The following is a 66,365-nucleotide window of genomic DNA, read 5'->3' as shown; positions in this document are numbered from 1 at the left end:
GGGCACCCAGGAGGCATTGTAGCTTGAGCCCCGTTTTCAAGCGTTTCTCTGCAACCATAAGGGTAAGAAGCTTACTTTTCTTTTTAATGTACGCTGAGGTTCTCAGCTAGTCACTTGTTTCCAGGACATGGGGCTTGAAATAAACCATCAGTTACCCCAGGACATGCCATAAAATCCTGAGAGCTGGGAGCACTGAAGCAGAGCTCCCAAAGCAGTGTAATGGGAGGATTCAACGGGAGGAGGCCTTAAGGTGGAGGGGTTCAATGGCTTCCCTTTCACCCTGAGCTTTGCACTTTTCACCCGGCCCCTCTGAAGCAGCTGGCAGCTCCCCAGGTGCAGTCTCTCTGCTCACTGGGTTCACACCCTGCCCCTCCCTCCTCTCACCCTAGAAAGCTCCAGTACCAGGGCTTCCTTAGCTATGGGAAGTGGTTGCTGGGCAGGGCTTCTTCCTTAGTTTCTTCAGCCATGGGGCTGGGCTGTAGGTATTTTGTGGACTTGGTGCTGCTCTGGACCCTGGGGTTAGTCCTTGGGCAGGGGGATTTCCGCAGGGTCAGCTTCTCTGTCCTACAGCACCAGTATGAGTATGACTGTGGAGACTATGGGATGCAGCTGCTGGTCTTTCCTGGCCGGGGCCACACCATCCGCTTCAAAGTTGTGGGTAAGTGGCTGCTTCTTAAGAAAGCTAAGAAGTCTCCTGTCTAGCTTTCCTTTTACATGTGCCGAAGGGCTTCCTGGGGCTCCTGTGGAACACTTACTTATGTGATCTGGAGTAAGACCTTTTTTCCCTTCATAAAGTTCTTACTCCAGTGCTTCTTGGTGGCCTGGCTGTTACCCTCAAAGCTTGAAAGTCCGGGGCCCCTGATGTAAGAGTCTCTGGTTTCTGTCCCTGGGTGAGAACACTGGAGTTACCTAGCTGGATTCAGCTGTTAGGGCTAAATACCTCCTCGCACCATCCTGACAGACCTTAAAAATGCAGAGGGGACCAAGAACAGCTGGGGGAATAACTGTGGTTGGGTATCACAAGCTCTGGTGCAGCCCAGCCCTTTGAGCTCCAGACACTGGACTCTTGTGTTCTCTGTAGGCTATCGCCTTGCTGTTGTCGTCATGCACTTGTGTGTGATGGCCTGGCCCTGCTGTTCCAGCTCTCCGGGCTGTAGAGCAGACTTGCTAAATGAGGGCAGTCCTGTGCCTTTTGAGCTGTTTGCCACCATGCTAAAGTGCAGCTAAACTGAACAATGACAAAACATTTTCCCTGTTCCAAATATGTCTCCTTGGTTAAGCTTTGTCAAATGCTTTTACCACCTCCTTCCCCATGATGTGTCTGTCTCTACTTAGATGAGTTTGGAACACCATTTCACGTTACCAACTGCTCCATTTGTCTCCATTGGATCACCTCTGGTGAGCGAGGGGAGGAGATCCTCTCAGCTGGCTACAATGGCTGCCACGTGCAGAAGAAGGTGAGGAGGATGGCCTGCCGAAGCCTGGTGTACCTGAGCAATGACAGCAGTGTAGGCTGGTCACAGCTGCCTCTGCAGATGGGGGAGGAAGGGTGGGCAGCTGTAGGCTGCACACCCACACACACTCTTATGCCATGGTGCTGACGAACAGCTGTCTTTCCATTGCAGGATGGCCGTAACCACCTGAGGGTCCGTGTGGAGGAGCTGCTGAGCGGCGGGGCTGTTGCTGCCACATATGATGTGAACATGACCTGCCCCAAGCCCACTGAACATGACTTAACCCCCGAGGAGACCATGCGCTACGTGCCCTTGGCGCGCCCGGTGCCCCAGCCGCAGCCGGGCCTGGCGCGCCCGGTGCCCCAGCCGCAGCCGGGCCTGGCGCGCCCGGTGCCCCAGCCGCAGCCGGGCCTGGCGCGCCCGGTGCCCCAGCCGCAGCCGGGCCTGGCGCGCCCGGTGCCCCACATCTATCCTACACCAAACAACATAGGTATGTGACCTCTGAGTGAGTGCATGTGGGCCTCTAATAGGAGGCTGCATTGACCATGTATGTGATTTTGTTTTTTTATGTGGTGGCCTTCACTAGAACTGTTCATTGTCCCCGTCTCTCAGGTGCTATGCTAGAATTGATAGTGGCCCTGTCTGAGGGGCTGTGGTGGGTTGAGCAATGTGGCTCTTCTCTCCTGTGACAGTAGAAAAGGAATGTAGAATCACATGGGAAATTCTGTCGCTGGCACCTGCTTAATGCCACGTAGAGGACAGGCCAAGTCTCGTCTCTTTTGCAGCCTGACATGGGGCTCAGAGCACATGGCTGTCTGAGGGCACTGGAATGATTGGGGGGGGTCCGGCGTGGAGGGCTCTTTGAAGCAGTGGGGGAGTAGCAGGTGACTTGGACTGCTGCAGTAATGGAGCACAAAGATGGCTATATTTGATGGCTCACTCAAAGGATTTGGGGATTCCTTCAGAGGATCTCCAGCTCTCCTTAGTCCACACCCTGCTGTTCTAGGTGCCCGTCTCTCACGGGAGCAGTGCCACGTGGTGGCTGGGAAGATCCCCTGTGCAGATGCCCCAGGCCGAGCTGCCTGTTATCAGGCTGGCTGCTGTTATGATGAGACTGACTCAACTGCCCCCTGCTACTATGGCAACACAGGTAGGTGCCCTGGCCTGGTAGCCCTTTGCTATCTCTATCTTGAGAAGCCTGATGATCCTCCCCCTCTCAGAGGTTTGGCCACCCCCACACTAGGAGGTGAACTCAGCTGGGATTCAGCTGCTGCTGTAGAACCACTGTCTCCAATGGAAACTACTTCCATGTCCCCTTTACTCAGGGCTGCAGTGAGCACCAGTCCCATTCAGTCTGGGTTACTTCCCAGACCATGGTCTCATTCCTCGGGCCTTCTTTACTCAAGGTGGATCTCCAGAACAAACGGCAAATGTTAGTGCTCCCTGACCACTCTCTTCCACCACAACCTGTCATCCACAATATCTGAGGGTGAGAAACAGACAATGTGTCTGTAGATCCTACACAACACAAATTCTGTTACTGCCTGGCTAGCAGAGTGAGCCCAATTTTCTAGCTCCATGGGTTAGTGTTCTGGGTTAGCACGGCCCAGAACCTGTTTCCTGAGCTCTGCTGAGCCTTGACAGATACAAGCTGCAGCCCTACAAAGAAAATGAAATACTGAAGCATCTCAACAATGATCACTACATAAATCAGGACTCCTGCCCCGGTATGTTCCAGATCTATTGCCCTATGTCCTCTGTACTTAAACTTGCTCCCTTGTGTTGCAGTCACGGTTCAGTGCCTCATGGATGGTCATTTCATTCTGGTGGTCTCCAGGGACACGTCTGACCACCCCATCATCCTGGACAGTGTCCGGCTAGCCTATGCCCAGGCAGGGTGTAACCCAGTCAGGATGACTGAGACTTTTGTGATCTTCCGCTTCCCCCTCACACAGTGTGGCACCACAGTCCAGGTGAGGACACGTTCCCTGCAAGCCTGAGTGGTTGCTCTGCTCAGGGTTTTAAGGAACTAACCAGTCCTGTCTCATCTCTGCCAGGTGACTGGGGACAAACTGATCTACGAGAACCAGCTGATCTCAGGTATTGACATCCGAGCTGGGCCAGATGGTTCCATCACCCGGGACAGCACCTTCATGTAAGTCCACGCTTGAAGGATTGGCAGTGGAGAACTCCTGCCTTCCCATATTGGAAGAAGGGAGCAGGCTGTCTCACTGACTAGTGAGATTATGGTTCCCCATTTCTGCAGCCTTTCCTGTCCAGAAAGCTTCCCAAACACCTTGCAGACAATAAGACAAGCTTGCTTCAGTTGCTGCTTCTTGGGTAGCTGGTGCTTTGCTCCTCACAGTATATAGAAACAAGAATCTGATCCAGGAAGTAAAAGAGGAACACTGAGCAGCTGCTGTAATGGGCTCATTTAGGGAGGCAGACCAGAAGTACCCTGTTTTCATTCCTGGCATACAAGTGAGCAGGTGCTTCTGTCCCACCTGAGAAGGCCCCATGTGTAGAGCCCTGCATGGATACAAATATGTGGATCCACAGCCACAAGAATAAACTTTCACCCTACCCACAATCTGTCCTCCCTCTTTTAGATTTACGTGCATCCCCACTACACATCAGCTATTTGGGAGCCAGCAGCCCTCATCAGCTTTTGGGCCCCTGCCAGCCCAATCAGCTGTTTGCTACACCCCTGGCTGTCAGCTGCCCCAGAAGTTAGAGGTCCCAACTTCTGTGACCATCCAACTGTGATCTGCAATAAAGGGTTAGTGGCTACCCACACCCACAGACGTGGCTATAAAGTAGATATTTGTAGATTGCCAAGGCTGTAGCCAGGTGACCATACTAAGGCACTCCTGCTTAGTACCTGAGCTGCTGGAAGGGATACTGGACTGGCACCCTTGGATGGCTCCTATCCAAGTACTCCTTGGTCCTGACCCTGCTTGTCTCATGCTAATAAGGTCACTGCTGCAAGTAAATTCATTGAGCCTCCATCTGTCTCCTCCCCCTGCTCTCTCCTGTGCAGCCTCCATGCTCGCTGCATCTACAATGCCAGTGACTTCCTGCCAGTCCAGGTCGAGGTCTTCTTGCCCCCCACACCTGCTCCAGTCATCCAGGCAGGACCCCTCCGGCTCGAACTGCGCATCGCCACAGGTAGGCGGCCCCTCACTCCAGGTCAGAGATCCCATCCACTGAAGAGCCACCGGTGTCTCAGCTCTGCTCTCCTCCTGCCCTCTCCCCTGCAGACCTAAGCTACAGAACCTACCTCACGGAGAGAGACTACCCTGTGGTGAAGGTGCTCAGGGACCCTGTCTACGTGGAGGTTCGCATCCTGCAGAGAACAGACCCGTCCCTGGTTCTGGTTCTGCACCAGTGCTGGGCCACCCCAAGTGCTAACCCCCTGGAGCAGCCCCAGTGGCCCCTCCTGGTGGACGGGTGAGTGGGATGCTGGTGTCCTAGTTGCTATTAGTGGAGGAAATGGTGCTTTGGTCAGCAATGATTGGACTGTCCCTCTTGCTCTCAGGTGCCCATTCCTGGGAGACAACTACAGGACCCAGCTTGTGCCCATGGGCCCAGCCTCATCTGAGCTGCCCTTCCCGACTCACCACCAGCGCTTCGTCCTCTCCACCTTTGCCTTTGTGGACTCTGTCTCCCAGATAGTGCTTGATGATGCGGTAAGGATGGCCTGATGCCCTTCAGGGGTGGGAAGGGTCCTTTTCCAGTCGGGCAGAGGTGTCTGCATGGTCATGTCTTTTCGTAAAGAACAACATCCCCACCTTTGTGAAGCTTGCCTTTAGATGAGGCCCTAGCTGTGGTGTGCAGGGATGAGTGACTTTAAGAACATCTACCCAGGGGAATCAAGTTGGAGGAATTGGTTCCCTTGATCTCACTGGCCTATGATGCTCCCAAATGGACAACTTGCTTGGGTCTGGCCTCTGGTACTTACAGCCCTTACCCGCCCCACACCCTCTGCAACATGGGCACAGCATCCTCGTGAACCCTTTCTTTAGGGACACCATCCCCTGTACGCCATGTGAGCCAGGTTGTTTACGAACAGTGACCAGCTGGGCGTCTCTGCATCTTGGCTGTTTAATGTCCTAGCTCTAGCTGCCAGTGGATAATGCTCCTTGGGATTTCTCGCGTTAGAGAGAGTATCCACTTAACAGCACCCAGCGTCAACAGCCTCCCTGGTATTGCTACACCTGAAGATGCAAGGCTGGTACCATTGCTGTGTACATAACCTGGCTTCTCATAGGGATAATGTCCAACAGAACTTCCTTGGCCTGTAATGCACCAGGGCCCTCTGCTGGATTGAAATATGTTCTGGGAAGCATCTTTCCAATGACCAGAATCTAGCAAAGAAGATCAAAACCCTTCTGCAGCTAAACAGTGATCCCATTCAGGCCAGGTGGAGTTGGTTGCCTTGGAGGTGAAGGGGCCCGAATTGCCTCCCTTGGGGCTGCCTATGTGCAAGGGGACTGGTCATGATTGTTACTACCTGCTGGCTCCCTGTAGGTTTGGCCAGTTACTCACTCAAACTCCATTTCTGCTTGTGTGGATTTCAGGTGTACCTCTTCTGTAGTGCCTCTGCCTGCCACCCCTCCCAGCTGGAGTCCTGCAGGACCATATGCCCATCAGGGGCTGCTACAAGTAAGTCTGAGTGGCTTAATCTGTGTAGCAGTGGCAAGGTTTGATGTCTATGTGGGTTGCCAAACACACCCAGCCTCCCACTCCCACCCCCAATTCAAACCAATACTTGAGGACCTCATGAGGCATGCCAGCTAGAGCACAAACAGTCCCATTATATAGTCATTGCAGTGTGAACTCAGATGGATCTCCTACATTGGCTAGGTCCACTGTGCCTTAGGAGGCAAGTCCCAGACTAGATGGTGCCATGGCCTACTCTGTAACTGCCTCCTTGCTATGTAGGAGCTGTATTGGGCCGTTGGGATCCCCAGAGCTAATGTGTGTTGCTACTGCTAAAATTGCCTCTTTCTACCTGATCTCAAACCTCCAATGACCAGATCAGGAGGACCCCCTTTGGACATACTGGGCAGAAGCCACTTATCTGGGCAGGTGGGTCTACAGTGGCCTCTGCCTCTCCTCAAATACTGCACCTTCCACTTAGCCTCTGAGAGGTCTCTAGAGACAGCTCCCTCATTCTCCCCTTTCCATCTTCCAGGAGGCCGCCGATTTCTGTATATCAGCAATGGGACTGAGCCCCAGGATCTAGTGAGTTCTCATGGACCTGTCCTCTTCCAGGAGAGACCTGCACCACGCAGAGCGCAAGTCCACGGGCATACAGGTGAGTTGTCTTGCCATAATGGCAAAACTGGTGTCCTGTACAGTGGCCTGAAACCTGCAAGCCAATACTGCCTCTAACATGGGTACTACCCCCTGTAGGCTAAACCTTCCAGTGCCCACACACAGCTGGGCAAGGAATGATCATCTTCATATCTAAGCTCCTGTTGATTGTCCCTCACCATAGTAGGGAGGAGAGAATCTGTTCTCCTCCAGAGTCATATTATGGCAATCAACCCATCATTCAAGGTGTCTGAACCCAATGGGGCATGAATAACCCCTTGATGGTGACTTGCAAGCCAGGGAGACTGCCTACAATGCATTGGGGCTGTTGTCAGCACTGCCCTCTATTGGATGGAATCTGTCCCCATGAACTTCCTTCATAGACTAGAACCTGCAAAATGAAGCCCACCTCACTGAGAAGAGAGGGTGGTGACTTAATGCAGATGCGTAGCTGGTAATCTGCATTGATGTGGTGTAACCTCCAAATGGATGTGGTGAAGGCCAACCCACTCTTAATGGGTAGTCACAGCATCACTAGGGAAGGGATGTCTAATCTTACCTGCATTTGTGCACACCTTCCCTTCTCCCACCCCTGCTATTGCCCTAACACCCTCTCTTCTTCCGCCTACAGACCTTGTCTCCAGACTGGACCTGACTCCTGTGTTTCTGGCTGTGCTCTCACTGGTGCTTGTGGCCTTCCTCATTGTTGTGACCCTACGTTGTAGGAGGAGGGGCTGGAGGACAAGATCCCAAAGCCTCCATGGCATCTTGCTGTCAAACAAAAGTGGAAAATAAAAGCCTGTGAATTGCATGAGTTGCTTGTGGTGCACTTTGTCTGAGGGAGACTGGAGCCAGCAGCAGCTGTCTCCATCTCACTGCCTAAGAGTTGGTCCCCTAGAGCCCTCCCCTTTCCTGCATAAAGTAGACTTCCAATATCTCCCCCTTCCCAAATGGGCTTTGCAATGGGCAAGCTCAGCTAGAGACCCTGCTGAGGTGGGACAATAAGATTCCACCCTACCTTTTTCCTCCTGTTTCCCAGGGAGCTAACTACCACTCCCTGGATGTCTTGGGCTCAAAACCTGCTTGAGGATCTCTGGTATCTAACTTAGCTGGGCATGGTGCCAAAATGGCAGCTGCGTGCCAAGCTCTCGAAGAGGAAGGGGCCAAAACTGGTTTGCAGGTGTCAGAGTCTGTTCCCGCCCCACCCACAAACAAGCCCCCCCCCCCCCCCATACTTAGCACAGCAGCTAGTTGAAGTTGGCATTCAGCCCTCCTGACTCTAGTCCCCTCTAAAATCTTCTTCAGGTAGCCACCTGTGCTTGACACCTACACAATCTCTTCATGCCCCCTTTGCAGTGGTCTCCACAGGGCCTCCTTATCTCTGTGCAAGTGCCTTTGTCTCTAACTCAATACTGGCTTAGCCTTGCTTCTCTAAACTACCCTCCCCCCCCCCCCTTTTTTTTTTTTTTTAATCCACCCTAAGTCTAAGGCTCTTGTTCTGTGCTCTAGCTTCTTCTGCAATCATTCACTTCTCTCCTTCAGCCCTTCTTCCGCCTTTGCTTTGCTGTAATTTTGTCCTCCCTTCCTGCTCCTTTCCAGCTGAGATGTCCCTAAGGGATCTGTCATGGGGCCTGCCTTCACTCACTCACTAGCTGCCTTGGGTCAGTCTCCTGGTCTCTCTAGGATACAAAACTGTCAAGTCAGCTCAGCCCAGGCTCCATACCTGCAGGGATGTCTCCTAAGGTCCCTGTGGCAAAATCTTAACCCCACTCCCTTTCTCAGCCACAGCTGTCAACTTAACCCTCCTCTTGTCACTCAGGCTTGTACCCTGCAGTGCTGCTCTTCCCACACAATGTCCCTTCTTCTAGAGATTTCTGAAATCTGCCCTTCCTCCCTCCCCCCCCCCCCCCCCCCCCCCCGCTTACCATCTGTCAGCAAGACACCTACACCATCCAGCTGACTTGTCTGAGCCACCTTATGTAGACCGCCCCCCTTCCCCCCCCCCCCCCCCAACTCACAACAAAGGAAACCTGTGTATAAGAAGATAGCAAAGTCGGAAGCCCTCATCCTCACTCCAAGGGACTTTCCTTACCGTTGCTTAACTATGGTGATGTCTGACCTGCTATGGTTAAGCAGGACCACCTCCTCCCCCAGGGCTGTTGCAGGGGTATGATGTATTTTCCTAAAATTACAAATGAGCTCTACCTCCACCCATGTAGCTTGTTGCACTGATTCAACCATCTCTAGATGAAATCACACCCCTAACTGAGAGCTGGATTAGTGCAAAACTGCAGCAGCTCAGGCCTTTGGCTCTGTCCCATCTCACTTCACTGTTACACTCCTGTCTTCTCCAACCCTACCCTTTGTGCCTCTCTTCCACAGCATCCTTCCACCTGGACCTATGCTATTCTTCCTCTGTGCTAAGCATCCACTCTCTTCTTTTGAAACCCTCCTTAGAGTTCTATTTTCCTACAGGGGCTAGGTGATGTTCCCATAGGCTCTCCTCCATTCTCAAGTAGTCAGAGAAATCAGAGCTTAACATTTGTTCACTATATAACAAAAACACAAGAAATCTTTCTTCTTCTTCCTTCCCCTTTTTATGTTGGGTTCTAGGCATTTCAGGCTAGAGGCCATGACATTTAGACAGAGATTGGATCTGCCTTGATCTCTGTAACCCATCATGCACACAAGAGCCTTGCTCTAAATAAAGTTATTACAATGACTGACTAGAGTTCTGCTGTTAAAAGGGCAATCTCCATGAAATACCAGCTGCTAGACTCTCATGTGATGCATATGGGCCAACTGGCTTTAAGAAAGAGGAACTGCACTCAAACTAGATAAAGTAAAGGTGGTAAAGAACCAGTGAAAGCCCGACACACCCAGCCCCAAACCCTTCTATGAACCCTACATGACTGCTTCACAGCTGACCTTGTAAACTATTCTTTTGGTTTAAACTCAACTGGGATGGAATTTGCTGGAGAGCCCGAAAGCTGGCTGGGTATCCAGGAGGATCGAAGCAAAGTGCTGGGAGCAAATGAGAGCTGAGGGGAGGCTGGATTCAGGTGAATGCACCCCAGGAAAGGAAATAGCAGAGATATTAAATGGGGACATGTAGCCTGTCTCCCTCAAGTAGAATGTATTGGCATCTTGTCTCCTTATTTATATCATGTACACAAGCACCAGGGTCACATCAGGGGAACTGGGATTTGGAGGTATCCATGAGGCAACCTTGATAATAAGAAATGAGCTGCTGTGTGGGGGAAAGCAAAACCACGCCATTATCCTCTCCGCTGATCTAAGCAGCTGCTCCAAAAGAGCTCTAGGATCATCAATGACTAAAGCCTCAGTCTCACAACTCATCAGAGGAGTGGCACCTCCAGCAGCAGCATATCCTAGCACAGCACCACCTCCGAGCATTGGCTCAATGGGGCTTCAGAGAGAGAAGTGAGCCCGAGTGAATTAACACTGCCACTTCCTGCTCCACCTGGCTTTTCCCTACTCATCCCCCAGCCAGCAGGGACCAGACCTGACCCGACCCACCCTAAGGTATCAGATGTAATGTTAGCGCTCAGCAGGTATCCCTTATGGGGTTAAAGAGCGCTGGAGGGAGCAGCAGAGTGGCTGGTATCCAGGACTACACCTGTAAAGAGATAATCGTGTCACCCGCATGAGGGGAGGGTGGGGATCTGTCACCCTCTAGTGGCTGGCTCAGCTGAGGGGCTTAGCCCTTTAGACCATGCAGCACAGGCTCATACTTTTAGTGCTGAAGATCATGGAGTTCAAACCCCTCTGTGGGCCCAAGCCAGGGCAGTCAAATTGCAAGCCAGAGACGGGCACAGCGGGCAAAGGGATGCATGTCATGGCTGAGGAGCATGTGCAGAGCAGAGGAAGCCCAAAGCTGGACTAGCAATAGATCCTTCAGGTCAGGGTTGAAGGGTGCTGGCAGAGCTGCCAGGGGAAACTTGCCTGGCATCTGCCAGCACCACCTGGGCTCCAGGCAGTGCTCTCAATTCCCCATTCTCAGGAGCAAGTTTCTGTGGATGCCCTGCCCACGTTTCACTTCCCTCCACCCACGCCTCACAGTGTCAGAGACAGGACAGCGGACAGTGCAAGAACCAGAGCCAGGGAGAGGGATAATAAGAGAGTGTGGGAGATGGGAACAGAGGCAGGGGGATCACACTAGGGAGAGTAACAGGAAGAGTCAGTGGGAGGGGGTCTTAGGGTGGAGGGGTTCAAAGGTGATGTTTCCTTTTCACCCTGAGCTTTGCACTTTTCACCCAGCCCCTCTGCAGCAGCCAGCAGCTCCCCAGGTGCAGCCTCTCTGCTCATCTGGTTCACACCCTGCCCCTCCCTCCTCTCACCTTAGAAAACCCCCAGTCCCAGGGCCTCATCATTTATGAGAAGTGGCTGCTGGGCAGGGCTTCTTCCTTAGCTTCTTCAGCCATGGGGCTGGCCTGTAGGTATTTTGTGGGCTTGGTGCTGCTCTGGGCCCTGGGGGCAGCCCTTGGGCAGGGGGATTTCCGCAGGGTCAGCTTCTCTGTCCTGCAGCACCGCTATGAGTACAACTGTGGAGACTATGGGATGCAGCTGCTGGTTTTTCCTAGCCAGGGCCCTGCTGTCCGCTTCAAAGTTGTGGGTAAGTGGCTGCCTGGCTGCTTCTTAAGACCACTAAGAAGCCTCCTGTCTAGCTTCCCTCCTCAAATGTAGGAGTGTTTCCTGTGTTTCCTGTAGAAACCTCTTAGGTGGTGGGATCTTCTCCTTCCCTTGCTGAGGTACTGACTTCAGCGCTGTTTGGTGGCCTGACTATAACTTGTATCTCGAGGTTTTCAGTTTCCTGGAGGTAGGAATTCTCCATTCTGCTATCTCTCTTGGCTGGAGAGAAGTGCTGTGGGGCAATCAAATTCCTTTCCCCCTTTGAACAGTGTGACTGTGACTCCCACCTAATAGTGCTATGCTAAGATCATAGCTTTGTCTGGCCATCAATGACATTTGGGGCTTGCTAGCCTTTCCTAGGGAAAAGTCCCAACTGGCACATTCTGGGGTGCAATCCAGAGTAGTGAGGGGTTGTCACTACCTGCCCTGTAACCCTGGGTGCCTTAAAGCTCTGCTGCTGTGCCTCACAGCCTGGACTCTGACAGCCAGCGGACGGTGTGCACTGAGTGTCTATTTGCTAAGCCGCTCTGGCTCAGCAACTCTGATTCCAGCAGCCTGCTTGTTGCACCTCAGCCACGAGCTGGCATAGAGCAGCTCTGGTCACTCCAAAGGCGATCACCCCAATGCGTTCCCCTGTCCTGAATTGTCCCATAACTGCGTGCTCTGCATTGTCTAGCTCTTTCCAGGACCATTCAGAGGAAAAATAAGACTTCTCATCTACTCTAAAGAGACAAAATATGCAGCTTATCACTTTAACTGGTTAACAGTCACTTTATGCCAAACACAGCACTGGCCGGGTTTTAGGTTAAAAGTAAAACAAGCTTATTAACAAAAGAAGACAAGATTTGTGGTATAAAGGATAGTTAGAAATGGTTACAAACCAATAAAAGTCAAAAGCTTTCCAGGGGCTAAGATTTAACAGAACAAACTACAGCTTTTGTTCAAGGTAGTTTCCTTACTAATCTACCTTCTGGCAAGATGATTGGCCACCCCCTTGCTCAAAGTGTCCCACAGAGTGGGTTCTTTTGCCTTAGATGAAAACTTGGGAGTCTCTGCTCATCTCTCATCGTCCAGTAAACCTTCTGAATGGATTTTTCTGGAGGTTACCCTCCAAAATAAGGGTCATTCAAGCTATGAGGAAGGTCTCGTGGAGTCTCCTGGAGAAGGACGTTTCATACTGATTTCTTTCCCTGATGGGTGTCTGCCAAAATACAGATCAATCGGTCTCCTGCAATCTCCTCTCCCTGCTGTGGGGCTGAATGGCTATCTCCTCCTCTGGTTGACTTGATGGTTTTGTTTACCTTTTATGTAAATTGCATTCCCATTGCCTCAAAGTGTGTTGGGTGGAGTGACTTCAGCCCTGTCTGGCAGATGCGCTTACACACCAAGAATGGAATGCCCAGTATAACTTCAAATGTGTCCTCTGCATACACCACATCACACCATGATATTAATGATCAGTACATTAGCTTTCTATTGACCTCTTACATGACAGCTTTTAGATCCAGGTTATGACATGAGTGAATTGAGGTATACTCAACTGGTCAGGCCATCTGGAACTCACTACCAGATACCAGGTGAGCCTCTTGTATTGGGATGCTGTGAGGGTCACAGGGTGCATCACGCTTTGTGGGATGGGAGCAGATGTTCTGCATCTATGGTATGACCTCAAAGGAGTAATGGACCAGAGCCCCAGCGCCACGTCTCAAAGCTCTTGTCTCTGGATAAACTTCTTCAGTTGCCTTAATTCTTCTTACCTATCATTGGTGTGTGACTTTCCTCAGATGAGTTTGGGACAGCCTTTGAAGTTACCAATTGTTCCATCTGCCTCCACTGGATCACATCTGGTGAGGAAGGAGTGGTGATCTTCTCAGCAGGCTACAATGGCTGCCACGTGCTCAAGAAGGTGAGGTTCTCTGTGCATCTGAATCTCTGCTGCAGCAGGACAGTGATACTAAAAATCCTGTCTCGGTTGGTGTGAGCAGCCCTGGGATGGCTGCTGGAATTGGTCTGCAGAAAGCTTGTGTCTGGGCCAGCTACAGAATCCACAGCCCCCTCCGCATGCTGGTGATGAGATGGAGATGACCAGCTACAGGAACTCTATTCCACGACAGTGCTGGCTGATTCCCCTTATCCTTTCATTGCAGGATGGCCGTAACCACCTGAGGGTCCGTGTGGAGGAGCTGCTGAGCGGCGGGGCTGTTGCTGCCACATATGATGTGAACATGACCTGCCCCAAGCCCGCTGAACATGACTTAACCCCCGAGGAGACCATGCGCTACGTGCCCCAGCCGCAGCCGGGCCTGGCGCGCCCGGTGCCCCAGCCGCAGCCGGGCCTGGCGCGCCCGGTGCCCCAGCCGCAGCCGGGCCTGGCGCGCCCGGTGCCCCAGCCGCAGCCGGGCCTGGCGCGCCCGGTGCCCCAGCCGCAGCCGGGCCTGGCGCGCCCGGTGCCCCAGCCGCAGCCGGGCCTGGCGCGCCCGGTGCCCCAGCCGCAGCCGGGCCTGGCGCGCCCGGTGCCCCAGCCGCAGCCGGGCCTGGCGCGCCCGGTGCCCCAGCCGCAGCCGGGCCTGGCGCGCCCGGTGCCCCAGCCGCAGCCGGGCCTGGCGCGCCCGGTGCCCCAGCCGCAGCCGGGCCTGGCGCGCCCGGTGCCCCAGCCGCAGCCGGGCCTGGCGCGCCCGGTGCCCCAGCCGCAGCCGGGCCTGGCGCGCCCGGTGCCCCAGCCGCAGCCGGGCCTGGCGCGCCCGGTGCCCCAGCCGCAGCCGGGCCTGGCGCGCCCGGTGCCCCAGCCGCAGCCGGGCCTGGCGCGCCCGGTGCCCCAGCCGCAGCCGGGCCTGGCGCGCCCGGTGCCCCAGCCGCAGCCGGGCCTGGCGCGCCCGGTGCCCCAGCCGCAGCCGGGCCTGGCGCGCCCGGTGCCCCAGCCGCAGCCGGGCCTGGCGCGCCCGGTGCCCCAGCCGCAGCCGGGCCTGGCGCCAGGCAATATAGGTACATTTCCTGGTGCATTTGTCTCCTCTGAGATTTGGGGCAAGTTGGGGGGGCAATGATAACCCTAGGAATCTCTAACCCTTATTACACTAATGGCGACGGGTGTCTAGGAGTGGATCTGAGGTGGGGTGTAGTCTGTATGGCTAGCTGGTACTGGGATAATCTGAGAGCTAGGCTCATGTAAATAGAGATGCTTTGGATGCCTGTCTTGAACAGGGGCAATTCATTGGGCTTTGAGGGGCCTGTATTTGTCTGGGGTGGGGTGGGGATAGAGCAACCTGCCGCTACCATGTACCCAGAGGAATCAAGGGATGGCAAATGTTTCTTCCTCCCAGAACCCTTTTCCCTCACAATCTTGTACCCTGCTGTCCCAGGTGCCCACCTACCACAGGTGCAATGCCAAGTGACAGGCAGGAAGCTGCCTTGTGCAGAAAACCTTGGTCAAGCTGCCTGCTATCGGTCTGGATGCTGCTATGATGAGACTGACCGAGCTACTCCCTGCTATTTCGGCAACACGGGTGAGAACTGCCCTCTGCCCTGCCATCAGCCCAACAAAGCTCCCCGGGATGGTGGGGAGGGTTCAAGTATCTCCTTTCTCCCCAACCCCTGGATTTCCACTCACTAACCTTGGGTATCCCGCCCTGCAGGGGGAGAAGCCACACATTGAAATCACTTCTGATGGTGGCCTCGGGGGTGGGAACTGAGCTCCTGGTGCTTTATGATGTCCCTTCTCCAGACCGTTATCCAGTGAGCCGCAATCCACACCTCCATGATGAAGCATTAGCTTCCTTCCATGCCCACTCTCTGTCCTTCCATTAGCTCGCAATTATCAGATCTCTCTAGAGGACCAGCTCAACCTTCAAGCTGGCCTCCACCAGACAGCTGCTGGGATGCTGTCTGCCATGTGTTTTTGTTTGTGGGGGTCCAATCTCTTCCTAGGAGAGTGATTGTGACTCCTCAGTCTCAGGAATCAGAGCTGTACCACTGGAGAAAGGAAGCAGCTGCCTTCTCTTCTGCACCATAGTGAATGCTGAGTGCAGGTGTCTCTAGCTTCTGGCATGACCACAGCTCTGCTGTGAGGTGCAAAGAAAGCCAGGGTTTCTTCCCTTGGTACCCACGCCACACACCTGTCCTTTATGCTTGTGTTGCAGTCACTCTGCAGTGCTTCATGGAAGGAAACATTGCTCTGGTGGTCTCCAAGGACATGCCTGACCACCCCCTCATCCTGGACAGCGTCCAGTTAGCCTATGCCCAGGCAGGGTGTGAGCCTGTCAGGATGTCGGAGGCATTTGTGATCTTCCGCATATCCCTCTCACACTGTGGCACCACAGTCCAGGTGAGGCAGCCACCCTTGAAGTCTATGGAGAACTCCTTGCTCTCCTCCTAGGTGGGAATAGACCCATCCTGTCTCTTCTCCCCTCCAGGTGATTGGGGACAAACTGATCTATGAGAACCAGCTGATCTCTGGCATTGACATCCGAGCTGGGCCAGATGGTTCCATTACCCGGGACAGCACCTTCATGTAAGTTGGCCTGCTCCATATGTCCAAAACCCCAGACCCTTCCTCCAACTGGGAAGAGCCCATGCCCCTCATCCAGTGAATGATGAAAAGGACTGATTTCTCCTGTCCTGGAGGACCCCAAAGCATCTTGCAGACCATGGGCCAGGGTTGCTTCACCCAACCATTGAAATGCAGCTGCAATGCACCAGCTGCCTAAGAGTGTTTGGGAAACATAACCACCTGGCCCAGAAAGCGAAGAACTCTACGTGTAACATTACCATGGCAGGGGTATCTAGGGAGACCGAGCATTACAGCCAGGATACAGGGATTCTATCCTAACTTGGTTTAACACCCTGGCTATCGCATACCATGATCGGTGTTCACAAGTGTAGTCTGAACAGCTCTTTCTGGGTCAGTGAATTCAGTACTGACCTGGAGGGGTCCTGAGATGCTAACATTGCTTTGACAATTGTCTCCCAACCAGGTACTGATCAGGCCTGATGCTCCTGATCTCAAGAGCAATAAGGTCACTGCTGGGGTCAGATATAAAACATCTGACTGGACTCAGCATCAGCCCTATCTTCTCCCCCTGCTCTCTCCTGTGCAGCCTCCACATTCGTTGCATCTACAATGCCAGTGACTTCCTGCCAGTCCAGGTCGAGGTCTTCTTGCCCCCCACACCTGCTCCAGTCATCCAGGAAGGACCCCTCCGGCTCGAGCTGCGCATCGCCACAGGTACGCAGCCCCTCACTCCAGGGCAGAGATCCCATCCCCTGAAGAGCCACAAGTGTCTCAGCTCTGCTCTCCTCCTGCTCTCTCTCCCGCAGACCTGAGCTACAGAACCTACCTCACGGAGAGAGACTACCCTGTGGTGAAGGTACTCAGGGACCCTGTCTACATGGAGGTTCGCATCCTGCAGAGAACAGACCCGTCCTTGGTTCTGGTTCTGCACCAGTGCTGGGCCACCCCAAGCGCTAACCCCCTGGAGCAGCCCCAGTGGCCCCTCCTGATGGACGGGTGAGTGGCTGGGGTGGAAAGGGAACATGGCATGGGGAGGAGGAAGGGAGTTTCTAGGTCCACCATTCTCGTGTCTTGCTCTCAGGTGCCCCTTCCTGGGAGACAACTACAGGACCCAGCTTGTACCTGTGAGCCCAGCCTCGTCTGAGCTGCCCTTCCCGACTCACCACCAGCGCTTCGTCCTCTCCACCTTTGCCTTTGTGGACTCTGCCTCCCAGATGGTGCTCGAGGGACTGGTGAGGGAATGGCTAGAAATCTAGCCTCCTTCCAGGCTAGAGTGATTCCTCTTGAGCAGTCCTGGCTCTAGACATAATCTATTCTACTGGAACTCTTTGGGGGCATGGCAGAGGACAGGTGACGGGAGGAGGAAGTTCTTCCATCCCCTCTGAGACCCCTAGTCTCCCTGTAGGGAGGCTAATCTAGTTACCTGAGTCAATGAGATGCTTGCTTCTCCCCATCCCTCTACTGCATGCTCTAATGTGACACTTTGGGCACCTGGCTCTAGGAGACCAGCAGATGGGTAGCCTGAGTAAGGGTCTCCTTGCACCCCCGCTGCAGCACGGCTCCTCTTCTGTAACCACTGAGGCTGGCTCCTCTGAACAAACTTTGTGGGTAACAACACCCTGCCAAACCTCTGGCCTCTATTGTAACAGATCTAGTGTCCCCCCACGGATGGAACCAGTACTAGAGTGTCTAGAGGTCCATGGGGAAGGATCTTGCCAAACCTTAACCACAGTAATGGCAACTCTTTGAGCACAGTGCTAGGGGCCTGTCTGATTCCCCTGGAGCTAACAGTCCTAGGTGAATGCTCCCTATTTCCTTCCCCACCCAACCATCTTACACAGGAGGCTTCCACTAGAAAGCCATGACCTCACAGCACTAGGCAGACCTGGCCAGATCTAACTAGCTCCTAACTTGTGGGTGTTTCAGGTGTACGTTTTCTGTAGTGCATCTGCCTGTCGCCCCTCTCAGCTGGAAGACTGCAGGACTACTTGCCCACCAGGGGCTGCTACAGGTAAGTTTTGATCCATTTAGTGTGTGGAGCAGGCAGGATGTGAGACACCCCTTATACCAGCCCCAGATCCCTCCATCTCTATAGACCTAAATACCAAAGGTGGCACATTCTACATACTGAATGAAGGCTTCCTAAGACTAGCCCAGCTTGACTTCTCAGCAGAAGACCTGCATGTTGGCCATTTCCATATGCCCTTCAAAATACAGTGCAACTGGCTGCATACATTGTGGGTTGCCTTTGGGCTGGTAGCATTTGATGCAGGCAAGGTAACAGTCTTGCACGGCAACTGCTCCAAGATAGAGACAGTGCACTATCTGAAAAGGGGTCCACATACTAGTGCTCCTCTAGAGATTCATCCTCACTCATGTGAGGACCTGGGGTTTCAATGTGCTTCCGCTCCTTACGTGGGCAGCAGTTGATGCTCTGTGAGCAGGGCCCTAAAGTGACTTCTGCCCATTTGCAGGGGGGCACCTTGCCACCTATCTCTCTGCAAGCACGGGAGAGCTCCTTTACATTGCTCACGAATTCTCCCCTCTCAGGAAGCCGCCGGTTCCGCAGCATCCAAAATGGAACCGAGCCCTTGGACTTAGTGAGCTCTCATGGGTCGGTGAAGTTCTTGCAGCAGCCTGCAGGGCAAGACAGTGGACACCAAGGTGAGTTGCCTCATCACTGACTGCAGGCCCCAGTAGTCAGTGGTGTCTTGTTGGCAGAGTAACTGAGGGAGTTTGAAAGGTGGTGGCTGGGCCAGAAAGCTGCTTGGAGGGGGAGCTTCTGAGTTGCAGTACCCGGGAGTGAGTGGCTAGGACGAAGTGCATCATTCCAAGGGGTATCTAACTTGCTGCTTGATTTGGGGAGGGGGGTGGAGGGAATGGGAATAAAGGGCTCCCTACAGTGTCCCTAGAAGGCTGGGAGTTAATAGACACCAACTGTCCCAACTAGGATGCCCAAATGGGAGGAGTGACGTCTTGCTATATGACATGGGGCACCAGGCATCCTTCTAATCCTCCATCCCCAAGCAAGTCTCTCTACCTCAATCTCACTGTCCTATCCTCACCAGATCCTGACTTCAGAGAAGACCAGAACTCCATGCTCCTGCACTCTGTGTTCCTGGGACTTGTCTCCCTGATTACAGTGACCTCTGTTATTGTTACAATGACCTTGATCTGGAAGAGATGGAACCAGCTGAGAAGGCTGTAACCTTTTGTGGTGGAGTTGTGAAGTAACACAATAAAAACCGCATGTTGCACCTCACTAGTGGCTCATGGCATGACGTTGAAGGTATGGAGTGTGCTCTGCAGTGCTCTGACTTAGCCAAGGTCATGATGTATAGTCAGCAGAATTGCTCATGTTCATAGCAGGACCCTTGGGTGTTGACACCTTAGGCAATTAGCAATACTGTGCAGGGCCAGGCTGGGCTGTGAGCCTGGAAAGGAAACTGGAGATAGTAGGCAGAGCTGCCATTACTTCCTCCAGCTCCAGGCCAGCAGATGTCTAAAACCTTCCCCACCAGCCCTCCTCCTCCTCTCCCCTCCCCCAACTCCTTCTCAGTGGTCTCTCAAATGAACTCTCAACTCTTTCCAATTCGGGGTCTAGAAGGAACCAATGGCTGATGCTATAGCATCCCTTTGTCTTCAGCCTAACTTCCTGAAAGGCATCCAGTCTTGAGCTGAAGTCTAAGAAGTTAGTGGGCTCCATACAGAGGTAAGGGGGTGACATTTAATGGCCTCTGACAAACAGGAGGCCAGACTAGTTGATCTAAGGGGCCCCTTTGACCTTAAATTCTATGTATGCTAGAACTACATCTGGGGCTTTGGGACAGGGTTAGTGCAGTCACTATAGCAAAAACTGCTTTCCAGGCAGCCTTGTAGAGAAACTCCAACCATATCCTAAAGAATATCCTACTACCAGGCTCTCACAGAGGTCAAACTTTAGCCATTACAAGAGGGCTCTGAGAAATACTTCATTCTGATGTAGCAACATAATAGAGCCCCAATCAAGGAAGTGATATGTAAAAATAGCCACCTCTGTGCAAGTATCATAGGGATCTTGGCCTGTTAGACAAACAGGCAGATGCCATCATCTGTCCTAGTAAGAGCTCTGCAAGAAATGCTCTTGGCATGTCAGCCCTAGTCTACTAATATTCCTGCAGATCCACAGTGAAAGCTGAGCTAAAGGTGGTGGGCTGGTGAACAAATATGCATGGTTTTGCACTTGAGGACAACTAATTGTTCATGGGAGCAGGCTACGATTTAGGATGTCCTCCGAACAAAGAAATGGAGAATGAGTTATAAGGTAGGAGCAATCTGGCTGGGCTTTTGAAACCAAGCCTGCCACTTCTGGAGCAAAAAATGCATAAAGAGCTTTCATGGCCAAGTTAGTGAGAGGTATCTGTGCAAGGAGGCCTGTGGGTAAAAGGCAGGGATGGGAGGCAGGAGCCATGGGGTCACTTCCCCATGCTTAGTACCAGGTGAGTTTGGGCAAATATCTGTTCCTCTAAGCCTTATCTTACCAAAGGAGAATACCTTTTCTGATGCAGCCTGGCTTGCTGAGGTAGGCTGGTCTTTTCCAGGCACTTAAAAGACCTAGCCATGGACTGTCACTGGCACATGGGTACCTAACTATCCCAGGCTTGGACTGGAGGGTCTCTTAGGAGTCTGCACAGCATGGCCCTGATCATCAGATCGTCTAGATGCTAGTGTAATTCAAGGAAAAACTTTCAGCTGCCAGCCACTGCCATAGTTTCAAGCTGGCTCTAGAAAAAGTTCTGTCTCCATGAGCCTCTCCCTATGGACTGTTTATAGTTAGGACAGGTGTATACCTCATAAAAAGTCTCAGAGGTATTAAGAGGGGCCAGCTAGATAAGTTAAGTGAATGTAGTCTGCTCTTGCCAGGGCAATTCTGTTCACCCTTGATAAGTATCCCATACAAAGCATCCCTTTGTAAAGCTGAAGTCAGTTTTGGCATAAGAAAGCATCAAAGACAAAATGTGTTAATATCCTGCCCCCCCTACAAGCTGGGGCGGTACCTTCACAGACCAGTAACTGCACTGCTAGTAACCAAAACAAAGACAAGGCAGACACAGAACGGTTTAAGAAGCTTGTAGGTTGGCTTTTAGTGACACGTAAAGTTTTGTAACTTATAAAATCCTCCTAGCTGAAACATCACTGCAGTGACATACCATGACTATCAGATGAATTTAACAAGGCTGAATGAGAGGGCTTCCTGGAAACTAGTAGCACAGTGAACCTTTTCCATGTACTATACTATTATAGACATTGGTTATTTGGTTTCTTGAATATGTCATACAAAACCAAGGAGTGATCCAGAAATTAACTAGAGGATTTATCAACCCATGAGAGTTTCTGAGGGGGCACAAGAACTCAAGGCAGCAATGGTGATCTCAGCTGGCAGGGGGAGCACTTCCCCTGAAGGGCTTGGGAAGTTGAAAGCCCTTAGCTGGGGCTCAGCTTTCACAGGAAAGTCACAGACGGAGAAGGGCACTGGTGCAATGTGTTCACAGCAAGGTCTTGCTGAGTTCTGCAGTAGTTCAAGCTCTCTCAGGTACTTATATTTCACTGCTAGATATGAAGGGCAGTAACTGAACATGGAGGTCACAGCTGCATGGATCATTGAGGCAAGAAATGAGAGGGCAGGGTATGTGTCATCTAACCAAGCATAAATAGGAAGTAGGGGGACAGATCTAAAGCAGTGGTTCTCAATTTTCCCCAATAACTGTACACCCTTAGGAGTCTGATTTGTTTTCATACCCCAAGTTTCACCTCACTTAAACTGCTTGCTTACAAAATCAAACCTAAAAATACAAGTCTCACAGCAAGCACGCTTACTGAGAAATTGCTTACTTATTTTGTCTGTATCAAATGTTAATGGGTACTGACTCTGCTAGTGCTTTTTATGTAGCTTGTGTGTAAAACTAGGCAAATATCTAAATCAGTTGATGTACCCTGGCAGACCTCTGCCTACCCCTAGGGCTATGTGTACCCTGCTTGAGACCCATTAATCTAAAGGAGTGAGAGTATCCAAGAATGCTTTGCCTGTAACCCATTCCCACCCAGCATAGCTCTCTGGCTCTCTCTAGTGGTGACTGGGCTACAGGGAGCCTACTACAGCCCTGGCTCGCTGATGAGTCTTCCATGTCTACACTACAATTCCTGAGGTAGACTGACAGCCACTGCCGTAATTACTGTGGTTCTCCAAGTCCGTATTTCCCTCCTTCTGTTGGTGCTGCACATCCGCACCAGGTGCACTTCCACTGATGTAAGAGGGGTAGTGGGGCTGAGAGCCCAGACTCTGGGCTCTGCCCCAAGCTCCCTGCGTGGAGCCCAGCTGCCCCCTGGGCTTTCAGCTCCCCATGGCAGGGGGCAGCTGCCTTCGATTAATGAGTTGTCACAGAGGGGGCAAGTTCTTTAAAGCACTGTTTGTCCTGCCTGTTCTCAGTGTCATGCTGCAGCCCCTGGGAACTGATGCTGCTTACAGTGGAGATGACAAAGTGAATCTTACCAGCATTTCAGCCCAGGTTGTCTAGCCAGCTCCCCAGCTGGCTTCAGCCCAATGCTGAATAAGATGGAGGGTAGGACTGATTCATATAAGGCAGTGTGGTCTGGCCCTATTATCTGCATGAGAAGCTGCTGTGACAGCAAGATGATGTTTGAGTAGGGCTCCTTCAACTGTGGCTGCAGCTATCATCCCAGTGGGCAAGGATCTCACTAGCTTTCATACATGATTGGTTCCAATCAGCTACTGACTTAGTACCAGTGAACAGATCCATGGCTCCTTGAAGAGGGAAGTGCAGCTGTTGTGGCTTATGAGCTGCTTCCTAATTGGGTTTTAAGACAGGGCACCTGGGCTATATAAACGTGGGCTGGGCTGAGGACAGACTTACTCAGGAAAGAGGCAGGTTAAGAACTGACTGCAGAAGGTCTCCAGCAAAAGCCCTCTGCAGGCTGTACTGGGAGAGAGGGGGTAACTGGCAGGAAGCCAATGGAGGGGTGGGCCTGCTACCTTTCCTGCACCAGCAAAGACTGAATGCACCAACAGGATAAGCTGGCTCACTCTCAGAGCCAGGCTGCGTATGAGGTGTGATGAGAGATGCAAGCCAGCATGCTACTTGGTGTGTTGCAGCTACAATTTGGACTATGGTCTATGCTTACAGGACTCTTGTTATGGTGTCTGTGCATGGGACTCTTGTAATAAATTCACCCTGCAAGGGTTATGCATACTTGGATATTCTTTGTCTATTTCTGGTGAATCTGAAGGGGAAACTGAAGCAGCTGCATTGGTTGTAGGCTCCAGGCAGAGCCCTCCCCCTTTGACAAATCCCTTTTAAACCCCACTAAAGTGGCCAATTTCATCTTTATTGTTCAAACTGCAACAAAACTGACTGCTGTGGATGTGTGAATTTCTGTGGGAGGCCTGATCGGATGGCCTACGGTCTACTGCCCTGTACCCCCAGCCCTGCTGTATGACCTCTGCCACGTTCATTTCCCTCACTGTAACATGGGGTTGCGATATTTCCTGTACCTACTTTGCAGAGGACGAGTGAGGATTCATATTCTAAAAGGGTTTGGAGATCACTAGCAGAGGGGTACATCAGAGCCTGTCTGTACAGGAAGCTACAGCCAGCCCAGTGCAACAGCTCACTGGGAGGAGGTACATGCAATTCCCACACCCTTAGATGGTTCAACATTCTTTATTTTTTTTTAATGAAAACTAGATAGCTGCTTACAAAAAAATGCACATTTCCCCATCCCCTGCTTCTCTCCCATATCTACCCCACCCCCTTCTTCCCTCATCCCCAGCCTCGCATTCACAGTTGTCCATCAGTGGATGGGTTTGGTTCCATTTCATTTGTTACAATCACAGAACAGAATCTAAGCTGGAAAGACAAACATGAAACTGGGAAACAAAACCACTGAGCACAGGGAAGGTGGCACCCTGGGTTGGCCTTCCCCTTCATCCTGATATCCCACAGTAAAGTAATGATAACCCCACCACTCATGTTTACCCCCTCCCCTTAGCCCTCCCCCAATAACCCCAACACTACAGGGAAGGCCACGCCCCATCCCCTATATCCTGAGAAAAGGGGCTACAGACTGTAGAACTTCAGGCTCCTGTCCATGCCTGTGGAAGCGATGAATTTAGCATGGTGGCCAAAGGCCACACCTGTAGTCAGGCCACTGTGCTCTGTAGGGAGAGACATGAGAGGTTGTTAGAGGAGAGACACCCGTGGTTCCTGTGCAACTCATCCTGCTGGATCTCCTTCCCCTCTTTTCCAGGGTCACCTAACACAGCGCATGCCATGGGAATGGGATCTCTGGGACATGGAGAGAGGAGCAGCTCGCTCACCCACTCTATGACTCCGGCACGGGCCCACTGGCTTCTCCCAGTTGAGAACCTCACCTGTGAAATGGAGGATCTCTGTCCACTGCTTGCAGATGTAGATCTGGACGTCGGTGCCGCCCAGGGCCAGGTAGGTGCCACTCTGGTCAAATATGAGGGACTTCACCTACAGAGAAGAGAGAGATCTGAGCCACAGGTACAACTCTGAGTCAGACGCAGGGGGTGCTCTCTCTCCTGCCCCAGGCTGCCAAGTGCAGGGGGCTCTTAAAGCTCCCCCCCGCGCACACACACACACCAGGCACCTGTTTCTCTGCAGGCAACCCTCTCCCTCCTGCACACTCACCTACCCCTACCAGACAGCCAGTTCCCAGAGGGAGACCCCTCTGCATATACCCACTCACCCACCTATCCTGGGCAGAGGGGAACCTCCCAACACGTGTACACACACACACACACACCGCCCCCTCCCCCCAAACCAAGCACTGGCTCCCTGTTGCAAGGAGAAGCCCAGTTAAACTAGGATGCACAACAAGGACCTGGAGGAAGAGTCAGCCCCAGGCCACACCCCTCAGCTGGATCATGTCGGGGGGGGGAGGGGGCATAGGTGCAGGGAGGGGGCTTAATAGAGCAGGAAGTTCACTGGCACCTCAAAGTTATTGTCCAGCTGCAGCGTCTTGAAGTTCTTGAGCTTGCGCAGATCCCAGAGTTTGACGGAGGAGTCATCAGCGGCCGTGGCCAGGTAGTAGCCATTCTCTGAGAACGCAATGCTGGTGATGGGACCGGAGTGCCCTGGGAAGTTGGCCACATTGGTGCGTTCCTGAGAGACAGACAGACAGTTGCTCATCGCTGGCAGAGAGGCATGGAGCCAAGCCTGGGCCAGCTGGTAGGCTGAATCTTCCCATGAAAAGAGCTTTGTCCAGGGGACAGAAGCCTTCTCCCGACCCCTTCGTGCTGTGATAGATTCCCACCTCCCACAACCAGACTCCGACTCCAATGTTAGAAAGCGACTCTTCCCTGGAGAGAGCACCCAGCTGTGGCATAGGCCCAAATTAGGACATCAGTGCGCACACTATCAGATAGGAGCCAGATTGGAAGATATGCGACATCCAAGCTCCACCCACCACCCACGCTCCACCTACTTAGCACATCAAAATGAGTAGATTGGGCAGCTCTCCATAGTAAGACCATCCCCCTCTCTTTTCCTGTGTGCATCAACCAGCACTGAACAGAGTTAATGCTGATTTACAGCAAGACTACCTTTCAAAGTTAATGTCACTGCAAGGAATGGGGCACTTCGCCCCCACTGGTTCAGGCTCTCTGCACACGCAGGCAGCCATTGCTGCATCACTTGCACGCCAGTCATGTGGAGCATGGTTGTGATGACAGGGTAAGAGCTAAAGACATTTTTCTTTAAATGAAAGCAGAGCTCCTAGCGTGCCAGAGAGGAGGCACTAGTCTGCCTGACAGCCCCATGCTCTAGAAAGTATATAGGGGCCAGGCCTCAGTCTGAGCACACCAGTGTGTGAGGTGCCAGTGTGTGAGATCCCAGCATCCTCCATCACCAGGCTTTGCAGCTGTCGGGCACACCCAGCCAGCCAGCCCACCCTACCTTCAAGTCCCAGATCTTGATTTGAGAGTCCATAGTCCCCGTCCCAAAAATGAGCCCATCAGGGTGGAACTGAGCACAGGTGAGAGCTGCAAAGACGGAGAGATTCAGGGAGACGTCTCACTTGGATAACAGAAGGGAACAGCAGAAAGCAAGGCCCCCTCCCAACCTTCCTCATAACAGGGATCCCAAAGACACGTGACACACAGAACACAACCCTTCCTGCAGCCTCTTTCCCCAGGAAGAATACGGAAAGATTATCTAGATGAAAATATTTTTCTAACATATAGTTTCTTTAAAAGGACCTGCTAAAATGTTACAGAAAGCTAGTTTACCTGATTTTGATGTTGGACTCCACTTAAACTGTACACAGGATTAACATACAGAGAGTAAGAACAACATGGAATCCAAGGTTAAGAGTGAACATGTTCTTTGGTCTATTTCTGAAACAGATGTTCTTAACAAGCTTCTCATCTTATGTTCTAGGAAATCGTCCAGCTAAAATGAAATCAAGCACACTGGCCTTGCAAGTCAGGGATCCCTGATACTCAACCCTTACCGCAGCCAGAGGTCTCATCCATGACCTTGGTGAGCACGCGGCCTGTCTGGATATCGGAGAAAGCCCAGTACTGAAAGAGAGGAACAAGGCATAAGCGCATCCGACAGCCACTAGCCCGCTCCTGCCTCCTGCCCACACCAGCTCGCTGATCACTGGGAGAAGTGAGCTCCAGCAATGTGGGGAAAGGTGGGATCGGGGGTGATCTGGGTCTCACCTGGTCATCAGAGGAGCTCAGGAGGTAGTCGCCTGTGGCGTGCAGACTCAGCCCCGTCACGGCACTCTCATGGGCCCGGACAACCTGCACGCAAGTGGCGCTTGGGACTGACCAGATCCGGATAGTGGCATCAGGAGAAGCTGAGAACACCAGCTCCTAGATGTGGGGAAGAGAACGTGCCTGTGGGTTAGAGCACCAGCACCGGGAGCGGCAAGAATGGGTTAATACTAAGGCATGAGATGGGCAGAAACCTTCACCTCACCATTCAAGGATCCTGAGGAGAATCCATTGTCGGAAGGGACCAGGCTGCTGCCCATCCACCTGGGACAGGGGCCTGGAGACCCCCGAGAGGCAGTCCCAGAATTCCTCCCCCAGCAGGGCATGGCTATAATGGAGATGGGGAGTTGGCCCTGCCCCTTACCTGGGAAGGATGGAACACAACACTGGTGACCTTCTTGGCGTGCCCTTTGAGAGTCGCCAGGATCTGCTCCGAGCTCTTGTCAAAGACAATGACATTTTTATCCGCCCCACCTGGAACACAAACAGATCGGTGAGGCCCAGAGCTATGCAGATAGAGACCCATCTCCCTCAACATCCACCACCCTGGAACTGAGAGGGACCCACAATCTCCAGGAGTTGGAAGGAGAGAGATCCTTACTGCCCTCCACCCCAGCCCACAGCTGGAAGACAGCTGTTCCCAGGAAGTAGCGAGACATTTGACTCATATCTCCACCCTTTGGCAAACCCCAGCAATGGGTCCTTGAGGCCACAATCCCAGCCAGCCCGATGGGAGAAACTGACACCGAGGTGGCTGCCTTACCAGTGAGGATCTTGTTCGTGTCGGAAGGACACAGGTCCAGAGCGAGGATCCCTGGGATGCTGGCACTGTGCAAGCCCTGTGCAAAGAGAAGGACGTCAGACAGAACCACCGCCAAGCAGGAAGAGCCCCTCAAGGCAGGGAGGAACCCTAACAAAGAGCTTTGGGTACAGACTCCATAACCAGGGCTCTCTGTTCCTGCCCAGATCTGCTCTGCACACTGCTATTTCCCCCCCAGTGCCTGCGAGCCAGCACCTGTTCAGCTCTGTCCATGAGCGGCAGTGCTGATGGCCAGCAACAATGGGAGAGGCAGGCAGGAGGCAGCTCAGGGTCCAGGTGATGCACCAGGGCGAACAGTCCACCTGCTGAGACGAGACTCCACAGCCTCAGCAGATCAAGAGGGAGAAGTGGGGACCATCCCCTAACAGCACAGCGCCCCCTGCTACCACGCTGGGGTGGGGACAAAGTGTTCCCAGGTTCTGAAGGGCAGCACAGTCCCATGTAGTTGCATAAGGAACTGTTCCATCAAGGGAAGGTCTGACTGAGCATTCACTGCTGTCACCAAGGTTTGAGGCCCCAAGTTAACCTTCAAGCCTCTGCATCAGAGCACTCACCACATGTGAGGCCACCTGCCGGTATTTGCTGAGCTCCTCCGGCTTCACCAGCTCCTCTGGAACCGTCTTACCTCTCTGCAGAAGGAAGAGCACCCAAAGAAAAATGACCATCCTCCTGGGAGAACACCCAGGCCCCTGCCTTTTCCCCATCCACTCGGCCATCCCCACCCCAAGAAGCAGAGAGATCATCCACCTAAAAGACACGTTCCCCTTGCAGAGACCTCAAAAACAGCTTATCTCACCTCCCTCCTTCTTTACCCCGATACAATGGAGAGCCCCTTCCCACCTCAGGGCCCCTCAGATCCTGTGCCCCACTGCAGGGAAAGAAGGGGATCTGGGGAGCAAGCACTCACCTTCTTACGCTCCGTGGTTAGCACTGTGGCTTTGTCTTGAAGCTGGAAAACAAGCGTGAGAACTGAGGACTTGTGACACTAACAGCAGGAAGACCGGCACAGGAGGGCAGGTACCTGACTGCCGGCATCATGCAGGCACCAGGGCACAAAAGGTGGGGAAGGGAGATGGAAAAGGAGAGACTGCATAGGGAGCAAGGATGTTGGTAAGAGAACGGAGCTAAGGGTAAATCTGGGATGGTTGACTCCTTACCTTCTGGATAATCTCGGGGGTCATGCCCGCCAGCTCTCCCAGATCCATCGGCTCGCCAGCACCCTGGATTGGAGAAAGAAGGGGCCTGTGAGTCCAGCAGGAGAAGAGAGGGCACAGTCAGGAGACACACAGAGAGAGTTATGCAGGAGGGACTCACCGTGATGTTGGGCTGGGAAGATGGCACGGCCTGGGGAACGATGAGGCCAGCCTGAGGTTTTAGAGTCGCCAACGCTGCAGAGACACAAACAGCGGCTCGATGGGTTAAAATAGGAGCCAACTGCAGGCTCATGGGAGCGGCACGGAGTCTTTGTTACAGCTACCTTTTCTCATCAGCACCAACACCTGCCTGCTCCAGAGGCGCAAGCTCCACCCCACTGCCTGCTCCCAGGGCATTAGTCAGAATCCCTCCTGGACTGACTGTCCCCGTGGTACTGCAGCCTTGTCCCATCAGTCTTCTCCCTCTCCCCTCCCCCGATTTACCTTCTCTGGCAGCGGTGACCTCTTTGGTGAGACGGGCGATGACGCGGCAGGCGGCGTCATGCTGGTACAGCGCGTGCGATAGCTCCTGGCGGGTGGTCTGCAGCTGCTGGCGGAGCGTGAAGCTGTGCAGCATGACGGCGTCCTGAGGTAGACACCGCAGCGTGAGTGAACCAGCCAGGGCTCAATACTCCACCCACCCCAGATCAGCAAGCTCCACCCACCTGGGTAGGTAGAGCGGATGGCTCCTCCCAACCAAACTTAGCAAGGAAAGAGGGTGGGTCCTCCCATCCACTCGGAGTAGAACCGTGTTCCCTCCGCTGCCCCAGCACCCACCCCAACACTGTCCCCGTGATGGCACTTACCCACTCATCCTGAAGGGCTTTCAGAATGGCCGGGATGCTGGTGGCTGATGGTGGCTTGGGCCGGATTGGGTGGGCAACTGTGAATGAGACACACAGGGGCGTGTTAGCCTCAGCAGCAAGAATTAATCCCCTTCCCTGTCTCCTGTATCTCTACTTCTCCCCCGCCCCAGTGCCCCTCTAACACACCTGCTCGCCCACCCCTTTATCCAGATCCATTTGCACCCTCACTTCACCCTCTGCTTTATGACAACATCTGAAGAGTCCCATGAAAATGAGGCTGTTAGTGGATCTCTGCAGTCACCTTTCTGGGTCACACAGCATCTAGGATGGTGTCTCGCCTCCTACCATGCCAGATCAGGCTAGTGGCCCAGCTACCCCAGTAGCCTGCCTAGGATGGTGGCCAGTATCAGGTATGGCAGAGACCCCAACAATGCATCTCTTGTGAGAGTGTGAACTGTCAATTGAAAAAGGACGAGGAGGGGGAGGGGAGAAGAGAAAAACAGAAATCCACAAGCTGCTGACTCCATTTAACCAGTTTTCTCAGAGGCTGCTGGGAGTGGGAGGAGTCTGGGCCTATATAAGCCACAAATGCAGCTCATTTTAACAGCAGAGAGGAAGAAGAGGCAGTATTCAAGAGGACTGGGAGGATGAAGAAATATCAAAAGAAAAAACAATTGCAGGAAGGGGCCAGAAGAGAGCTAAACTTCTTGGGGGAAAGGTACAGAGTTTGGTGAGAGTGAGACACCCAGTGGGCCTGCCTCCCTAGGAAACTTTGGATTTACCTGAGAGGTAAGAGGACTATGGGGAGGGAAATGCTAAAGATTTTGGGTGTAGGTGATGATAAACTGAACACTGATTCACCCCTTTTATAAGAGTTCCTATATTCTCTTGGTATCCTTTCTTCCCTAACCCTTTTTGTGGTTGTCAGACCATCCTGGCCCACCAGGCAATTGCCTGGTGACACTTGGAGCTGTGGGAGCTAGGGCTTAGCTAGAAGGCCAAGTCAGGGTAGTGATCATCTGCCCAATTTCCTGAGAATCCACTAGTTCCCCTCTTTAGCTCTGCTCCCCTTTACTTGATACCTTTGATGTCAATCAGCTGCTCTTCAGACAGTGGCTGGTTGTTCACTGGGTCGGTCCCATTCTCCGCAATGTACTTTTCAATCAGCCTTCGCTCATAGACATGGTTTGAGACTGGAGACACGCAGGGGTGCTCTGGCACCTCATTTGAGACTGCAAAGAGGCAATGACTGCAGGGGTTACAACGACTGAGTGCCTAAATCTCCACCCGCACCCCCTGCTTACCAAAGCATTTCAGTGGAGGACAGAGAAGCCGCAGGACAAATGTAACAAAACCCAGACACAGATCAATCTTTCCCACAGCCTCTGCACAACAAGCATTGTTGCCACATTTTCCGTGCTCTTTTTATATGTACATTATAGCTCTCTTTATTTTTACTGCCTTATGCCTCTCTGCTCAGTCCTCCTTCCCCAGATCTTCATTCTAACAAGACAGTCTGTGTACTACACATTTGCCTTTCAACCAGCAGCTCAGCTTTCCTCCGGGACCGTTCAGGCAATTAACGATGAATCTAACTTCACTATAAAGGCCAGGGTTATTCTGCTGTGCTGTCATCTGTAGCGTAGGCGGCAAAAGCATAGCTTGCTTTATACCTCACAAGCTGTCAGATGAGCACCGACCTAATGCTACACTTGTACAGAAAAAAATGCGAGAAACACTCCAAGGCTTAATTGTTATGGAGCATAAGGGAAAGGAGCGACCGCACAAAGCTTTGAGCTCCTTTCCACATGGGCTGGTAGGAGCACGGCACATCTGAAAACGGTGCATGCAGTTTTCCACCCAAACATCTAAAAAGCATTTTTCCTGATATTTCAGCTCCAGCCATTCTCTGTCCCGCCCCTTTATTTACTTCGCAGGGCAGTGACTGAGTGGGTAAGATGCTCAGCTACACCCCTGCAGGTCGTGGGTTCGAGTCACACTTGATCCCACGCCTCCAATTCACCCAGCTGCAAAAAGGGCCCCGATCCCTCAGTTGAGGGCAGTCCAAGGCGGTCGGGCACCAGCGCTGTGTGGGCTCTAAAGCTCCCTGGCCCTAACCGTGGCAGCCCGGGGGCTCGTTGTCTGTTCTTCCACTTTCCCCAGCCTAGAGGCTGTAAAAGCAGTGCTTCCTTTCCCAGGCACCGGAGAGGGTCGGCGGGGGAGCGACTCGTCCCCGCGCAGCGGGCCGGTGGGCAAAGGGCAGAAGCGGCGATGGAGAGGGGCGGATGCAGGTGCGGACTCGGGGGCGGGGGGGTCACTGGCTTTGCAGAGCCGGGCTCGAGGCCCCCGAGCGGGCGGCACGTTGGAGGGGGGCGGGGCGGGTTTTAGTCTCCTCTGGGCTCCTCGCGCTGGGCAGCGGCCCCCGACCCGGAGGGGGGAGCGCGGGGCCCCCAGGGAGCCCGGCGGGGGTGTCAGCCCCTCCCCCCCGCAGACCCCGGCCCGGCCCGTCACTCACTCGAGCAGATCAGGGACATGGCGGCGCCTCCTCAGCACGGGACGGGTCCGGGTTCTGCTTCCGGGTCACTCACGGCCGCCGCTTCCGGGGGGGGGGCTCGCTGCGTCCCGCCCGACAGGAGGCCGGTCCCGCGCGCGTCCCTCCACTCGCTCACGCGGGCACCCGGCGGCAGCAACGCGCGCGCGCGGCAGAACTGTCCGGACTAGAGGAGTCCCGCCCCCCCCGCCGGAAACGGAACGTGAATCCCGGCATGCCCCGGGGCCGCCTCGCCGCGCGGATCGGGAACTTCCGGATGCCGCTCGGGAATTTCCGGGGGGGTGGGTGGGAGGAGAGACGCTCCCTGGCTGGAACTGCCGCTCCCGGCATGCCCCTCTTCGTGGAGACTACAATTCCCAGAATGCACTGGGCGAACCCCCCTTCCTCGCGCGGGACTATAATTCCTAGAATGCAGGGCGCGCGCGCGCCCCCCCCCCCCCCCCCCCCATGAGTACAAGTCCCAGTGTGCAGCGCCGAGCCCGGCCCTGGTGCCGGATCCGGATCTGAATTTTGCTCCCCCTCCCAGCAGCATTCCGGGGGCGGGGCTCATCCCTGCTCTCTCTCCTCCCACCCCGCCCCACGAGGCGCTCAGACGGGCCCAGCCCAGGCTGCTCTGTCCCCATTGGGTGAGCCGCTTTCCCGGGGCACTGGTGGCGCGGGACGTCCCCGGGGCTGGTGGAGCCTGGCAGCTGGCAGTGATCGGTGTCAAGCCCGGAGCAGCCACGAGGCTTGAGACTCTCGCTCCCACCGGGGTCCGTGTCGCAGCTTTCAAGGTGCTTTGCGGACTCCGCTGTCGCCTGGAAGGCAGCCCCCTCCCTCCCCGGGGTGGCACCTGGTCTGGGCTAGCAGCAGCTGAGTAACAGCAGGTAGGAGGGGGCCAGTCTCTCTGCCCCAGCGGCACAGGGGAGCTTAGGCTAGCTACAGGCAGTAATCGGAGCCAGATTGCCCATCCTCCTGAGAAGTGCCCTGGGCCACCCTCGCTGCTTTCCTCTCGTGGTGGGCTCCCCCTCGGACTTCACAATAAGCTGCTACGTGGGGGCTTGGCATCGGGTCAGGAAGGGGGCAGCTGCCAGGGTTTAGCTTCCCAAAGATGGCACCTCGAGCTGCTGAATCAGTGCTGACCCCAATGCAGAGAGATTAGAGAACCGCGTTGGAGCTGGTCTGCACTACCCAGCTGTTCTTTCAATCTCTCCCATCCAAGTACTGAGCTACTCTACTGGGTCAACTTGCTCAGCGAGAATGGGTGCAGGCTTGACCTTTGACCTCTCATTCCCACATGCCATGAGTGCTTGGGGTCCAGAGGGTGGGATTTTGGTGTTGAATGACTCTCTCTGATTGGCTTGATCCCCTGACAGCATAATCAAAGCTCACTGGCTGAGACCTGAATCACCCCTTCACTTTCCTTTGCCTTCTCCAGGCTATGCAGCTCACAGGGGAGTGAGTGAGGGGCTGGGCAGAGGTCACAAAAACAATAAGTGGGGAGTGGTAAGTGATTGATACTCACTAAACGGAGAGATTGTGATTTCCCTGGTGTCGCTAAGATACTAGTCGCCTGGTTGGCATTCCTGACATTGCTGTGCTGGCCTGCAGACTCCCAGGGATCCTATAACCTCATTATGATCTGTGCCTTTAGCCATCTCTCTCATTTCTCTTGGCAGAGATTCCTGGAGCAAAGAGGAGAGCCGGAGAGATGACTGGGTGGGATCCTAGTTTCTGGTGCTGCCGCCAGGCCCTGCTCCAACCAGCCGTGGCTATCCTGATGTCAGTTGCTTTCCTTCATGTGTCTGTGGCCAGCACTCAACACTATCGTGGGGAATCCTGGAGCGAGGCGGCTGGCCATGCTGACTTCCTGTCGCAGCTGGCTCAGGGTGTGAGGGAGACCCTGGAGGAATGGATTGGCCAAGAGACACTTCAGCTAGTGATAGAGGTAAGGCTGGAATCCTAGCTTAGTCAGGAAATGAGGTGGGGGTGCCATGTATTTGTGCAGGGTGCTTGACTACTCTCTAGGATCAAGGTCCACCTCCTCTGTCAGTTCAATTGAAATAACTTTATAAGCACTGCTAGAGCTGTCAGAAGAGGCCTGTGTAGGGAGGCAGCATAGTCTAGTGCGGAGGTCCCCAAACTGGGGGGTGCGCCCCACTAGGGGGGTGTGGTGGAACCTCCAGGGGGCATGGCAGGGCCTGGGCCAGCCCCAGTGGGGGTGAAGAGGAAGCATCACCCAGCCCCACTCTACCCCCATCTCTGCTCCAGCCCCGCCCCCTGGCTGCAGCCCTGGCCGTGGACCGTGCGGGCAGGAGCCAGGGATAGAACAGCCACTGGACCTCAGGAGGCCAGCGTTCTATTCCCAGCTGTGCAGGGTGACCACGTGCCTCAGTTTCCCCATCTATAACACGAGGCAAATGATACATAAAGTGTTCTAAGAAGTAGTGATGACAAGCAAAAGTTAAGAGCTAGGTGGTGGTAACTTTATTTTATTATATGCATTAGGCTAAATAACTGGGACAATACATTTCCAATGCAGCCTCTATTAGCTAATCCTAGCTTACCCAGACTTCTTGCTCTGGAAATGGATATGTTCCTCATGGATTTCAGACCAGGGACATTTAGATCAACTCCATCATCTGCTCTGACAGAAGGCAGCGTGTGCCAAAGTTTTGGGTCTGTCATTAGAGACATAGGTTCTATTCCTAGCTCTTCTGGCTGCAGCCCCCTGCAACCTCTTACTTATCTGGTCTGTAAAGTGACAGTTGAGTCCCATGAGGTAGGAGGTGTGAGACCTTGATGTATTAAGGGTTGTAAGTGCACAGAAATAGTAAGAGCAGAAGGATGGTCCAGTGGTTAGGGCACTAGCCTGAGAGTGGGGGGACCTGAATTGAATTCCCTACTCTATCCTAGCTTTCCTGGGTGACCTTGGTCAAGTCCCTTAGCCTCTCTGTGTCTCAGTTCCCCATCAGTAAAAGGGAGACAAGAGCCCTGCTCTGTCTGTGTTGCAAGGATAAATACATTAAAGACTGTGAGGTGCTCAGGTACTATGGTAGTGGGGACTGTAAAGTATGTTAGATAGAAGTAGCCACAGTTTGTTTGAGGTTTTTGGGGTTTTTTTCCTTCTGGGGTGATGGAGCCTGCTGACTGGTTCAGCAGCACCTAGAGCATAAAGTCTTACCAAGTGAGTGAGATTTCAGCACCCAGGCCGACTTGTGCCTGGGGAAACTGGCTGTGTCTCTGTCACGAGGGGAACCAGCCAGCCAGCTTTGAAACTAGCAGCATTGGCACCCTGTTAGCTGAAGGTTTGGGATATGTTCACTAAATGCTCAGGCCTCTTGTTGCATATGTTATCTTCGATGTTGGAGTGAAGTGGAGCCTGTCTGCTCTCGGCTGGATTGCAACCAGGATGGATACAAATTTGTGGGTATTTTTTGTTTTGTTTTTTAAATTTAAAAAAACCATCATCTAAATAATCAGTTTATTTTTTAAAATGAAATCCTGAATTTCATACAAAATGTGTTAAGGCCTAAATTTACAGTAATATCTGATGTTTTTATTTAAATGTTCCATGTGCTGAATCTCTGGGCCTCTATCAAAAACTTTGAGTTAAAGTCTGCTTTTCTAGATAAAGAAAGAATTGGGGGGAAAATATCTCTCTTTGGAGGTCACGCTTTCTACATATGGCACAACAGGTCATGTGCTGTATTAAAGGGGGGCCATGGGAGCTGTGCTACTGGGTGCAAGAGCCTGGTCTAGTCATCATGGGCTTCTGACTCTAGGAGCCACAGCTGTGCAACTTAGGCAGCAAAAAGATGTATAAAATCTAGTGTAAAGGCTCTATTCAATTGTAAATCAACATGTTCTAAGGTTAGATTGACCAACGAGAACACACTTTTCTTTACAAAATAACCAAAGTACAAATGGAACTGCTAATTAAAATCAAGGCTTTCCCCTTGGTGATTTAAATCTCTGACTTAAATTGCCTTGGTTTAAATCTATCCACCTTGATTGCAGCCAAACTGAGCTTGGCAGCAGGCCCAGGGGGTGGTGGGAAAGGGGACCCCACACCACCTTTGTGGTTTTCCTATAATGAGGCTATCTCAGCCCCTGGTGAAGTTAGAGCAGCTTCAGGGGCTGCCCACGACCCCAAGAGGCTACCCTCACCATTAGGAATAGCCAGAGCATGGTGACACTTGGGCCATGCCACCCCTGCCCCTTACCACTGTTGGTGTAAAGCTAGCTTTAGGGTCTCCAGAGACTCTTCCTGTGCCAGGGGAATTCCCCAAGTCCCTTCCAGCTCTACGTATCGATGATCTTGGAGGCAAGGGAGTGGGCAGATCTGAAAGGCAGCCATATCTCTAGCCCGGCCCTAAGCCAGTGTGGAGGAAGGAATAGCTTTTGTTCTCCCCACCCACACACCCTTAGATTTCCTCTCTTACAGCTGGGCAGCTGAGCTCTGCAGTGATGCAGTGACTTGCGGGTCACACGGAGGGTCTGCGGCAGAGCTGGAATGAGTCCTAAGCCAGCACTTTACCCATAGCCCAGCCCTCCCTCCTTCCTTTGCAACAGCAGAGAGGGACCCACTGGGGCTTTTCTGCTTCCTCTGGCTTCTGCACAAGACAGGCAATGGCAAGGTCTCCCTTTTGCCCTGGATTGGAGTGGGGCGCAGCAGGGGCACAAGGCTTCCTATAGGAGGCTGCTTGGACAAATCTCCTATGCCAGGTGCTGCTCCCCTTACTGGCAAGGAAGGCTGTACCCACCCAGCCAGGCACTAGCGCCTGTTCGGACCCTCGTGTGGATTCACCTGCCTGATGAGTCCTCATCTGCCCAGCCAGCGAATTGGCACTTGGCCCAAGTCAGGGAGGAGGCTCTGTCCCCGTGCTTCTAGTAGATGCAAAGGAGTGAGGTGCTCCCCCGGCTCTTCCCTTACTTTCCCACCTGGCCCTGTCTCCTCTTTCCCCCTCGGGTATCTCCGAGCCGAGAGGGGGAGACTGAGAAAGCTGCTCTCTCTTGCTGTCTGCTGCAGAACGTCTCTGCCGCATTCTGGATTGTGTCCTCCGGCATCTCGGCAGGTCTGATCACCCTGTCCGGAATCGCAGGCCAGATCCTAAGTGCCTTCGGTGTGAATGGTAAGTTGTTTGTTATTTGCCAGTGTCACCTACAGACCCCAGCTGAGATCAGGGCCCTGTTGTGCCCGGTGCTGCACAGACACGCAGCAAGAGACAGCCCCTACCCCAAAGAGTTTACAGTCTAAATAGACAAAGGGTGGGAGGGGAAACCGAGGCACAAAGAGGGTGAGGAAGTTGCCCAAGGTCACCCAGCGTGCCAGTGGCAGAGCTGGGAATAAAACCCAGGTCTCCTGCTGTTTGACACTGCCTTTCTGGGCAATCAGGGCGTGTTCCTCACCTGCATGCGGTGGAGGAGAGCGGCTGTTTCTGATTCACCCACCTACCCACACCCAGAAGGGAGGATCAGGTGTTTCATCCCCATCTCTCACAGGTGCACGAAGGACCCAAGCCTGCCCTCCATAGCAAAGAGGGGTGCTTCCAACGTGCACTCTGTGCCTGTGCCACTGCAGGGGTAAACCCCACCACCTCTCCCAGGAAGGCCTTTGCCAGCCCTTTTTGGGGAAGGGCATTATGCTTCTTCCTTTCCAGCACTTTATGGGTTAAAAATGATCACTTCCCCCCCACCCCACCCCACCCCCCCAAAAAAAGAGGAGCCTCCCAGTCTGGTGGTGAGGGATTGTGTCTCAAGGAGATCTCTTTCCAGCACAGAAGAGATAACTCCTGCAACCACCACCCCTTTCCCCATCAGGGCTTTCTCTCCATGAGCAGCCTGTCCCAGTCCCACAGGGATGGGGATCCTCCTGCCAGCACATGGGGGTTACCCCAGCCCTATAGGGGGGTCAGCGCAGCATCAGGTCTCCCATGTGTCTAACCACTTTCCTCCTTCCCTTTCCAGGGGATCAAGTGCTCCAGCTCCTGAAGCTGGGCCCCGCCCAGGTACAGACCCTGCTGCTGTGGGGCCTGGCCACTGTGGTTGGCTATTGGCTGCTCTCGCAGCTGCTGGGCCTGGTGCTGTCCATCCTGGGGCACGTCATGTGGTGGTTGAAGGTGGCGTTCTTCCTGGGCTGCTTCCTGTTGATCATCTCCGCCGTGCCCAACCCCTCGACGCAGGCCCTGCTGCTGCTGTGCCTGCTCACCCTGTACGCCCTGCTGGGGCAGCTGAGCGGGGCGCGCCGCTCTGGGAACCAGCTGGAGGCCAAGGTGCGCAACCTGGAGTGGCAGGTGGAGGAGCTGCGGCGCCGGCAGAGGCGGCTGTCCCCCAGGAACCTGGAGCAGGACGATTAAGGGGTGGGGGGTGGCCCCTCCCACCCACCACACTACAGACTCTCACAGCCGCCCTGGCCCTCTGAACGTGCTCAGGGGGCCTGTCTGCTCATGGGTGCTCACAGCCCCTCCACTCTCTGCATGCTCCTACGCCCCACACACCCCATGGCCCTTCTCAGGCCCCTCCGCTCAGTGCATACTGACAGACCGCACCCAGTTCAGGGACTCTGACAGGCCCCGCCCCTCCCCCACACTAATTTACACACACTCCCATTGCCAAAAGCATTTGCAGGCCCCCCCACGCCCACCCCAAAGACAATCAAAGCCCATAGGGAACTCTCTGGGGTGGGGACTGAATTTGTGGGAGAGGGTGCCGTTTCCCCAGTCCCATGGGCGGGGGTGCTCCTTCAGCTGCCCACCCCTGCCATCTCCCATAGGCTTGCTGCCGTGGAGCTCATCAGGCTGGGACTTAAAGGGGCCGTTTTGATGTTGGTGAAGGCTGGGACCAAGCGGGGGTTTGGTCTCAGGTGCTAAAATGCTGAATTCTGCCTCTTTCTAGTTCCCTGCTGTCTCCCTCTTGTCCCTTTCCCTGGCTGCCTTACAGCTGCCGCTGGGACTCCTGGCACTTCCGTCCACTTCTGTCCCCACTTCTCCTCTTCACCTCTGCCTCATCCTTTTCCCCACCCCCTAACCTAGCCCCAGACCAGCCTCTCTAAGAAGGCTGCATCCTAAAGCCTTGATTCGCAGAGGTGCTGAGCTCTTGCTGCTCCCATGGACTTCGGCTGGAGCTGGGGGTTGCTTAGTGCTTTTGGAAATCGGGTGCTGGATGGATAAACTGGGTTGGGCGTGGGAGCAGGGGGCACCGTATCCCATTGCAGCAGGGAGTAATGTCCGGTGGGGGATTTCTGGCTGGGGAGGACGTGTACAAGGGGAGGGTTTCCTCAAGTGCCTTAATCCAAGTCAATGGTGCCTTCTTATGCGAAGAGCGGACAGTGTTTGGTGGGAGGGGAACTTGGGGGTGGGTGGGAAATGTGTATGCGAAGATGTTTACAGATCCTTTTTAAGAAACCCACCAACACTGTCCAAGCCAAAGACACACAGTATATGGGAAAGGGCTCCCTTGAAATTCCCCAGAGGAGAAATCCCTCCTATTCTTGTCATAGCCGATGAGGGAGTTGTCTCTTGGTGCCATGTCAAGCATGGCAGGCAGCCTTCATTTTCATCTGCCCTGGGATCCTGGAATGGGCCGCAGTTAATCAGAAAGGAGGGGTACATAGCAACTCCTGCTCATCCTCCCACGTGCTGCTGGAGTACATCTACACTTGGAGCAAGGGGTGTGATTCCCAGCTCGCGTAGATACTTGTCTCGCTCTCAGTCAGCTAGCGTGTAGACAGCCAGGTCAAGTACAAACTCTCCTGCAGCCTGTGGGTACAGTCAGCACGGCTAGCCCGTGTCGCCACTCTCTGCTGCTGTCTTTAGTGCACTAGCTCCCTGAGAAGTAGGGTGAGCATCTCTGTGAGCTGAGGGGATTTGCAGCCTGTCCTGTCATGACTGTGACGAGCTCAGCTGTTCTCTCCTTGCCCTGCCAGTTAGGGGCTGGAGAGGAGGCCAGTGGGGCTGGTGCTTGGACTGGCAACCGTCAGCTGACAACACATGCCCAATTTGTGTTTTGAAAGTTGTTGATTTTAAACAAACAGGACGTTTTGTTACCAGGTTACCAAATAAAATCTATTTAACCACGCTCTCTCTGGAAAGTTTGGGTTTCTTTCTTCCTCCATTCCCAGCAGAAGGTGCTGCAGGGAATGACAGAGCACCTGGGTATAAGGTGCCCCAGTCCCAATCTTTCCCAGCACAGGGTGCTGTAGGAATAGGGCACAGGGGCACTGACTGTGGGATGAACTCTGGGCTACTCCACTCCCAGCCTCTGCCAGCAGGAGGCGCTGTGGGGAGCAGGGCAGCAGCAGTGGGGGAAAATAGAGCTGTAGAGAGCATGGTGCCCTGGCTGTTGGGGGATGGATGGTGCAGCAGGACTGGCTGCTAAGCGAGGACAGCTGCCGAAAGCCTTGGGGGAGCTAGCCTTTGCCAACGCCCTGGCTAAGCCCTTGCCTCTCCTCTTTGTGCCCAGCTGTCAGGAATGGGATTCCCGGCACTTCTCATCTTACAGTCTGGAGTTTTGGGCAAGGAGCCCTGGTGTCTTGGGCGGGATTAATGTCCCCAAAGCTGCCTGTGCTCATCACTCACCGCCTGCAGCCCCCAGAAACCCCGGAGATGAACAGGGCTGTGAAGCGGGATTGGGGAGAGGGGTGTACTGCTATTCACCCCGCTTGGTAGGAGAAGGGTCTGTTCCCTTGCTGGGTCCCAGTGTGCCAGGTTACCGTCCCCCGGGGCCAGGGAATGGGAGTGCAGGACATGCCATGGTGGAGTGGGAGTACCATCCAGGAAGGGATGTGAGAAGGGGCTGGAGCCCCACAGCTCTCCCCCTCTTTGGGTGTGAATGGAGGGCTGGGGAACAGCCCTTGGAGCTGGGACAGCCTGGCAGCCATGTGGGACCCCATTCTTCACCCCTGCAGGCTGGTCAGCACCTCTCAATCAATTCCCTGCCACAGCAGAGGTCTCTGGCATTGGTGCACTTCGCTCCCTCCTGGTCTCTGCCTTTGGTGCACACGGACTGTGTCTCGTGCAGCCTGTAATACTTTGGTCTAATTTTGGTGGTTGAGTTTAACGTGTGGATGGAGGTGGTGGCCTGGGGTGTGCGGGAGGAGCTGATCTGCTGGGCCTTTCTGGCCTTAAACTCTGTGACTCTAGTAGCCCCACTCCTGGCCCAGGCCCCCATTATGCCAGGTGCTGTACAGTTACAGACCAGAAAGGCGTGGGGTGCTGGGGGCTGCGTCTGGCTAAGGCGGCTCCAGATCTCAAAGCTGCAATGTCTGGGCTCAGTATCGCCCTCACCCCACCATCTCCCATGCCCCTTGCTTGCTTATCCCTTCTGTCCCTGTATGCTGGAGCCCCCAGTTCCTCCCCACCCCCTCTCTGGGTCTCCCACATGATCATCCCTCCCCTCATTTTGGAGGGGAGGAGCTGTTACATGGTAGGGGCTGAAGGCTCCAATCTGTTGTTTACTGGCCTGTTTAACCCCTCGGTGCCTGGGCAGGTTTTTTTCTGCCCCAGCCAGGCTCCCAGAGCCTGAGGGCAGAGCCGACCAGCTGCAACTCCCTGCTGCTGGCTGGTTCCTCTCTGTGCAGGGAAACAAGTTGGAGCAAGAGTGTTGGGTGTGAGTTCTCCGTGGCACCCAGCATGCCTCGGGTGCCTGGCGGCCCTGGTGCAGCTGGGCTGGGGAGCCCCAGGGCAACAGGCTTATGGCACCCTCAGGAATCCACTCGCTCTGTCCCGTCTGTCTGTCTGGTTATCTACAAAGCACCAGTCACCAGGGGACTGAGCTGTCCCCATCACTGTCTGTCTCCTGTGATTCTCTCACCATCTGTCTGTCCCTTCCTGTGGATCTCCCGCTGTCTGCCTGTCTGTCTCCTGTGATTCTCTCCCTCTCTGTCTATCCACCTCTCACTGTCTCTGGCTGCCTTCTTCCTGGCTGCCTCTTGGTCTCGTTTGTTCTTTCTCCTTCGGTCTGTTTTGCCCTCCTGCTCACGTTTTCTCTCCTTCCCACTTTCTTTCCTGTGGCTGCCTTGATCTATCCCGTCCCTATTATGGCCTGTATGTTACTGGAGCCCTGGGCCCCAATCGGTGATCTGGGCCCCATGGTGCCAGGCCCTGTATGTGCAGTGCAGGAGGCAGCCCCTGCCTCAACCAGCTTCCAATCTCTGACACACAGGGAAGCACAAACCCTGCCTCTGCTCACACGCCCCATCCCCTCCTCCCTCACTCTGTCCATCCTTGGCTCATTCTGCCCCTCACTCGGATCTCTCTTTCCTTCAAGGGGGCTGCTCACTCAATCCCTTGCTTTTTCCTCTTTCTGTCACTCCTCCCTCATTCCCTCCTGCTCCCGCTGTCCCTCTCTCACACTTCCCCTCGTTCATTTTCTCCCCTTCCCTCTCTTTCCATCTCACCCTCTGGCCCACTTTGTTGCTCCCCACCCCCCTTCTCAACCTCTCTCTCTCTCTGGCTCCTTCTCTCTCTCGCTCTGTCCCCGGCTCCTTCCCTCCTGCCCCTGGCTCCATCCCAGGCCCCAGCTTTTGCTCTGTGATTCGCATTACCCCATTGCCTAAGCAGCGGGCTGTGCTAGGCGCTGGACGGGGAGGCGGTGGGCTGCTGGCTGGGAAGCAGAGGGGTTTAGGACCCGGCTGGGGCGGCAGGAGAGGAGCCCATGTGCGCCCTCCCTCCCCATTCCTCTATTGTCTGAGAGCAGCAGCCCCGGCGGCGGCGGCGGCAGAGACAGACGGAGGCGCGGCCGGGGCGCACGGACAGCGGGAAGGCGGCGCTCGGGGACCGGGGCATGTTGCGGGCGCAGGGCGCGGGCAGAGGGATCTGAGCCCCGCGCCAGCCCCATGGCCCCGGGGCGGGTAGGGATGAGACCCCCCCGGCTCGCTGCCCCCTTGGCCTCCGGCCGCGGCTGCTTCGTCCTGCTGGCCGCGCTGCTGGCTCTGGAGACGGCGAGAGGTGAGTGTGGGGGCTCGGGGCTCGGCCTCCCCCCGGACAGCCTGGCAGCGCCGCTGAGACACGCCCCCCAGGCTTCCCCCGGCCCGGCGAGCCCCGTCGGACGCCGCAGGAGCCGCGCCCCCCTGCCCCTCCGTGGGATCCAGCGGGGACCCCGGCCCCAGTACCCAGCTCTGAGCCCCGTAGGACCCGTGCGCCCCCCATGAGATCCAGCGGGGACCCCGGCCCCAGTACCCAGCTCTGAGACCCATAGGACCCGTGCGCCCCCCACATGGGATCTAGCGGGGACTCTTGTGTCAGTACCCGGGTCTGAGACCCATGCACCCTTCCCCCATGGGATCCAGTGGGGACCCCGGTCCCAGCCACCTAGTTGTGAGCCCCATGGGACCCTGCAGGATCCCTCTGCTCCCTCCCCCCGCCATAGGATCCAGTGGCGACTCCTGCCCTGATGCAGTTAGGTCTGTGGGCCGGGCAAGTTGGGCCCTTGCTGGGCATTCCCCAGGGCAGTCTGATTGTGAAGGTCTCAAGCCATGAGGCTGACCCACATCCCTTGGGAGGCTGCTTCCCAGGCCAATGCATCTCTCTGTTAGCAAATGCTCCCAGCTCAGCCAGTCATTACCCTTCCTGTCCCAACCCCTGTCTGTTAGCCTGAAGGGACCTCCACCCTCCTGGGGTATGCAGACTGTTCTCACCTCTAGTCACTCCCTCCAGCCCCCTCACCCCCCATCCTTTCCGTCACTCCCCCCAAAATCTTTGCAGCACTGAAATGCTTAGCTCCGAGGGCTCTAGGTGCAATGGGAGCAGAACTGTGCTGGGGCTGGTGGTGCCTGTGAAGGGGCGGGTGGGTTGGACCTGATGGAGAGCTCGCTGTGTGTCATTTTCTCCATCTGTGCTCCAAAGATTCCCCAGACCTAATCGATTCTCTGTTGCACTGGCAGCAGAATCACCTGCTCCTGATTCTACAGGGTCCATTCCTGGTCCTCCAGGTCCCATATGCATTGGGGAGCTTCTGGGATCCCCAGGCACCACGGGAGCCATGATTCAGGGCAAGCCATCTCTGAGGGGTTTGTTCTGTCCCACGGGACTGGTGCCTGCGGTGGGATCACAGCATTTCGTGGTGAATCCTGATCTCTGCTAGGACAAACTGGGAAAAACATATAAACATAAGAGTGGCCATACTGGATCAGACCAACGGTCTGTCTAGCCCAGTATTCTGTCTTTTGACGGACAACACCAGGTGCTTCAGAGAGAATTAACAAAACAGGTAATCATAAAGTGATCCATCCCGTCGCCCATTCCCAGTTTCTGGCAAACAGCAATCCCTGCCCATCTGGTTAATAACCATTGATGGATCTATCCTCCATGAATTTACCTAGTACTTTTGGACCCGTTGTAATATTGGCCTTCACGACATCCTCAGGCAAGGCATTCCACAGGTTGACTGTGCATTGCGTGAAGAAATACTTCCTTTTGTTTGTTTTAAACCTGCAGCCTATTAACTTCATTCAGTGACCCCTAGTTCTTGTGTTACAAGAAGGAGTAAATAACACTTCCTTACATACTTTCTCCACAGTAGTCATGATTTTATTGACCTCTGTCATATCCCCCCTTAGTTGTCTCTTTTCCAAGCTGAAAAGTCCCAGTCTTATTAATCTCTCCTCATATGGAATTTGTTCCATATCCCTAATCATTTTTGTTGCCCTTTTCTGTACCTTTTCCAATTCTAATATGTCTTTTTTGAGATGGGGCAACAAGATCTGAATGCATATTCAAGATGTGGGCGGACCATGGATTTATATAGAGACAATATGATATTTTCTGTCTTATTATCTATCCCTTTCCTAATGACTTCTAATATTCTGTTAGGTTTTTTTGACTGCCGCTGCACATTGAACAGATGCTACTATCCCCAATGGCTCCAAGATCTCTTTCTTGAGTGTTAACAGTTAATTTAGACCCCATTATGTTTTCCAGTGTGCATTATTTTGCATTTATCAACACTCAATTTCATCTGCCATTTTGTTGCCGAGTCTCCCAGTTTTGTGAGATCCCTTTGTAACTCTTCGCAGTCTGCTTTGAACTTGACTATCTTGGGTAGTTTTATATCATCTGCAAATTTTGCCACCTCACTGTTTACCCCTTTTTCCAGACCATTTATGAATATGCTGAACAGTACTTGTCCCAATACAGATCCCTGGGGGACACCACTATTTACCTCTCTCCATTCTGAAAACTGACCATTTACTCCTATATCTTCTGAATCAGATGACTGGAGGATAGCTAATATGATGCCAATTTTTTAAAAAGGTTCCAGAGGCGATCCCGGCAATTACAGGTCGGTAAGCCTAACTTCTGTACCAGGCAGATTGGTTGAAACTATAGTAAAGAACAGAATTACCAGACACATAGCTGAACACGATACGTTGGGGAGAGTCAATATGGTTTTTGGAAAGGGAAATCATGCCTCACCAATCTGCTAGAATTCTTTGAGGAGGTTAACAAGCATGTGGACAAGGGTGATCCAGTGAATATAGTGTACTTACATTTTCAGAAACAAGGTCCCTCACCAAAGGCTCTTAAGCAAAGTAAACAGTCATGGGATAAGAGGGAAAGTCCTCCCCTGGATCAGTAATCTGGTTAAAAGATAGGAAGGGCTTGGGCCATATGAGAGAGAAGGGTCTCTGGGCTGAGCAGGCAGGGGACTGGAGAGGGGACTGGGAAGGGAGGCCGGGAGCCAGGCCCAGCAGGAGAAGGGATGATATGGGAGGCAGAAAGCTAGGCTGGAGCTGTCAGGGTGATGAGGGGAAATAGATGAGAGTGCAATGTAATTAGCAGGCCTATTGAGCAGGGGGAGGGGAGATGGCAGAGGTCACTGCCTGTGGGAGGCAGATACCAGGCTTGTGAAGGACCCACCTGTTTCTCCCCACTCCCTGGATCTTGGGATGTAGAGAACCAGAGGGCAGAGGGGGATGTCACAGTATCTGTCAGCCACCTGCTCCTTCCCTGGGGGACAGAGACTGGGACAGGCGTGAAAAGGGATCACAGTGGAGGGGAAAGTGTCGTCATGTAATGGACTGATTGGTAGGGGGAGGGAGAGATCATAGCCCTGGAAGTGCTGGGGAGGAAGGTTTTGTGATCTCCATTCCTGGGTGTGGATGGAGCTGGCTTGTCTGGAAGAACTGTCATGGAGCGTCTTATCCCTATATGTGTGACACCTCCCGCCCCCAGCCCATGGTCTGTGATAGGTACCATCTTGGCTGACACTGGGGATTGAAGCCGGGACCTGCAAAGCTAAAAAGCATACACTGCTACCACCAGGGCTGTGATAGACTCAAATCTTCTGTGGTCAGGCACAGATGGGGAATCTGCAACACACCTGCCAGTGGGTTAATGTACATAGCAGCAGGGCTTCAGAGATGGACCCAAGCTGAAATACACCTGAGCCTTGAGCCACAGCGCCTCCTGCTGGTCGGGTTGCCCCATTGCTGGGTCCAAAGAGCTGGACTATGAGCCCCTTTCCCCCCATACACGTTAGATCAATCATTGTCCTCTGCAGGGCTTGTGGGATAGCATTGGTGGGGGCTTCTTGCACACACAAACCTGTCTGCTGGACAGCTGTCCCCCCCCCACACACACACACCTTCTTCAGGAGGTGGGAGTTGTACCCTCACACTCAAAGCCCCCTCCTCTTAGCAGTGGCAACCTGGCCCCTCAACCTCACCCCTGTCTCTCTAGTAGCTATCCCTCCTCTTCCCGCAATGGGCTTAGCACCGCAGCTGTCTCTCTGCGGACTAAGGCCAGACCTGCAAGTCAGCGCTGGAGTTTCCTTTGAGGGCTAAAGGCGGCCTCATTTTCTTAAAATGGCTCCTTTGATCCTGTGAAACTGAAAGGCGCTGGCCCAGGAAAGTTTCCTGCTAGCCCTGGCCAAGTGGGGGAAGTGGCTTTCAAGCTCCATGCAGGCCGAGGTGCTGCTGACGTTGAGTTGCAGTTGTAAGTGGTAGCTAACGCCCCGTTTCTGACAGTCAGATCAGAGCAGGTTGGGTTATAATTTTCTTAACTGCTCTCTCTTTGGAAGGTAGGGACATCTGAAAGTAAAGTTACAAGCAAAGCCAAGACTCTTAAAAATGTTGAAATCAACTGATCTCAGAAATCTCCAAAATGGCTGGTTCCATTGACGTCAAAGTATTGCGTCGTCTTTGACAAATGGCGCCAACTCTAGAGCTGGGTGAAGAATAAAACTACTGTTTTCGCAAACAGTGTTGAAATTGTTTCTGTATATATTTTGTTTAATTGTTGGGGGAAAGATTGATGTTTTTTTCATTGAAAATGGTATCGACTTTTTTCTTATCAGAAACCCGGTGGGTGAAAAATCTCAGTGATTTTCACCATTTTTCCGTAGGTTTTGGATCAGATTTTTTTTTGTGGGGGGAAGAAAAACAACCATATTTTTTTTACAAAAAGGAAAACAAAAGTAATTAGCTCTACTTATATGCTACGCTGTTGTTTGTTCAGTTGTGTCATTGGCGTGCTGGGCTTTGTACAGACTCAGAACAAAAACACAGTCTGTGCCCCAAAGAGTCGCAATCTTAGTAGGGCCAAAAGCGTCTGAATTAGATGTTAACAGAAGCAAAGACCAGAACATGATTCGCAATCAAGCTAAAGGCCCCGTCCTCTGTCAATCACTCCGCTTTCGCCTTCCTGCGTCTCATCATGTCAAAGTCCCACTGAATCTCCAGGTGTCCATAGAAACCCTGAGGAAACAATGTCTGAGTTTTGACTGGCTCTGTACATCACAAAGACGCAAAAGAGCACAAGCCTGTTTGTGTTATGATAGCACCTGAGATTGCGGGACTCCGTTGTGCCAGGTGCTGCACATGCACCAACAGAGCTAGCAATCTCAATAGACAAGGCAGACAATGGGTGAGGGGGACTGCCAAATGGAGAACTGAGGTACAGGGAGCTTAGGGTCAGTGTTTTCCAGAGCTCACACCTTCTGGGTCAGGGTAATGAATAGGTGGGCCAAATCCGGACCACCAGATGCTTTTGAACGGACCCCCAAATCTTTTTATTTGCTTATTATCATTATTGTTTTGTTTTCTCTGGAGTCTAGACCTTCATTATACCTTGACCAAGGAATTTGGACCTTGACAAAAAATAATTGACTACCCCCAGTGCCGCACACTTTTGATAGCCTGTCCTTTATTTCGGTGCTGAATGAGAGCTGAACTCTGGCAAATTGAATGCCAGCTTCATTGCTGAGCCTTAGACAATCTGGCCTTCAGAGACTTGCCAAAGGTTTTCTTAGATTCGGAGGGTGAAAACCTGGCCCTGTGGAAGCCCATGTCAGATTTCCCACTGACTTCAGTGAGGCCAGGATTTCATTCAGAGAAGGGAGCATTGTTATGATCGTGTCTGATCTGCATGACGGAGGCGATGGAATTTCATCCGGTGTCTTGGTTGTGAGAAAGGCTGGTCTTTGGATTAAAGCACTGGGCAAGGACTCTGGAGGTCTGGGTTCAAATGCCAGCTCTGCCACAGACTCTCTGGGGGAGTCACTTAATCTCTCTGTGCCTCAGTTTCCCATCTGTGCAATGGGAGTAATAATAATTGTTTGTCTATGCAGATTGTGAGCTCTCTGGGGCAGGGACTGTCTCTTGCTATGTGTCTGGACAGTGCCTGGCCCCACAGGGCCCTGATCTCAGTTGGGGTCTCTAGGCTCTTTTGTAATACAAATAGTTCAGCTTCCTTTTCTCCAGCAGGGGGCAGGCTTGACCCACCCCCTTGAATGGCTCAGGAACAGTGATGCTGCCCTTCAGATCCTGGTGACATCCTCTCCCGGCATCTCCTCCTGTCAGGAGGGGTTGGGTGTGGGGACGGCCTGGTGCCCTGGCGAGTGCATGGGGTGAGGGGCACGTGCCTGCTGGCAGCGGACCTGGTTTTGCTCCTCCCCGCAGTGTGTGGAGAGTCGGACGCTCCCGAGCTGGTGTACCTGCCGGCCGAACTCAAGGTGCTGGACGTTCCGGACCATTTCCGGCTGCAGCGGGTCGATCGGTACCTGCCGGAAAACGCTTCCCTGGGCACCCGCTCGGAGACCTACCTCCTCCTCCATCGCCGGCCCGCGCCAAAGCCTGTCGTCCAAGCCACCTACCTACCCTTCACTGCCCAACAGGTAACCCTGCCCCCTACCCATCCAGCTGGGGGGAGATGCCTACGCTTTGGGCTCAGCTGGCATCTCAGTGGCCTCTCTGACCTGCCTCTCCTGGTCTCAGCCTGCATCTCTCTCTCCAGGCAGTGCCGGCAGCCGATCCCCACCACAGGGATGGCTCCGCAGCCTGGGACGTCCGAGCTGTATCCATTGAGAGCACGGTGTCTCCAGCTGAGCCCCATGCCAGGGTCCTCTTCCACCTCAAGGGGCAGGACTGGCTGCCGGGGTGGCACGACCTGCCCTGTGTCTCCCTGCACGCCTTCCACCAGACGCGGGCTGTGTACGGCGCCTGCCGCCTCCAGGTCAGTACATGACCCCGCTGCCCCAAGGGCTACCCTCACCTGCCCTCCCAGGAGACGGAGGGCCCAGCACTCAGACCTGCTTGGAGGAGGGATGGGGCCGGGGGGAGCTGGAGGTCCCTCTCGTTGGGTACATTCTGCCCCTTCTTAGGGCCAGATCAGGGTGCGTCAGGGATCACCATGGAGAAGGTTGCGTGTCCCCCCCATAGCAAGGTTGCAGGGGCAGCTGGAGATGGGGAACTCACCAGGACAAGGCTGGCTCTTCAGAGGGTGAGCTTAGGGGTCCAGGTGGTCTTGGACTGGGGGAAAGAGGGCTGTTCTGCGCTGGGGACAGCAGTGCAGTGTAGGTCGGGCTTGGAGCAGGAGTTGGTATCCCCCCGGGTTGGGTGATGGAGACTTCAGGGCCCACCCTAGAGGTGTGAGGTCAGGGAGCCCGCAGGGGTGAGGCTGGGGCTAGATCGATGTTCTCTGAGCCTGCTCCTTGCTCTTCCCACTCAGGCGCCCCTGGGGGTGTGCGTAGTGGAGCTGGAGTTCCCCCCGCGCTGGTTCTCTGCCATGCCCCCCTCCTCGCACAGCCGGCGCAGAGCCGTGGAGCCCGCCCGGCCCCCCGAGCGAGCCGAGCTGTACTACAGCCTGGGGCCCAGGGAAACATCTGGAGAGTGCGGCCATGCAGGGCCCCGGGAGAGGCCCCAGCCGGGCAGCGAGGGCGTGAAGGAAAGACTGCACTACGTGGGCACTGTGGAACTGCGAGCCACGGACCCGCCCCGGCGCCAGGAGGTGCGGCTGGATGACAATGTGCTGATCCGGGTCCCCGACATGGCACTGCGGCCGGGGCAGCTGTTCACGGCCACCCTGATCCTTCAGCAGAACTTCACCGCCGACCTGCTGACCCTCAGGTGAGATCCAGAGGGATCCAGGGACCCTGCCCGTGGCACACGCCCCACTGGCCCCTTGAGGTTCCCCGTTGGGTTCCAAGGGTCCCTGCTTTGGATGACGTCTCTGCCAGGAATCCGCATTCTGACTCTGAACTGTGCTTCTTTCATCAGGATCAAGGTGAAGAAGGGGCTGCAGGTCCTAGCTGCCCGCCCCGCCGTCCCCGAGGCCTGGACGGCCAAGCTGGACAAGTTCAAAGGCTCCAAGCACCACACCGCTCTGGTCACCTGTCGCCGGCTGGATGCTGGCCAGTTGGACTGGAGGTAGGAACCTGGAGGGGACAAGGCTGGCACGCTCATTCTCCCGGGCATCGGCCAATTGGGCTGGAGGTAGAAACTGTGGGACTCCTGCTGGGACTGGGCAGGGCTGACTTGAGTATTCTCCTGGGCATCATCCAATTGGAGTGGGGGACAGGACGCCCCGTGACTCAGAGGGAGGCAGTGGTGATGTAGCTGTTCTCCCAGGATTCAGCCAATCAGACTGCAGGTATGATGCCATTGGCCTGGAAACGGGATGGCTGGTGCTGCTCCCCCCCGGATACTGACCAATCAAATCGGGGGAGGGGAACCGTGGGTGGCTGGACAAGACAGTCCCTCTCTCTGGTCAACTTCTGGTTGTGCTTGGAGGTGGCTCATGTGTGTGGCTTATGATGGAGCAGGGGTGAGATGCCGCGGCCCCCTGGGGGCACTGTATATGTCCTCCACGGCCCCCCCCCGCCCCCCCCCCCACTCACCTACTCTCCATTCACTGCCCCCTCGCTTCCCTCCTGCCTCCGTCTAGGGCAGCAGATTTTCCCGAGTTCCTCTATCTGGACTTGGCGGTGGAGAATGGCACGAGTGGCCTGGCTTCCACACGCCCTGTCACCTGGCAGGTGGAGTACCCCGGCCAGGACCCCGAGGCCGAGAAGGACAAGATGGTGTGGGAGATCCAGGTGTCGGAGCGCAACGTCCGGGCGCTGGTCCCGTTGGTGAAGGTAAAGCCTTGTCGTTCTGTCCCCGCAGCGGGGCGCCCCTCACCCCAGAAGCAGTGTCTCAGTCTCTGTCCCCTCCTGGTCTCCCCAGGAGCAGGAGATCGTGAATACTGCCCCCCTGACGGGCATCCCCCAGTCGGTGCCGGTGAAGCTGGTTGCTGTGGAGACAGGGGGAGCTGTGTTTGAGGTCACCGAGCAGATGGGGTGTGAGTCCGCCAACAAGCAGGTCCTGAAGGTGAGAAACAAGCAATCCACCCGCTACCCCCCAAGGAGGTGCCTTCCTGGGCCATCACCCCAGCCTCACCCTCAGAGATGCCAGATCCCCTACCACCACCCTCAGGTGCCTTCCTGGGCCATCACCCCGCCTCACCCTCTAAGAGCTAGATCTCCCCTGACCCCTGAGGCTGGGGAAAGGAGCAGGGGACAAGAGATCAGAGTTTACATGGGAGTCTGGTGTGCCCACTCCCCAGGTCACAATACAGCCCAGTCGACCAGTGGGGCGGCACTGGGACCTCCTCTTCCATCTGGAAGGTCTGGACTCTTCCACTGCTCCCCCTTCAGGCTTTCAGCCCCCTGGGGTCCTCTCGCCCACCTCCCCAGTTCCATGGCCCAAGCTCTCTGCCAGCCACCTCCTGTCCCCCTCCACATCCTCAGTGGCCCTGGCCCCTATAACTCTGGCTCCATAGCCACACATCCCTGCCCCCTTCGTACCTCTTGGGGCTCAGCTCCTGGGTGTTCCCCATCTCCACCGCCTCTCACTCTATAGCCAGGGGTCGCTGGGCCCCTTCTGCTCTTTTTTCCTCTTTGCTAGCTGCTCCTCACACCCTCCCCCGGCTCCATGGAGCATCCCGAGTGGCAGGCGTTGCAGGGGGGCTGAAGGTGTGTGAGTACGTGTTCGCATTTGTGCTAATGGGACTGTTCTCCGTGCCTTCCTGGCCCCCAGGTGACGGACACGTGTGACTCGGTCTTCGTGGGGGGCAAGGAGAACCGGGGCGCCCGTGGGGCACGGGTGGATTTCTGGTTCCGCCGGCTCCATGCCTCACTGCTCTTCACCGTCTGGGTGCCGCTGCTGCCGCTGCGCGTCGAATTGACCGACACCACGCTGGAGCAGGTGCGCGGCTGGAGGGTGCCCGGCGCCGCTCCAGACAGGTCAGTCCCGCTGGCTCCCTCTCTGGAGCCAGGATCAGGGCTGCTGTGAAGGTGCCGGGGCCTGGCGGGTGAGCAGGGAGGATGCCGGGATGTAGTGTCTCGGGAGGATGCCAGGGCCTGTCCTGTGGGAGGGTGGGCAGGGCCTGGCAGGCGGCGAGGGCATGGGAAAGGTGTGTTGGAGATAGGGGAGGAAGGGGCTGGCGCCGGAGGCTGGGTGCATGAAGAGGGCAGGCACCATGGCTATGACCACATTCCTGTGTGTGCTCTGGGGCGCTCAGATGCCACAGTGATGGGCACAGTCTAAGAACCTGACTAGACTAGAATGGAGGGGGCTCAGGGGGAGACGTCCCCTGGGAGCAGGCAGGTCGGTTGAGTGAGGAGCTCAGAGTCTCTGGTGACTGGTTGAGCGAAAGGTTCCACACTCAGGGCACAGACAGTGGGGTGGGGAGCGAGGGGGGAGCCGAAATCTCTGTGATGGGGTGGGGGATCCCAGAGTCAATAATGGGGCAGAGGCTGGGGGGTCCCAGAGTCTCTGAAGGGGCAGAAGCTGGCAGGGAGGTCCCAGAGTTTCTGATGGGGTAGAGGCCGGGGGAGGAGGGCGTCCCAGAGGCTGGAGGCAGATGAGCAGAGGGCAGGCTCTCCGTGTCACTGTGAAGGCTGGCAGGACAGGGTCCCGGAGGCCATGGCACTGGGATGGGGTGGCTCTCGGCCACCCGCAGCAGGTGGGGTTAGAGCCCCACGCCTGGGTGCTTCCTGCTGAGACCATGGCTCTCTCCCCCGCGAGCAGCGGCCCAGCGGAGGCTGAGGATGCTGGGGAGGAGGCAGAGAGGCGAGCTCGTGGCTGCCGGCTCCAGTACCAGCGTGCCGCCGTCCGCTTCCTGGCTCACTTCGTGGCTCATCCGCTGGACGGCGGCCGGCACCTGACCTACATGCCGAGCTCTGACTGGCTCCTGGATGTCTCCCACCTGGTGAGCGAGCATGCCAGGGTGCAGGACCCCCGTGTGGCCACGCTGGAGGGCGGGAGCGTGGTGATCGGCCGCGAGCCGGGAGTGACGTCGGTGGAGGTAGGGGCCAGGTGACGGGGGGCTGCCCGGGGAGGTGGGAGTTGGGGGTGAGCAGGGGGAGGGGCACAGGGGTTTGGGTGGGGTGAGCTGGGGGATGGTATTGGGGGGACAGCCAAGCAGAGGGTGAAGTGAGGGGAGGGACAACTGGGAGGTGGAGGGAGGCACAGAGGAAGGGGGAGTGAGTGGGGTAGGCTGGGAGGAGGAGAAGTGTGGGAGATAGGGGAGTGGGGGGAAGCGTGAGGGGGAAGATTGGGAGATGGGTGAGGGTCTGAGGAGGTTTTCTGTCCAGACCAGACTTGCTGATAGCACCCATGTGTGTCCCCACCCCCACCCCACCCCAACACCCCGGTGCAGGTGCGCTCCCCGGTCTCAGACTCCATCCTGGGCGAGCAGACGCTGGTGGTGTCGGACGAGAAGGTGGCTGTGTTGGAGCTACAGGCCCAGCTGGTGTCGGGCCTCTCACTGGCCCTCAGCACGGAGCTGGGACACCCCGACGTCCTCACCGCCACCTGCCGGGGACTCACAGCCCTGCACTCCCCAAAGCAGGTGAGAGGAGAACCTCGTGGGGCACGGGGGCGGGCGGCAAAGTGCAGGGCTGGAGACACGGGGTGTAACCTTGTGATTCCTGGGCTGAGTGAGCCTGGCCTTGCACAGGGTCGCTCCTTGCTCCAGCAGGGGTAGGAGAGGGTGTCAGGCACACGCTGCTGGTGGGAGGCCAGCAGGAGTTGAGGAGTGGGGCCTGTGTCGGCTCTGGTCCCCCCACAAGGCAGGGGGACAGCAGCACAGGACTCATGGGTGTCTCTCGTCTCACCCTCTCCGTTTGCTCCCACCCCCCTGCCCATCTGTGTGTTCCCCCCCACCCCAACACCACCCGCTTGTTGCCTGATCCCTGTGGCCCCCGATGTCCCCCCTCCAGGAAGCGGCACTCAGCGTTTGGCTGGCATTCACAGACCACACCCTGGCCCCCGTGGAGCTCTACAACTGGCGGGACGTGGCGCTCTCCATCTCCTCCGTGGACCCCGGCGTGGCCTGGGTACGGCCGGACGAGGAGCTGGCTCGCCCGCTGATTGTGGCCGAGGGGCCGGGCCGTGGGCCCCTCCTGCAGCTGGGCCTGCACACCGCGGACTCCTGCCGCAAAGGCAAGCACCGGGCGCCCCTGGCCACCGGTACTGCCTGGCTGGAGGTGGGCATCAGCCGGCGGCTCCCGACCCCCAGCGCCCCACGGCACCGCGATCCCCGCCCCGAGTCCCCCTTCCAGCGGGCCGAGGGGGCCATGTCAGGGGAGGCGGTGACGGCGGCAGCCACAGAGACCATGGTGGGGCCCCGGAAGCGGGCCCCGGCCGGGGTGGAGCCAGCCCTGACCAAGTTCGAGGGGCCCCAGGGTGGCTTCTCCTCCGAGGACGAGGAGCCTGGGGAGGAGGGAGAGGATGAGATGGTGAAGGCCCCCGAGCGGGTGACAGACCTGGAGATCGGGATGTACGTTCTCCTGGGCGTCTTCTGCTTGGCCATCTTCATCTTCCTCGTCAACTGCGTCGTCTTTGTGCTGCGCTACCAGCGCAAGGAGCCCCCCGACGCCGGGCCCGGCCCAGCCCCCTCCACCCAGCAGCCCCACAATTGGGTGTGGCTGGGCACCGACCAGGAGGAGCTGAGCCGCCAGCTGGATCGCTGCGGCCAGCATCAAGAGCGCAGCCCTGATCCCACCCCCGACCCCTCTGCCGTCGCCAAGGATGGCGGCTGCTGCTGCTGCGGGACTCCCCTGGGCACCGAGGCGGGCAGGGGGGAGGTCGGGGCCCCTGAGGTCACGGGCCCTGACGGGGGGAGCTCCGCCAGCACTTTCCTCCCGGCGGCTCCTGGGAGCCCGGCCCCACCCAGCACCTTGTCCCGGAAAGAGGTGGCCGCGCCGGGGGGCAGACGTAAGCGGGTGGAGTTTGTGACCTTTGCCTCGCCCCGGGCCCCCGAGGGGGCCGCGTCTCCCCCGCCCTCCTCTGCCCCTACCATTCAGTCCATCCTGGTGGCCAGCGAGGACGACATCCGCTGGGTGTGCGAGGACATGGGGCTGCGGGACCCCGACGAGCTGAGGAGCTACATGGAGAGGATCCGGGGCAGCTCCTGACCTCGAGCCGTCCGCGCCCCACTGACACCACACAGGGCAAAGCAGTAAGGGGCCAGCTCCCGCTTCCATCAGCCGCCCTCCCAGGGACCAGCCTGGGGAGCCACTGGGCATCCTCTGCCTACACCTCCCTTCCCGTCATGTTAGGAGGAGAGCCCTGTCCCCTGGGGTCACTGCCAGGGGGCAGGGCTCTGCCCACTAGGGGCGAGCCCTGGGCACCAGGATCTCTAGGGCACAGGGCAGAGTCCTACAGAATCACCTCCAACGCCTGGTCTCTGTTCTGAGCATCCAGCCTGGGCCTGCTCAGTTTCTATCTTGAGACCAGTTGAGGCCCCTCTTTTACTATCCCAGTGGACCGAGTTTGAACCCAGGTGTCCTGGTTATCACCCAGGTTCTGGAGGTGAGTTCCCCGCTGGACTCCAACCCACTGAGCGGGGGAGCCGGCGCCCGATTCCTGTTCTTGCTTTGGCTCTCATTGCGACGTTGTGTTGATTGTGCTGGTTTTCATGGCGAGTGTCTTTCCTGTGGTCTGACCCTCGGGATGTCCCTCCTACTCCCCACAATGCGGGAGGGGGGCACCGGCCGGCCCCCTTCACCCCGGCTGCCTGTTCATTTTGTACAATCTCTGGCATTTTATACCTGTAGCATCAGGAGGTTGCCACGACGGGTCCTTTATTTATGGAAGATTTTTAATTCTTAAGTTGTTACAAAAATAAAGTATTTAAAAGCAAATCTGGCCTCGGGGGGAGGGAGAGGTGCCTCCCTGCATTTGTGCTCAGTGCCCCCTGGGGGAAGGGCAGAGATAAGCAGCTGCAGGCTCCCTCTGCTATCAAACTTCTCCAGTTTCTCTGCCCGGCTTATTCTCAGCCCCCATCTGCCAAGGTTGGCCATTCTTCCATGGGACCACAGAGGGGAAGAGGAGGCCTGGCTCCCTGAGAATACCCCCTGCACTGGGGGGCTTCCCAGTGGGGAAGAATTGGAAGGGGGGTATGACTGGATTACATTCACTGTGGCTATTATCTGCTTGCCACTGCCACGGGAAGCAGCTCATGAATCAGAGCAGCCCCAGGGCTGCTCTAATTTACCCTGGGGCTAGGCACAGCTGTTCACATCCTGGGAGCATGATGGTGGCTTAATGCCAGCCTTAAGCAGGAGATGGAGATGGGGGGAGGGGAGGGGCGGAAGAATGTTCCAGGTGTCTCCACAAACAGAGTAACATGCTGGGTGCACGATCAGCAGGAACGTTCGCGCACTCAATCACCTCTTGGAGGTGGGAGATTCACACCCCACACAGCTGAACGGTGAGAGTGGGCCTTTTAAGAACAGCCTTCATCTAAAAGGAAAAGCTTCCCCCAGGGGCCAGGCCAAGCAGCTGGGCTGTCCCCCCGCCATCCCAGCATCCCCTCTACTGCCATCAGCCAGCCAGTAGGTCCAGCCCCTCAAATCGATTATAATTAGATTTTCCATTGCCAGGAAAAGCAGCAGCTCGGCTCCCTTGCAGGCCTGCGGACGAGGCGTCTCACACGAGAATCGTCAATAGGGTTTTTAACACGCCAAGGGATGGTGCTGCCTTTTGCGTTGCTGTGGTTTTAGGACACGGAAAATATTTGGACAATAGGATCGATTTTTTTTTTGTTTTTTTGTTCCCCATTGTTGCTTGTCTGGTGGCATTTCTCTCAGCTTGGACAGAGAAACTAGACAAGGAAGAAGGACAGTGTAGGGGTTGGGACTCAGATCTGAGTTTAGTTCCCAGACCGGCCAAAGGCTCTGTGATTGGGCAAATCCCACTCATGAAAATGTCCGTGCTTAACTTGGTGCACCCTCTGCTTAAATTTCTGCTGGGGTGGGCAGGAGGGGCCTTAATCACTCTGTGCACCAGGTCCCCATCTGTGAAATGGGGATTGGAAAATTTCACCAGCAGGAATTTGTCCCAGCTCAGCTTGGCAGTGACCTTGTGAGTTTTTCGCCTTCCTATGAAGTAGGGTCACTTGCCATGATTGTCTGAGAATATAGATTTCAGTCCATTCCCTACCATTGAAGAGGCCTTAGACATTGGTGCACTCTGTCCCGCCTGGACCTAATTGGACATAACAGTCTAGTCTCCTGTGGGCCGTAATACTTTGGTCTGATTTCAATGGTTGGGTTTAGCGGACGGGTGCTGGGTGCTGTGGATGGCCTGTGGTATGCAGGAGGTCAGGCTGGATCAGGGATTTTTTGCTAAGATCCAAACTTCTTGGTCAAGGTGTAGCCAAGGTCCAGACTCCAGAGAAAATACTACAATAACCATAACTAAATAAAAAGATTTTGTGGTCCGTTCAAAAGCATCTGGAAGTCCAGATTTGGCCTGCAGTCCACCTATTGACTACCCCTGGGCTAGGTGATCTGGTTGGCCCTTCTGGCCTTAAACTCTACGACTATTTGATGCTGTGCTTGGCTCGCCCAGAGCTAGCAGTTGAGGTCATGCAACTCAAGGGCAGCATCCTGGAACGGAGAGATCCTGGCCAGCCTGGCCCTCATAACTCCACCCCTCCCACTGCACTAACAGCATGTGCACGCAGTCAGATGTGGCCCTAACCCCAAGAGGGCCATAGGGGTAAGGAGGGTTGGGGTGATGGAGGGCGCTCTGTGGATAGCACAGAAACTATATCAAACAGACTCCTGTCCCCATGGCTCTCACAGCCTTCAATTGGCAGTAGGGGCTGTCTCTTACTATGTGTACGTGCAGCACCTAGCACACGGGGCCTCTGATACAATACATGATTAATCTGTTATGGATCATTAGTCTATTCTCTCCAGTGAGGTCAGCTCCCGCCACTGCTTTGCCAGTGATGCCAGCAGCAATTGCCCATCTGGCCAATTTTCAAATGAGCCCCTTTGTGGTTTCTCCCAGGCTGCTACTGGCCATAACCATCTGCAAAGCTGCCTCCTTTCAGACGCTTGCTTTGCCAGGATGCCTACCACCACCTTGATGACCTGGTGTGTCGCTGAGACCACTGAGCAATATTGCCTTATTGCTTCCTGGTGCTCCCCCAGCTGCCTGTTGTCTTTGACTTAGATGAAGGTGGCAAAGGCTCCAGGGGGAAGGTTTGGTCCTTTACAGAACTCTCTTTGCAGTGGAGGTGTCTTTGGTTTTGTTTTTAAGGGGAAGATGTTCTATTGCTTTGAGTTCTGGTGTCCTTTTCCCTGCGTTATTTCCACTTCTTATAAAATCAAAAACAGACCTTGGCAGGGCATTGAAGGGCAGCTGCAGTCACCTCTCTTTGTCTTGTCCACTGTGTGCTGGTGGCTTGGAACACCTTCATCCAACCCTCCTCCCGAATAAATTAAAGCCCCCAGGCTCCAAAAGATCTATATTTACAAACATCTCCACATGGACCAACCCCAAGAGACCAGCCAGGCAAAACCCACCGCTGCTGGCCTCTCCCCGTCCGAGCCCATTCAGCATTACACAGAGTAGTAGCAAGGATCGGCGTTGTTCTGGGGTCCTACCCAGCAGGCGTGGCACTCTGAGAGCGTGTCCAGCCTTTGCCCAGTTGAGCCCTGATATCAGCGTGGCTTGAGAAGGAGGTTTGCCCCTTGCATAGGATGGGACAGATCTCCTACCCCTGTCTCTGGGAATCATGCCCCCAACCCCTCTTTCCAGTTCCTTCCGCCTGTTGATTTAACCCCTTACTGCCCATCCCAGGAGATTGGCCAGCTCAGGACCCTGCCAGCTGGAGAAACCCAGTCAAGAGAGGGCATTCCCTAGGAAGCCAGGAAGAGTCTGGGTGCTGGGGGGTGCTAGGAGTAGCCAAGGGGGGCAGGGCAGGGTTTCCCAATGGCCTCCAAAGAAGCAGACCCCCAAGTGAGTCATGAAGGAGCTCCCCCCAGCCTTAGGGCAGCCCCCTCCTCCTTTGGTCCGTCCTTGCCTCCCCTGGGCACCTTACAGGTGAGAGTCCCTAGGGTCCTGCTTGGAAGCGTCCTTCCTCCTCCCCCTTTCCCAGGACAGGTTTGCGGAACCGGCTGCCCTGCCTGAGAGCCGCCCCAGCCACCAGCCCAAGCCAGCCACTGCAGGAAAGGGCAGCTGGAGGGGCAGTGGGTCTCCTCAGTCCCCCTCACGGCCGGTGCAGGCGCGGCACAAGTTGGGCGGCTGCTGCTGCTGCTGCTGCCTCTCGTAGCGGACAGAGATCCAGACAAAGAGCACGCAGGTCACGGTCTGGATCCCAGCCAGGAGGAAGAAGTAATAGTCCATGTGGCACTTGTTAATGTTCCCTGGGGGGACAAAGGGTGAGCAGTCAGAGAAGGGTGACCAAATGGCAAGTGTGAAAAATAGGAACAAGGGTGGAGGGCAATAGGTGCCTGTATAAGAAAAAGCCCCGAATCGTGGGACTGTCCCTATAAAATCAGGCCATCTGGTCACCCTAGTCAGAGCGCCCCCTGCTGGCCCTTGGCAGACACCTCCATTCCCTCCCCCCAGCCCAAGGCACATGTCTTCCTACGCAGTCAGTGTACTCCAACCCGGCACCAGGTGAGAACATCTTTCGCCACATTCCCAGCTCCAGGGACCCGTCCCCCGGTGCTGTCAGCAGAACCCCCCTCTGTGGAGAGCTCCCTCAGCTAGCAGTGGGATGATAGGCCTGTTCTCCGCTCTTGGGCCTCAACTCCCCACCTGCCCAGAGCACCTGCTGTTGGCCCCAGAGACACATTTCCCGCCTCTCCCGTCCGCTTTGTATTGGCCCCCTGGACCCACACTCACCAGTGTCCTCGGGGCAGTGCATCCAGCCCCGCTCCGGCACCGAGAGGAGCGTCAGCAGCCCAGAACCCAGGAGCGAGCCCACGCCAGAAATGAAGAAAAAGAGCCCCATGATGGCTCCCTGCATGGACTTGGGGGCCTCTGAGTAGGCAAATTCCAGCCCTGGGGGAGAGCAGAGAGCTCTGAGGGACATCAGTAATACTAGGGCAAATGGACCCTGCTTCTAGCCGCCAGGGGCTGGGCTCAAACAACAAGCTGTGTGCTGGCATGCCAGCTGATTGATTAGCCGGCAGCCCCCACCCCACTGGAGAGCACTAGCCTTGAACCCATAACAATCTGTAGGTCACCCATCCAGTTACAGAGCAAGCCTCTCTTTGCTTCAGGAACTCAGAAGTAATCACCTGTATTTGCAGCCCTCTGCCCCCATCATTCATCAGCCCCTGTTGCACATGCTCTGTCTAGCCCCAGCCCAGCCCTTGGCATTTTACCCCCTCACCTGTGCTGTCTTATTATTATTAATGGACCCCCCCCTCCCCCATACACCATCGCGCTAGGCGCTGTACAAACACAGCACCGTTACCTGGAATGCTGGCAAAGATTTCGCTGATGCCGATGAGCATGTACTGGGGGATCTGCCACCAGATGGGCAGCGGGGCGGCAAAGTACTCATCCTTGCCGATGTACTGTGAGATGGTCTGGTTGTTCTTCACGTACCACAGCCTCTTGGTCTCCAGGATGCCTGCCGCAGAGGGGCGGGACCGATCAATGTGGCACCCCCCCATGCACATTCAGAAGGGGTCAGCCCCAGCTGAGCAAGGCCCCATGGGTGAGTCAGCAGGCCCTTGCTTTCAGGCCCGGGAGAGCCTATCGGCCATCCTCTGGGACACCCCCACAATGCATGTCAGCTCCAGCCCTGGCCATGGCGCTGGGCAGCGGCCTCCCACCAGCTGTGGCCTCCCTAGCCACGGGCACCAGGCGTTACCTGCCACGATGATGGAGGCGAGGCCAAAGAACATGCCAATGGCCATCCTCTTCAGCGCTGAGGGCAGCAGCTTCCGTCTCACCAGGAACGGGTCAATGACTCGATCCTTCAGCGGGACCAGAACCAGCAGGACCACCACATTGGCTAACAGGAGCCAGGCATCAGGGAACTAAGGAGGGAGAGAACTGGGTCAGAGCCAGGACTTGGGCTAACAGGAACCAGGCACTGGGGAATTAGGGAGAGAACTGGGTCAGAACCAGCACCTTGGCTAACAGAACCAGGCATCCCCTTAAGAAATGTCTCCACAGCATCTCAATCTCCTACCTCTCCCAGCCTGGACACTCCCCCGGCTCCCTAATCTCCTCCCCTTCAGCTAGCCAGGGCCTCCCGGGCCTGAGGAGAAGCGGAAGCAGCTGAGACAGTTTCTGTTCTGTCTCCAGCCAGAGGGGTGACCACAACCAGTGTCACATGCAGCTCAGGCGGAGTCTCTCACAATGGGGGGATTGTGCGGTCAGGGGACGGTGGCCTCCTGGCCCTGCCTCCCTGCCCAGGCCGGGAACGTCGTCATCCCACTCCAGTGGGCAGCAGGATTCACTTGTGCTGCCTCTTCCACTGGCCCCTTTGCCTGGCCTGGTGGCATCCCTGCCCCGTGTCATCATCAACCCCAGCAATGTCACTCAGCCCTCCCCCACCGCACCCCCTTGAGCTGGTGTCACTCTCTGCCAGGCCGCTGCGTGCCGCAGCCCCTCACCATGTAGCTGCCACCCGTGCCGCTGCCCGTGCCTTTGTGCTGGAAGATGTTGGGGATGAAGAGGTGGAGGCCCTGCAGGTAGTAAGTCGACTGCATCTGAAATGTAACAGGGAGGTCAATGTGGGGCCCAGATCCACGGGACGGCCTTCCCCCCGTCACCCTTCTTGGGGCATCATCATCAACCCCAGTGATGTCACTCAGCCCGCTTCCACCACACCAGGGGGGCATTGTCCCTCCCCCACCCTCTTGAGTTGGCATCATTGTCTGCCTTCCCCGCTGCATGCCACGGCCCCTAGGGGAACTGAACCCCTCTCCTATCCCACTGAGTGAGGGCAGAGACACCCCACAGGAGGGGATGGGCTGAACCCCCTTTGCCTACCCCAGGGACACCTGCCAAGCCAGGACTGAGGCAGCAGTGGAGGGGAGACCCCTGGGAGAAGGTTCCTGGGTCCTGCCTGCTGGCTACCAGCAGCCAATGATTATTGGTGCCCGGTGCATGGAGAGAGGTGGCAAACCAAAGAGGAAGGAAATGAGGAGGAAATCTTTCTAAGAGATGGACGCAGTCCCAGGCCCTTTAATGGGAAATGGGTCTCAGCCCCACCTGGGACCTGGTTCATTTCCCAGGTGGGGAGAGTGAAGCTGGGCTGTGTGATTCCTCTGGGATACATAAGGCAGAGGGCTGGGTAGGAAGGGATGTCAGCCAAGGCCCGAAGAAGGCTGTGGGGCTAAGAGGGGCCAGGAGAGCAACAGATAGGGGGATGACCTGCTGGCCTCTCAGAGCCAGAGGGGCACCAACCCAGGGAGCGTCCCGGTGCCTCTCCTGGGGGAAGGACGGCCTCTGGCTCTCGGGGGGGCAGGGTGGACTTGCTGGCTTGTTCCGCCCTGTTCATGTGACGAAGCCAGCCTCAAGTAGGGGTGGTTAAAAACTCGGAGGAAGCCTTTGTGGATTGTTTCTGGGGTGCTGAGATAGAGTCGCTGCAGAGCCGGCTTCGGAGGCCAGGGGGCGCTCTGGAGCCAACACCCCATTTGCAGCCCCCTCACCCCCCGAGGATCTGAGGGTCTCACAAGCATGAACGGGAGCGAGCCTCCGCTCCCAGCGGGGTGAGGACGGCTCAATGCCAACCCCCACTGCCAACCCCTGCTCAGCCAGCTCCCTACCTGGAAGTAGACCATCCAGTAGGGAATGAAGGTCAGTAGCACCGGCAGGATCTTGGCCATCACCTGGAAGTTGGCAAGATCCTCCTCCGGCGAAGGGGCCCGGGGCTGCGATTTGCCATCGAGGAGAGGATCTGTGCCCTGGGCTTCTGACGGGAGAGTGCCCGGCCTGCAGCGAAAGGGGAGAGCACAGACGACATGAGGAGCTCCCCTCCTCGCCCCCCATGTTTGTGGCTCCATTTTGGCCTGGTGCTCTCTGCGGGTGGCGGCCCTAGAGGGGACGGGGCGGGGAGCAGCCAGCGCCCACCCTACCTGAGGCGGAGTACTCGGCCGCAGCAGCTGCCCCGGAGGGCCAGCCGGAGCATGGTGGAGACCTGGCTGCCCGTGGGGGGCTTGGTGACAAAGGTGGGGGCGGCCAGGAGGAAGACGAGGAGGGCCAGGGCCACGCAGGCCGCAGGGATGGTGTAGCCGATGAGGAAGTCAATGTTCTGCTGGATGAAGGCCACCACGAGCAGCGAGATCACCGCCCCGATGTTAATGCTCCAGTAGAACCAGTTGAAGAAGCGTCGCGTGGCGTCGCGGCCACGGTCCGTCACCTGCAGGGGGTGCAAGGCAGGGCGGCGTGAGCCAGGCTGTGCCCCGCATCTATCCTCTCCCCCCATCCCAAACCCCTGCTCCCTCTGTCCCCCCAGCCCTTCCCATCCTCTTGCCTCCCCCACCCTTTCAGGGTGCCCCATTGGAGCAGCACCCCCTGGGGTGGGCATACGATGAGGCCCCCCCGCCTGGCCGAGGCTCTGTCGGGCTCCCCAAAGGGAAGGAGAGATGGGAGGTAAACCCCCCCAAGGGGTCTGGACATTCTCCCTCTACAGCCCATAAGAGGTTAACTCCCCACCCCCATTTCTCCTGGATCAGAGACACAATCCCCTTCTCCCCAGTTAGACACCTCACCTCCCACAATGGGTGCGAGAACTCCCTCACACCCTGGGAGGAGATGAGAAGGATTAACCCCTCATGCTCTGTGAGGCAAGATCATCCAGATGGATGTTCTCCCTGCCCCCAGCCTGATCTGGTAATTCTGGCTTCTTCCTGGGGATCCAGGGTGGTAGAGGGGCATTTATCCCATCATCTGCCCCCTCCCCGCAGCATGACACCTATTGCCAAGGGCCGGCCTGGCGTGCCCCCATCCTCCCCTCACTTACCCACCGTTCCAGCCCCACAGCCCAGCACTGGCTCGGATAGAGCACCGGGTCAGCCCTTCATGACCCTCCCGCTTCTGCTTCTGCACCCCCGCCTCCATGCTTGGGGGAAAGGGAGAGGCCACCCCATGTGAGCCATTTTTGGGCTGCAGGGCTGAAGGCAGCGGAGGGTAAGTGTGCTCTGGGCCAACCCTTCACAACAGGCGGGTGGAGCGCAGGAGGCTCTGCACCCCTCAGAGCCTCCTGGGCCACTGCCCCCTGCGCGTCATGAAGGGTTGGCCCAGCATTTCCCCCCTGCAGGCCGGAGCCCAGGGGCCTAGTCCCCCTGACTCCCCTCGGTACACCACTTATCCCAGCCAAGGCTTTGTCAAGCCGCACCTTAAAAAGCTCTAAGGATGGAGATTCCACCACCTCCCTAGGCATGCAAGCGCATGCGTACTTGCGCATGGTAGTGTGAGTGTGTGCAAGCTTGTGGGTGTGGATGTGCCCTTGTGTGTGTGTGCAACTGCTTGCATAGACGTACTGTTGCTTGCATGTGCTTTCAGAGTTGTGCCAGATGCACTTGTGTGTGCATGCGCGCACGGGGACGCATGTGTGCACAATTCGGTGTAGCCCACAATTCGGGCTTGTGTGCCCTCATGCACGCGTGTGCAACGTTAACCCTCTTGGGTGCTAGCCGGGGCGATGGTCTTGCCTAGTCGAGGCCTCTTTGGGGTGTGTGTGCGTGTAACCCTTTGTGTTCTGGACAGATTGCTCTTCAGGTGGCTTGCCCCGGGGGTGTTGGAAGTTGTTACCTGGTCGGCACCGAAGGGGGTGAGGTTGGCCTTGACGGAGCTGATGCCCAGTGCCAGCAGCAGCAGGCCGGTGTACATCAGTGGGGCGCAGTAGTGGCCGTGCGCTGGAGGCTGGCAGTCCCCGCTCTGATTCCGGCAGAGATCCTGCAGCGGGTATTTTGGCATCTTCCCGCACAGCGAGAGCCGCCCGTCCGACGAGGCCGTGACTGGCAGCAGGCAGGCCGACACTAGGTAGAGCAGGAAGCTCAGGGTGATGGTCCAGTAGCGGCCCAGATAGACGTCAGCCAACCAGCCCCCGATGGGCGAGAGCAGGTAGGAGGCGCCCAGGAAAAGCAGGGCAGCCCGTGAGGCCTGCGTGCCCTCCCAGTTGAAGTTGCTGCTGTTGAGGTAGAGGACGAGGTTGCAGACAATGCCGAAGAAAGCCGCCCGCTCCAGGATCTCCACCAGCAGCACGGCCACACAGGCTGCCTTCCGGCCCTCAAAGGCAGCCCACAGACCCCCGGCTGGGGCCTCTTCCTGCCCCAGCAGGGGTCGGCGCTCCCCTCGGGCACCATCCCGAGCCATGCAACGCCCTGCCTGGACACTGCACGGGTCTCTCCTGCTCTGCCCAGCCCACCCTTCTCAGCCTACGCTCTGTCTGTCTGCCCTCACTGCCTGGCCTGTCCTGCGTCTTCACCTCCCACGCTCTGTGTCTCCGTCGTCCCACACCGTCTCTGGCCAGCTGTATCGCCAGCTCTCTCTGCCTTCCTTGCTCAGTCTCTTGCTCTGGCAGATTCTCTCCGTCTCACTCTTCCTGGGCGTGTTTTCTCTGATCATTCAAGCCAGCTCCCACTTCCCCATTTCTCTTCTGAACAGAGACATCATATGACATTTCCCTTCCCAGAAATGAAACCTGCATCCCCCAGGTTCCCCTTTCTCAGGGGGCCGCTGCTCCACCCTCTCTCTGTGAGTTACACCCTTCTTCAAACTTTTCCAGCCCTTCCCCAAACTTTCCCC

The 66,365-nt window shown here is 55.7% G+C and overlaps 6 protein-coding genes across 10 annotated transcripts; 4 read left to right on the top strand and 2 right to left on the bottom strand.

Moving 5' to 3' along the window:
- Positions 1 to 426: 426 nt before the first annotated feature.
- LOC137148622 (zona pellucida sperm-binding protein 1-like) lies at positions 427 to 7,584 on the top strand. The gene is made up of 12 exons (XM_067541532.1): positions 427 to 658; positions 1,336 to 1,457; positions 1,626 to 1,944; positions 2,461 to 2,604; positions 3,243 to 3,427; positions 3,512 to 3,609; positions 4,495 to 4,622; positions 4,715 to 4,904; positions 4,993 to 5,143; positions 6,035 to 6,119; positions 6,652 to 6,774; positions 7,405 to 7,584. The coding sequence occupies exons 1-12, from the start codon at positions 466 to 468 to the stop codon at positions 7,566 to 7,568; spliced, it is 1,902 nt and encodes a 633-aa protein (XP_067397633.1). The 5' UTR covers positions 427 to 465; the 3' UTR covers positions 7,569 to 7,584.
- A 3,592-nt stretch (positions 7,585 to 11,176) lies between these two features.
- Positions 11,177 to 19,192, top strand: LOC137148621 (zona pellucida sperm-binding protein 1-like). Its single transcript, XM_067541531.1, has 12 exons — positions 11,177 to 11,409; positions 13,211 to 13,332; positions 13,574 to 14,408; positions 14,783 to 14,926; positions 15,560 to 15,744; positions 15,833 to 15,930; positions 16,517 to 16,644; positions 16,737 to 16,926; positions 17,012 to 17,162; positions 17,857 to 17,941; positions 18,481 to 18,594; positions 18,999 to 19,192. Exons 1-12 carry the CDS (start codon positions 11,217 to 11,219, stop codon positions 19,136 to 19,138), a joined length of 2,385 nt encoding a protein of 794 aa, XP_067397632.1. The 5' UTR covers positions 11,177 to 11,216; the 3' UTR covers positions 19,139 to 19,192.
- A 4,210-nt stretch (positions 19,193 to 23,402) lies between these two features.
- PRPF19 (pre-mRNA processing factor 19) lies at positions 23,403 to 32,279 on the bottom strand. The gene is made up of 16 exons (XM_067541524.1): positions 32,069 to 32,279; positions 30,636 to 30,785; positions 29,554 to 29,630; positions 29,192 to 29,333; positions 28,869 to 28,942; positions 28,712 to 28,774; positions 28,462 to 28,503; positions 28,109 to 28,183; positions 27,498 to 27,573; positions 27,099 to 27,208; positions 26,678 to 26,833; positions 26,464 to 26,533; positions 25,908 to 25,993; positions 24,945 to 25,115; positions 24,359 to 24,464; positions 23,403 to 24,142 (listed from the first exon to the last, which is right to left on the bottom strand). The coding sequence occupies exons 1-16, from the start codon at positions 32,085 to 32,087 to the stop codon at positions 24,045 to 24,047; spliced, it is 1,515 nt and encodes a 504-aa protein (XP_067397625.1). The 5' UTR covers positions 32,088 to 32,279; the 3' UTR covers positions 23,403 to 24,044.
- TMEM109 (transmembrane protein 109) lies at positions 30,176 to 40,162 on the top strand. 5 transcript variants are annotated; one of them, XM_067541528.1, is made up of 5 exons: positions 30,176 to 30,342; positions 31,752 to 31,844; positions 33,763 to 34,031; positions 37,116 to 37,218; positions 38,054 to 40,162. In XM_067541528.1, the coding sequence occupies exons 3-5, from the start codon at positions 33,795 to 33,797 to the stop codon at positions 38,440 to 38,442; spliced, it is 729 nt and encodes a 242-aa protein (XP_067397629.1). In that variant the 5' UTR covers positions 30,176 to 30,342; positions 31,752 to 31,844; positions 33,763 to 33,794; the 3' UTR covers positions 38,443 to 40,162. The 5 variants fall into 5 exon arrangements, with proteins under 5 accessions (XP_067397629.1, XP_067397631.1, XP_067397627.1 ...); XM_067541530.1 differs by lacking the exon at positions 31,752 to 31,844; XM_067541526.1 differs by lacking the exons at positions 30,176 to 30,342; positions 31,752 to 31,844 and adding an exon at positions 32,591 to 32,877.
- A 2,654-nt stretch (positions 40,163 to 42,816) lies between these two features.
- Positions 42,817 to 56,849, top strand: TMEM132A (transmembrane protein 132A). The gene is made up of 11 exons (XM_067541523.1): positions 42,817 to 43,032; positions 48,984 to 49,198; positions 49,318 to 49,536; positions 50,032 to 50,429; positions 50,580 to 50,729; positions 51,247 to 51,439; positions 51,528 to 51,671; positions 52,380 to 52,585; positions 53,373 to 53,649; positions 54,004 to 54,195; positions 54,566 to 56,849. Exons 1-11 carry the CDS (start codon positions 42,921 to 42,923, stop codon positions 55,760 to 55,762), a joined length of 3,303 nt encoding a protein of 1,100 aa, XP_067397624.1. The 5' UTR covers positions 42,817 to 42,920; the 3' UTR covers positions 55,763 to 56,849.
- Positions 56,850 to 59,092: 2,243 nt separating this feature from the next.
- Positions 59,093 to 65,951, bottom strand: SLC15A3 (solute carrier family 15 member 3). Its single transcript, XM_067541472.1, has 8 exons — positions 65,370 to 65,951; positions 63,692 to 63,975; positions 63,383 to 63,548; positions 62,225 to 62,320; positions 61,474 to 61,642; positions 61,072 to 61,230; positions 60,495 to 60,653; positions 59,093 to 60,010 (listed from the first exon to the last, which is right to left on the bottom strand). Exons 1-8 carry the CDS (start codon positions 65,931 to 65,933, stop codon positions 59,844 to 59,846), a joined length of 1,764 nt encoding a protein of 587 aa, XP_067397573.1. The 5' UTR covers positions 65,934 to 65,951; the 3' UTR covers positions 59,093 to 59,843.
- Between the last annotated feature and the right edge of the window lie 414 nt (positions 65,952 to 66,365).

This window comes from Emydura macquarii, unplaced genomic scaffold, assembly GCF_026122565.2.
Source record: "Emydura macquarii macquarii isolate MOO-44397 ecotype Brisbane River unplaced genomic scaffold, CSIRO-AGI_Emac_v2 contig_670, whole genome shotgun sequence".
NCBI lineage: Eukaryota > Metazoa > Chordata > Testudines > Chelidae > Emydura > Emydura macquarii.
This window is presented reverse-complemented; position numbering and strand designations above follow the sequence as displayed.

Bases quoted from the DNA above. Each gene is read 5' to 3' on its own strand.
- PRPF19 (XM_067541524.1), bottom strand. The intron at 29,631-30,635 runs GTATCAAGTAAA...TCTCATTCACAG, and splicing joins GCAGCTGATTGACATCAAAG to TTGCCCACCCAATCCGGCCC. The intron at 24,143-24,358 runs GTGAGGTTCTCA...CTCTCCCTACAG, and splicing joins AGAGATCCTCCATTTCACAG to AGCACAGTGGCCTGACTACA.
- LOC137148621 (XM_067541531.1), top strand. From the start codon at position 11,217: ATGGGGCTGGCCTGTAGGTATTTTGTGGGCTTGGTGCTGCTCTGGGCC. The intron at 14,409-14,782 runs GTACATTTCCTG...CTGCTGTCCCAG, and splicing joins CCTGGCGCCAGGCAATATAG to GTGCCCACCTACCACAGGTG. The intron at 15,931-16,516 runs GTAAGTTGGCCT...TCTCCTGTGCAG, and splicing joins ACCCGGGACAGCACCTTCAT to CCTCCACATTCGTTGCATCT.
- TMEM109 (XM_067541530.1), top strand. From the start codon at position 33,795: ATGACTGGGTGGGATCCTAGTTTCTGGTGCTGCCGCCAGGCCCTGCTC. The intron at 34,032-37,115 runs GTAAGGCTGGAA...TGTCTGCTGCAG, and splicing joins CACTTCAGCTAGTGATAGAG to AACGTCTCTGCCGCATTCTG. The intron at 37,219-38,053 runs GTAAGTTGTTTG...TTCCCTTTCCAG, and splicing joins AAGTGCCTTCGGTGTGAATG to GGGATCAAGTGCTCCAGCTC.
- LOC137148622 (XM_067541532.1), top strand. From the start codon at position 466: ATGGGGCTGGGCTGTAGGTATTTTGTGGACTTGGTGCTGCTCTGGACC. The intron at 1,458-1,625 runs GTGAGGAGGATG...TTTCCATTGCAG, and splicing joins GCTGCCACGTGCAGAAGAAG to GATGGCCGTAACCACCTGAG. The intron at 4,623-4,714 runs GTAGGCGGCCCC...TCTCCCCTGCAG, and splicing joins CGAACTGCGCATCGCCACAG to ACCTAAGCTACAGAACCTAC.
- TMEM132A (XM_067541523.1), top strand. From the start codon at position 42,921: ATGGCCCCGGGGCGGGTAGGGATGAGACCCCCCCGGCTCGCTGCCCCC. The intron at 49,537-50,031 runs GTCAGTACATGA...CTTCCCACTCAG, and splicing joins ACGGCGCCTGCCGCCTCCAG to GCGCCCCTGGGGGTGTGCGT. The intron at 50,430-50,579 runs GTGAGATCCAGA...TTCTTTCATCAG, and splicing joins GCCGACCTGCTGACCCTCAG to GATCAAGGTGAAGAAGGGGC.
- SLC15A3 (XM_067541472.1), bottom strand. From the start codon at position 65,933: ATGGCTCGGGATGGTGCCCGAGGGGAGCGCCGACCCCTGCTGGGGCAG. The intron at 61,643-62,224 runs GTGAGGGGCTGC...CTCCCTCCTTAG, and splicing joins GCACGGGTGGCAGCTACATG to TTCCCTGATGCCTGGCTCCT. The intron at 60,654-61,071 runs GTAACGGTGCTG...GCTCTCCCCCAG, and splicing joins AATCTTTGCCAGCATTCCAG to GGCTGGAATTTGCCTACTCA.